General features: G+C 44.9%; 1 protein-coding gene across 1 annotated transcript; it reads left to right on the top strand.

The window, feature by feature from the left end:
• The first annotated feature begins 15,461 nt into the window (after positions 1 to 15,461).
• DYNLT2 (dynein light chain Tctex-type 2) lies at positions 15,462 to 59,120 on the top strand. The gene is made up of 4 exons (XM_075338184.1): positions 15,462 to 15,559; positions 35,453 to 35,632; positions 39,761 to 39,919; positions 58,959 to 59,120. The coding sequence occupies exons 1-4, from the start codon at positions 15,470 to 15,472 to the stop codon at positions 59,067 to 59,069; spliced, it is 540 nt and encodes a 179-aa protein (XP_075194299.1). The 5' UTR covers positions 15,462 to 15,469; the 3' UTR covers positions 59,070 to 59,120.
• Positions 59,121 to 72,089: the final 12,969 nt, after the last annotated feature.

Here is a 72,089-nt window from a genome sequence, read left to right as displayed (position 1 = left end):
ACATTGTATGGCTGCATGTAATTGTTTAGTCCAAAGGACTGTGTTGCCTATGAGTTTCCATTGGATTGATAGGCCAGATACTTTGTTTTGCTTTTGTTTGGCCATGTTGTGTGCGCAGTCACTAGGATTATGTGAATTAATGTAGAGGCAGTTTCCTACTTCTCTGTGTTGGTGTAGTGGTAGGCTGCTCTTTGCTTGGGCTGCGAGAGGTTGTGGGTTTGACTCTGAGGCAAGGCCCATGGACTTTGTATGGCTGCATGTAATTGCCTGGTCCAATGGAATGTGTTGCCTATGAGTATCCATAGGATTGGTAGGCCAGATACTTTGTTTTGCTTTTTTTTGGCCATGTTGTGTGCACAGTCACTAGGATTATGTGAATTAATGTAGAATCAGTTTCCCACCTCTTTGTGTTGGAGTAGTGGTAGGCTCTTTGCTTAGGCTGCGAGAGGTTGTGGGTTCGACTCTGAGGCAAGGCTTATGGACTTTGTATTGCTGCATGTAATTGCCTAGTCCAATGGAATGTGTTGCCTAAGAGTTTCCTTTGGATTGATAGGTCAGGTACTGTCTTTTGCTTTTGTTTGGCCATGTTGTGTGCGCAGTCACTAGGATTTTGTGAATTATTGTAGAAGCAATTTCCACTTCTCTGTGTTAATGTAGTGGTAGTCTCTTTGCTTGGGCTGCGAGAGGTTGAGGGTTTGACTCTGAGGCAAGGCCCATGGACTTTGTATGTCTCCATGTAATTGCCTAGTCCAATGGACTATGTTCCCTATGAGTTTCCATTGGATTGATAAGCCAGGTACTGTCTTTTGCTTTTGTTTGGCCATGTTGTGTGCGCAGTCACTAGGATTATGTGAATTAATGTAGAATCAGTTTCCCACTTCTCTGAGTTGGTGTAGTGGTAGGCTCTTTGCTAGGGCTGGGAGAGTTTGTGGGTTTGACTCTGAGGCAAGGCCCATGGACTTTGTATGTCTCCATGTAATTGCCTAGTCCAATGAACTGTGTTGCTTATGAGTTTTTATTGGATTGATAGGCTAGGTACTGTCTTTTGCTTTTGTTTGGCGATGTTGTGTATGCAGTCACTAGGATTATGTGAATTTTATGTAGTACAGGAATACGAGCAGGTTTTCAGCAAACACCCGCTAAACTTTGGGCAGATTAAAGGGGTCCAACACTACATACCCACCGGCAGGCACCCCCCCATTAAAGAGAGGTATAGGCCTATTCCGCCCGCACATTACCAATGCACCAAAGATATGTTGAAAAACATGAAAGAGGCAGGGTTTATTCGGGATAGCTGCAGTTCCTGGGCGGCTCCGTTGGTAAAAGGATGGCACAATGAGGATGTGTGTGGATTACCGGAACATCAACCAGATAACCAATAAAGATGCCTATCCTCTGCCCCATATTGAAGAATCTCTAGCCGCGCTGAGGACCGCTAACTACTTTTCTACCCTCGACCTCACCAGCGGATACTGGCAGGTGGCCGTAGCCCCCGAAGACCGTGAAAAGACCGCCTTCGCTACCCCCATGGGACTCTGTGAGTTCAACAGCATGCCGTTTGGGCTGTGCAACGCCCCTGGAACCTTCCAACGGCTAATGGAATGCTGTCTGGGACACCTGAATTTTGTGACTGTCTTGCTGTACCTGGACGATGTAATCGTGTACTCACAGACGTATGAAGCTCACCTGGAGCACCTAGCTGAGGTGTTCGTGTCCCTTGCCAAGTATGGGATGAAACTGAAACCCTCCAAGTGTCACCTGTTGAAGCACAGGGTACAGTACCTCGGACACGTGGTGGGCGCGGAAGGCGTTGCCCCAGACCCGGAAAAGATCACTGCCATACAGGACTGGCCGAGGCCGACTACTGTGAGGGAGGTGAGACAGTTCCTGGGCCTGGTGGGCTACTACCGCCGCTTCATAAAAGGGTATACGAAGATGGCTGCCCCCATGCAAGACCTCCTCGTGGGACAGACCAAGGGTGGTAGGTATGCTGGGACTCCGTTAGTGTGGGAGGAAAAGCACGACGAGTCCTTCCACCAACTGAAGGCGGCGTTGACCGAGGAAGAGATCCTAGCGTACCCCGACTACAGCCTAACATTCATCCTTTATACTGATGCCAGCAATGTGGGCTTGGGAGCGGTATTGGCCCAGAACCAAGACGGAAGAGAAAGGGTGATCGCTTATGCCAGCCGAAAACTCCGACCCACCGAAAGGAATCCTGAGAATTACAGCTCCTTCAAGCTCGAGCTTCTAGCACTGGTGTGGGCTATCACCGAGCGGTTCCGCCATTACCTAGCATCGGCCAAGTTCACCGCTTACACGGACAATAACCCACTAACCCATCTGGATACAGCCAAGCTGGGTGCATTGGAGCAGCGGTGGGTGGCTAGTCTGGCCAATTACGACTTCACCATCAAATACCGGGCCGGCCGTACAAATGCCAACGCCCTCTCCCGGATGCCCCACCTGTCAGAAGAGAGGCTGGACGATGATGACCTCGAAGAGATCGAGTTGCCTGCGTTTCACCGGCCGCCAGTCGAGAAGTTGCATGTCCACCAACAACAGGTGAACCTGGACCCGCTGCCCAGCAAGGGGTGGCAAGAAGCCCAGGATCAAGCACCCGCTGTCCGTTTGGTCAAAACCTTGGTGGAACAGGGCTTGGCTGGAATGGACCCCACTGCCCCTGCCGAGGCCCAACGCTTGTGGCGGGAACGAACCCGGCTATACCTGCATCAAGGGAAGCTGTTTCGGGAGTTAATCAATCCGAAGACCCACGAGAAGATTCGCCAGCTGGTGATTCCTCAAGCTAACGTACCCACTGTCCTCCAAGCATACCATGACGGTGCCGGACACTTCGGGTGGAAAAAGCTGGAAATGCTGTTAAAAGAGCGGTTCTATTGGAGCGGGATGCGGGAATCTGTGGAGGCCTGGTGCTGAGAATACGGTCCCTGCACACTGAGAAGAAGGGATGAGGCCAGCCAGAAGGCGCCGCTACGCCCAATCATTACGCATCAACCGCTGGAGCTGGTGGCCCTCGACCATGTGAAGCTCGCCCCTAGCCGAAGTGGGTATACTTATGCCCTGACCATTGTGGACCACTATTCAAGATTTATGGTGGTTGTCCCAGTCAAGGACCTGACCGGCCATACCGCCGCTAGAGCATTCCAGGCCTATTTCTGTCGGCCGCATGGATACCCGGAGAAGGTACTTACCGACCAGGGCCCGGCCTTTGAAGCGGAGGTGTTCCAAGAATTCTGCCAGCTGTACGGTTGCAAGAAAATTCGGACCACGCCTTATCACGCCCAAACCAATGGCATGTGCGAAAAGATGAATCACTTGGTCCTGAACCTCCTCAAGACGTTGCCGCTGGAGGAGCGGAACCTATGGCCAGAGAAACTACCTGACCTGGTCGATATGTACAACAACATTCCTTCTAGCTCTACAAAGTGCACACCGGCGTACCTGATGAGAGCTCGGCCCGGTCGACTGCCAGTGGACCTAGAGATGGGGTTGGAGGCCCCGGAAGCGCTCCCTTCGGACGCGGGGTGGGACATTCAACGAAGAGCACAGTACCAACAGGTCCAGGACTATGTAGAAAAGAATTTGTGCCAGAGTCGGAAGCAGCAAGAGCAGTGCTTCAACTCAAAGGCGGCTGCAGGTCCCTTTCTGCCCGGAGATGTCGTCTTGAAGCGAAAGCGAAGGACCCATAAGCTACACTACCAGTGGGAGGAGGCCCCGTATGTAATACAACCCACCAATTGGGAGAATGGAAAGGCCTACCAGATCAGCCGTGACCAGGGGAAGACTTCGGCCACGGTTTCCCGAGATCACCTGAAGAGGTGTCCCCCACCATTGAGGACGGCAACTGAAGCCCCGGCCACCGAACCGGCTGAGGAGAAGGAGAAAGGGGTAATCCACACCATGATGGGCGATTTCCCGGCCGATTGGCCAACACAGAACGGCGCAGTGATCCTTCCTGTAATACTGTTCCCACAACCCGTGGAGGAAAAAGAGATGGAAGTGGCTGTTAATGCCCCAGCGCCCAGGGATGTGCCTGTACCCAGCTCCCCTATGCCTCTGCCTGCCCCACATGATAGCCGGGGGGAGGGACTAGCTGTGCCCTCTGCTCCATTGCCTACCACCACCAACCTTGGCCCCCGTAGGTCCACGCGCCCCAACCTAGGTCGACCCCCGCTTAGGTACAGGGAGACTAACATTTAGGGGTGTGATGTTCTTGTATGTTGTTGAATGTAACCGAATGATAAGAAGAAGCAATCAACCAAACTGTGACCAGATTAGCACCGTGATTGAACCGGCCGTTGCCGGCAACTAGTCCCCGTTGGGACTTTCTGCACCGTGCGTAAGGAACTACTTACGGACAAGCCCAAGAACTTGCAGGGCAACCACAAACTTGTGGCGTGTAAATAAAAATGTTGGCTTGTTACCGTGACCGCCTCTAGAGAGGCTGATTTGGGAGGATGGGCCTGGAGGAAAGGGATGGCCCAGGCCCGCCACTACCGTAACCGGTGGCAATCCTCCAGGGGTCAAAGGTCCCCCTTGGATGTGGGTCCCCTGAAAGAGACCATACCCGCTCGGGCAATTTGGTTCTGGACTGGGGCAAGGGGTGCTGCCCACTTCTTAGGGGCAGCATCAGGGCCAGGTTATTTGGGCGGGGGGGAGAGCGGAAGCCGTACCGTTATAAAATGTTTGTGATTTTACATGTCTTACCATTTTCTACCTTTTTTGAGTTGTGAAAATAAAACCGGTGATGGACGAGCAGCCCACGGACGGTCTGCGTTTAACCAAGGGGGAATGTGGCGCTCTGGACAAGCCAGGACGTCACAGGTACTGCAACAACACACCCCACACTCCGGTTAGGAACATCAATGTCAGACACAAAATCCTTGTTGCCTTCCTCCAGGGGCTGATGTCCACACCAAGTGGGGCGGAGCCAGGTGGTTGGCTCCTCCCACCGAGGAGTACACAGTCCTGGAGGTAGGAAAAGGAAGGCAGTTGAGTTGAGTTGGGAGTTGAGAGGAGTGCAGTTAGGGAAGTGGTAGTGGAGGAACTGACTGGCTGTGTCCGGGTACGTGGCCCGGGCACAGAAACAGCAAGGTTGGCAGACGGTGGTTACCGTCTGCAGGAGAGGCCGATTGACGCACAACCGTAAGGACCGGGGACAGGCGGTGGCCCGCTGGTACCGGATCGGGGAGCGAAGAGAAGCCAGCACCATCCGGTAGGGCCTACGGACCCCGACCAGGCTAGGAGTCGCCGTTAAACCGGTCAAATCCGTCAGCGACGGGAACCTCCGGGGTTTCCCAGCAGTAAAGACCCGACTGAAGGCAACTGTCCAAACCGTGAGGGAGAGAAAGCTACCGCCAGAGCTAGAGCTCCCAGGGCCAGAAACTGCGGGCAAACAGGGGCTCCCTTAGCCAACCTACCGCTGGGGAGCGGGTTACCGGTGGGAAGCCATCGGGGCCGAGAACATAACACAGGTGCAGGGAGAGACAGTTACCGCCAACCTACCGGGAGTGACCGTCGCAGCCGTCTGTGGGACTCGTCCATCCAGCCGTTTGTTTTACCAGAGACTCCGTGTGCGTTACTGGCTGAGTAAGTACCACCGTGCTGTCTGGCACTGTGCTGCCCCGAGACCCTGCACCTGGCCCGGCCCCGCAATCCACCAAACAGACAACAACTCCGGGCCCCGGGAGTACCAAAATCCCCCTACCCACGGAGGGGAGAGAAACATCCCAGCTGCTCCACGTCATCGCTCCCGGGATCCCCGTACAGAGCAGCGGTGGTGCCCCAACCTCACCACACACCGTGGGTGGCGTCACAAACCGACATCCCAAACACCAACAAACCACCCCTTTCACTCACGGGTGAGGAGCGCCGCTCGAGTCCTCGGATCCGGCCCACCGCTCGAGCCACCGAGCAGCAGCAGCAGCGCCGGACCCGAGCATGGTGAGCGCAGCGCCCTCCCCGCCCGCGACAATATCGTTGCTGAAAGCTTTGCTGAACTGCTATCTGAGTCATCAAATCATAAGTAGTCCATGCTTTTCCCTTGTGTCTTCTATAGTTGTTTAGTGGGGTTGACGAACAGCTCATGACATCCATTCCCTATTTAGTGCCCAGCACTAGGAATACCTAGGGTCAGGTATCCGGTTTGGCACATAGGTGCGGAACCTGTCTAGGGTAGTGATGGACCCCAGGGACCAACAGTTGGTTCTGTCAGGGGTCACCATCTTCCCTCTCCCTAGCTACAGGGTTTCCCTTCCCTTTCGACGTGCACATGGCACTTCATTATACCTAGCGTGATGATCCCACTTTGTCCGAATTTTTGAATATAATACTATCATTGGACTTGAGAGATTTAAGTGGTGCTTTTTCTTGGATGGTTAAATTACTACTGCATTGTTGGAGGTTTTTTAATTACATCTCAATCAATTACTGAAAATCCTCCATAATCTGGCTCCTGGACTGTATCGGACAATCGGGGTTAACTGCACAACCGCTACAAGCAGTGCTTTTTTGTGGCGGTACGTGCCGGTACGGTGTACCGGAAAATCTGAAGAGCACCTCTGGCTCTGTCCACATGGCTAATTTGTAAACTATACAAATTAGCCATGTGTGGAGCGGAGGCACAAGCCAGAGGCGTATCTACGGGGGAGCTGGCGGTGCGCTGGCGGGCTGCCTGATGCAGCGGTGTGGAAGTCTGCCGGGGTTGGAGTCGCTATTCTCTGAGCGTGGCACCGCACTCATAGAAAGTGCAGCTCGTGGCTCCCACTGCTCAATTGTCCTTGTATACCAATAAAGTAACCAGAGTAAATAGCCAAAATAAAATCAAAATTATCTTATTGAAAATTTCAAATTTAAAAATAGTATTTTAAGAGACATTTTTGAAAGACGGAACAATGAGGGGGATTTTGTCAATAAACAATCCTTCCATTAACCACTTCACTTTATATACGTGTGTACCACAAAAAAACCACAGATATTCACTTTGATTATATTTTTCAAAATGTGCAGCAAAATAATTCAAAAAAAGGGTCAGATAACATGCTGAAAGCAAGAGGATCTCATAGGAAATATTGCACAACCCCAGTGAGAAATTTTGCACAGCCCCAGGGGGAAATATTGCACAGCCCCAGGGGGAAAAAAGGAGAGAAAAGGGGAACAGTGGTTTATAAAGCCTCAGAATAGCAGACAAAAAATATTGCACTCTCCCATAGATGTAAATAAAATTACAAGCAAGTACGTTATGAGAATTATTGCCAATATGGCATACTTAGACAGAAAGGTATTTTTAAAGTCAAAAATTTATACTCACTTGCCCATATAGAAAGATAAGAATGCCCAAAAGGGATAGAAGTGTATAAGAGGGCAGTGAGATCACAGTTTGTTAGAGACACATAATGCTGCCTAGAGAATAGTACTGGCTATAGTAAACGGGAGAATGCCAGCCAGAAGAAAAATAGAAGAAAAGGAGAGACTGGATACACAAGCAGTCAAATGAGGACAAGTGCCTGGCTGCCAGATATCGTACTGGAAGCGGATGGAAGGATAGATACCCTGTGGACACACTATGGGGGGAGACAGAGGGTGGGTTATGGGAACCATCTGTGGACACACTATGAGGGGGACAGGGTGTGGAGGGGGCAAAATCTATATACACAGTATGGGGTGGGGGAGGGAACTATCTGTGGACACACTATGGGGGGGACAGAGGGTGGGGAATGGGAACCATCTGTGGACACACTTTTGGGGGACAGAGGGTGGGGAGGGGGCAATATCTATATACACAGTATGGGGGGAGAGGGTGGGGGAGGGAACTATCTGTGGACAGAGTATGGTGGGAAGAGAGGATGGGGAGGGGGAAGTATCTTTGAACACAGTATGGGGAGAGAGAGGATGATGTTTGATGCATGGGGACAGAGAGGATGAGGGGTGATGCATGGGGACACAGAGGATGAGGGGTGATGCATGGGGACAGAGAAGATGAGGTTTCATGCAAGGGAACAGAGAGGATGAGGGGTGATACATGGGGACAGAAAGGATGAGGGGGGATGCATGGGGACAGAGAGGATGAGAGGTGATGCATGGGGACAGAGGATGAGGGGTGATGCATGGGGACAGATAGGATGAGGGGTGATACATGGGGACAGAGAGGATGTGGAGCGAACTGGAAAGAAATTTTGAGAATAAAGAGTGACCTGGTATGAGGAGCAAGTGGGCAGGATGGGGAGTGAGGGGGAAAAGTATATGGACACACAGGAGGTAGTGAGGAGACAGTAAGGGATGAGAAGAATGTGAGGGGCACAGAATAAAGACTGGGTAGTGGAGGGGGGCGGTATGGAGAGGGGGCAGAAAGGGAGGACAGTGTGAGGTTATAGCAAGGAGGGGGAGTGTGATAAAGGCACAGTATAAAGACTGGGCAGTATAAGGGGAGACAGTGTAAAGAACACTGTAAACAGTAGGCTCAGTTTGTAAAGAGAGGGAATATGGAGGGCATGTACCATAAGAGGGACAGTATGTGGATCATATTTTGTGCAGAGAATACTGTGAGGGGCCATTATTTATTCTGGGACACAGTGTAGGGCAGATATTTTTAAGTAGAAGTATTATAATCATTCTGCTACTTTTAGGGGCATCGTGTTGGGATGTGTTACAGAAGACCGGAGAAGATGGAAATCTGCAGAGACGAGATGTGAATGTGAAAAGTCATCATTGCGTCAGGACAAGATGAAGAATAGAAAGAAATGACTAGAGACAACATCATCTATAAGGTACCTGAATGTAAATATTTATTTGTGATACTGACAATGTCTTATCATTAGGCCTTGGTCCCACTTGCGCATTGCTTCTGGTGTGGGCGCAATGGGACCCCCACCGATCAGATGATTATGGTGCAGGTGGTGGGAGTGGGAGGTTATGAAGCTGCAAGTATGAGATTTACATAGATGTGGCCATGTGCTGAACAGACATGCTCAATGAAAATGAATTGACTGAGGCTGGACACATCAAATCAGAATGTGTCCAGAAGGATACAAATTTTTTTACAAGAAAAGCACTGGCTGCAAGCAATAGACACAACCTAAGCACAACTTTCACCAGAGAGTCTAGGACACCACACCTCACAGACCAACATAGAGTAACCTATAGCTGGCATGGGAAGTAAGATTCCAATAGTATAAGTAGACAGGGAGCAGATGTGCCAGGTCTCCTTCCAACATGTGATTAAAGGAGCAAGCAGACTAGCAGAGTTTAACTCTTGCTAGCTTGCCTATAAATCAGCACACAGTAGGTCGACGTCCAAGTCTGCCTGTGTTGATCCCAGACAACAGAGAAACCATTGGGCGGAGTGGCAGAATTCAATGCTGCCATGACAGTTGTCAAAGTTTGTGCAAAATTCTGTGTGACATTTTACTGGCTATACAAGAAGTGGAGTACTTCGATGAATGCAATGTAGCATTGCCCTGTATTTAAAATCATGTTTTCTTGAAATATGCAGACTTTTTCTTGTACTACTGCTTGTGGAGCACCCCACGGGGCAAGGGTTTCTGTTACTCGTCACCGGGCCGGTGAGGGTCAGGGATGTTGCGGTGACCTGCCTGGTTTCGTGGCCCCGAGGTGTCCACAAAAGGGGAATGGATGATGGGATGAGGATATTGGGAGTTGTAGTTGTCTCGTGACGCCACCTGTGGTGTGCGGCCAGGGATTAGCCGCTGCTGTGGGTGCTGTCCTCTGGGGTGTATGGTGTCACAGCTCAGATGGGTCAGCTCCCCACAGGTGGAACCAGGCCCCAGGGAGGATGATGGGGGTGGTAGTCTATAGTGTTGTGCGCTGGGGTGCGGGGCTGAGGACGCCGACAGTAACTGGACAACACAGGCCGGTAGTTTTCTTTATCTTTACTGGTCAGTTGTTATAGTCCCGAAGTTACAGTGGTCTGGTCAGCCTGGAAGCAGTGAGAAATCTCTCTTTGCCCGGTGGGTTGAAACCCTTCCTTAGTGTGCTCTGTGAATGGATTGATGTGGCCTGAAGCAGCACAGCATCCCTCTTCCTAGATGTTGAATGCCTTGTCCCTTGTGGTGGGCAGCGCGAGTCGGGAAGTGGGGCCCACTTGTATTTCTGCGGCCCCGGGCTTTATTGTGCTACTTCACCTTGGGAGTCTCTGGGCCAAGGAATGTGAAATCTCCTGCCCTCTGGGTTTTGCTGCTGGGCCGTTAGCACCCGACAGTCGAGGACCTCAGTGTCCTGATTTCTGTGCCTGGTACTGGAAAGCTTGCAGACAGCTCTCTAACAGCGACCGTTGTCTTTCCCTGCTACTCGAGTTCCCAGGTCTCTCTTCCTGTTCCTCTGTCTAACCCCTCCCCAGCCCAGAATGCACAGGGAAGCTCGCCCCAAACAGGACTTGCGCTTCCCCTTCTGGCCTGAGTAAGGAAGTGTATTGTGTGATTGTACCTGACATGGATATTTTCCTGCTGGTTCTAGGCATAGCGTTGCCCCCTGGTGAGGAGAACGATATCACTGTGGCTCCCATGACCACTGAGGTGCCACACATTGAAGATAATGTCTTTTAAAAACTAGCAGTAGGTTTAGGAGTTGATTTTTAGTCCATTTTCAACTTGAAAAGGTCCAATTTGCTCATTTTTAATAAAATGAGCCATACCAGTACCCACTTCCACCTTGCAAACATCAGGGAAGGTCTGTGCCTGTTACTGATCTAGCCATAAGCCCATCCAACGGGTGTGTCAAAAGCAGTGATGGGCAAACCCACTGATACCCGAGATTGGCGGGTCCAGCCAGGTTTAAAAAAAAAACCTGGCTCTGGACTGGAATTGATCCCGGATATCTGCCCAGATGCCGATCCCTGTATAAGTCTATGGGAACCAGAATCTGGCGCTTTAAAATTGTGGTAGAAATGATAGGGGGATTAGAGCAAGCGCGTTTTACTTACCTGTCTTCCATGCGGCTGTAAAGCTACTTCCGGGGCCACTCATTAAGCTCATACATATTCACTGCTTTCCCCTCCCACTGGCAGTCCTGGCATCTCAGATTGATTGCAGTCAGATGTGCCCCCACCCTGTGTGACAGCGTATCTGACTGCTTTTGTGACGCCCCTGGGCTAGTCAGGGCGTCACAGGGGACTGCACGCTCTTTCTTCTCAGTGCAGGGCTCAACCCCTCTTGGCTCTGGGTTCCCAACTTGCAGTACTGCCTCCATCAGCATTCAAAAATCCTAATCACACCTTCCACTACACCCTGTGAGGCACACCAGTGGGCTTTTAAGCTGGAATAGGGCAGTCCACCTAGGGGTCAGGCAGGGAGGTGGGAGGTGACAAGTCAGAGCAGTAGTAGCCCTTGAGCAGTGAGGAGCTAGGGGGAGCGTGTGGCTCCCAGGGAGAAGATTGGGTTGCAGACGGTGGTCTGGACCCGGAGGAGTCGGACACCCAGTTGCGGGATATTGGTACTGGGTGCCTGGCTTAGTCTAGGAAGACGGTCAGCAGCAAGTACAATAGCCGGTCTGGGACCGAAAGTACAGCGGGGTATTGGACCCTAGGTCGGGGAGAAGGTTCAAGCAACACGGCAATTAACCTGCGGAGGATAGGACCTTCATGGACTGAACCCACGAAGCACAGAGATCAAGGACACTAATGCAACGAGGGAGATAGGGCTTTCCAACCAATGCAGCCCACTGAAATCCCAAGCGTGAGCTCCTGAGAGCACAGCTCCTTCACACAAAAAGTGGGGAGTGGGGCCCGGACAGCTTCAAGCTTACGGGCCACTTGGATACTACTAAAATTTGTGCATGAAGGCAGGCTCTGGACCATCAGGCAGTACTGCAGGAGACGGATACCCGGACGAGCTCCCCCAAGAGGGCAGCGGCACCCAGAGACTTGGTTTACCACGTTGTCAGCATCTGCTTTCCTTCTGAGTGAGTACCTGGTCACCCCCTGCTTCCAGTGTGCCTGCGCTCCCCTGCAACCACTCACCATCCAGAGTCCCAGGGCCTTCCCTATCGGTGGAGTGTAACGTCATCTGGCTGCCCGATTCCATCACCCCGGGTACTCCCAATGGCTGCGGCGGTACTCCCAGTTACCGCATACCACGGGTGGCGTCACAAACTATCTAATCCCCTGTAAATAATTCCCCCATTACATTTTAGAGTAGCCCTGAGCCCCCAGGTCCGGAGACCCTCGAGCCACGAGTAGCGACACCCGGATCCGAGCAGTTCGACCGCTGCTGGGGCGGTACGCTTTCAATCACAGATGCTGTCTGTGTCTCTATAGTGTAAAAATAAATAAATAAAAATATTGGCGCACAGTCTCCCCATGCAGCTTTTTTTTTTTTTTTAAATATTTAAATAACTTTTAAAAATGGTGCAGTCCTCCCCAGTTTTGATATCCAGCCATGATAAAGCCAAGAGCTGTGGGCTGATATTCTCAGGCAGGGGAGACCCATGGTTATTGGGCCCCCCAGCCTAAAAATAGAACCCTGCATCCATCCAGGATTGTTGTATCCATTTGCTGCGACAATCCTGAAACTTTTGGTCATTCCGATTTACCCGGGTCATCCCGGCTCACAGCTGTCACTAAGCCCTAGATTAGTAATGGGGAGGGTCTATGAGATGCTGTAACAGATGCTGTGCTGAAATTTTTACAGCACATTCCTGCAACAAACATATGATCACTGATTATTAATTAAACCATAAATGACTATCCAAATGGACACACGTCTTTTTTTGAAAAATTGTATACAAATCTTTATTAACAATATTAGTATTTATGAGGGCACACAGTATAGACAAACAGTGTTATTAAATACATGTGCAAACCACCATATTAAAAAACCAACAGGGCAGTGTGGTCAGTCAAACAATATCATCCACATGAAATATTATGCAGCGGTCATGATTATATATCACAGGCTCAGTTGTGTCAGCATATAGATGTATGATTAGATAACAATTTTTAAATTGCATCAAGCAAGAGGTCCTGGACGAAGCTTTCTTGCGAAACGCGTCGAGGTGCAGGGCAGTGTGGTCAGGATCGGGACTATGGCTACAGCGGGTCTGTATTATCAGACAATCACTTTAACCCTCATTTAATCTAGGGCATTGTCCCTGTAGTATTCTATGGCTCAGTGTCTATGGTAAATCTACATGGTTGATGCTACTCTTTATAACCCTAACATATATTTATGTAATCCTGATTACCTGTTATTCTGGTTACAGCTTTGGCTATGTATGTAAATTCATGTAATTGGTTGAACTGTTCGTATCTGCCTATATCAATCAGCTGTACCTTCTTTCTTGCTGGCTGTCAAGACTTGCTTTTATAGATGTAATATCTACAACCATGTTCAAATTTATGTCTGCCAGCAACTCTGATTGCAATTTTGGCTGTTCATTTCGGTCAAATTGATTATAACTGGGAGGCAAAATATTGACCTCTTTAATGCCTATTCCATGGTATTTCATGCCAATAAATTGCACCATTCTTGCTGGCTATTAGGACTGATCTATATGTGATACCTATAATTTGTGGAGCAAAGTCTTTATATTTATTGCATTTAATATAGGTATGACCACTCTAAGCTGCTATACCAGTGATGCAATTTAAAAATTGTTATCTAATCATACATCTATATGCTGACACAACTGAGCCTGTGATATATAATCATGACCGCTGCATAATATTTCATGTGGATGATATTGTTTGACTGACCACACTGCCCTGTTGGTTTTTTAATATGGTGGTTTGCACATGTTTTTAATAACACTGTTTGTCTATACTGTGTGCCCTCATAAATACTAATATTGTTAATAAAGTTTTGTATACAATTTTTCAAAAAAAGACGTGTGTCCATTTGGATAGTCATTTATGGTTTAATTAATAACCAGTGATCATATGTAGGCTTTAAATGTAATTTTTGGGATCATGGTTTAAAATATTGGAATTTATGATATTATGGATCCTATTCAACTAATGGTGTATACATTCCTGCAACAAATCTGCATTTCCTGGCAAAAAAAAATTGCATTACCAACTTGCTTGTCTATTGACCTGTAGCTCATCCCAGTTTGTACAGGTCTACAATTTTGTCCCTAGTGTCCTTAATCACACTCCAACCTCTGCACCATGGCCAAGACCAAAAAGCTGTTTGAACTTTTTACCTGTATAAAATACACATGTCCATACATTCAAACAGGTGAAATTAATACAAGTAATGAGTGCAGAGTAGGAGGGCTCCTTAACCCCTTCACGACATTTGAAGTATACTGTATACAGTGTGTCCACCCATATCCTGTCCACCACCATTAACTTGTGAACAGCAGCAGCTATAGGCATAAAAGTGGTGTCTAGGTATATTAAAGTAGCCATGCACTACGCAATGAAACCACCTATAGCGCCACCTGGTGGAAAACAACGGAGTTAGCATTTTTATCTCGTAAACGGAACGAGATAGAGAAAAAAAGTGAAATAAAAAATTGTAGGGCATCATCAATTCAATACGAATCGACACCTTGCATACAGAAAAGCTATGCTTAGAACGTGTAAAACTCACAAGGCTGCGGATGTGAAGCGATACCTCATGGAGACCTTCCTACAAGTCATTGGGTATGGTGGCTGGGTGGAGTGGCCTTCACGATCACCTGACCTGACCCCATTGGACTTCTTTCTGTGAGGTCACATCAAACAGCAAGTGTATTCGACCCCTCCACCAACATTGCAGGCCCTACGACGACATATCACAGATGCCTGAGCAAACTATTGCACAACGTGCAGCAAGATACAGTATGCCAGTAGTCCAGATGTGCATTGCAGCTGACGGTGGCCACTTTGAGCATCAAAGTTAAATGAGCACCATATGCGTGACCAGCATTCAATGTTTTGGGGGGGTCATGGGTTTCATATCATAGCATTTCTGTATGTAAGGTGTCGAATTGTATTGAATTGATGATGCCCTACAATATTTTGAATTCACTTTTTTTCTCTATCTCGTTCCGTTTTCGAGATAAAAATGATAACTCCATTGTTTTCCACCAGGTGGCGCTATAAGTGGTTTCATTGCGTAGTGCATAGCTACTTTACTATATCTAGACACCACTTCTATGCCTATAGCTGCCGCCGTTCTCAAGTTAATGGCGGTGGACAGGATATGGGTGGACACACTGTATACATCCTAGAAAGGGAGTAGTTCCTGACCTTGTATGTATATATACGTCTTAACAATTGCATGGGCATCGGTGCTGTTCCTGGCGTGATCACGCCCAGGGTCTCTGCTTACCCGACAGCCGAGCCCTGGGCCTCACAGCCATGGATGGTGCCAATGCCATCCCTGACTGTTTAACCCCCTAGATTGAACCCAGGGTTTAAGCTCTGCAGTACATTGCATCGCTCTCATGCTGCACTTGTTGCTAGGCAACTCCTACGTCAGTTGTCAGCTGTGGTACTCTTATTGTACCAATGGATACAATGGAGGGACCAAGCCCCCCTAGACCAATGGCCCTCAAACCAAAGATGAAACGACGGCTCAGTATGTTTGAAAAAGACTTGGTAAGAACTGATAGACGCAAAATATTAAGTCCATAATAAAAATATTCTAATCACAAAAGGCCGGTGAGGTCAGGTACTGAAGATGGATGAGGTCTGGATCAGTATTTTAATTAATCCCAAAGATGTTCGATGGCATTAAAGTAACGGCTTTAGGGCTATGTACAGGTCACTAGAGCTACCATGTCTTTATGGACTTCATTAAGCCCACATGGCTCAGAAAATAAAGGCTGGGTGGGGTATATATCAAAATGTCTAACAAAAAAAGAAAAAAATACTCAATTCAAATATAACTTTTATTATTACCAACTTAATTATACTTTTCAAAACAGTAAACGGTATAAATTTATAACAAGCTGATATATTAGGATTATTCAAGGGGATAAAGAACCAACAGTTTTTATTCTACTCCCTAGAATTTACTGACCCTGTCTGACAGCATAGGTTGGCATCATAGTAAGCACATTTAGCACCCACGCTTATCACCAGTTTTACCCTCACATGACCCTATAGTCCTAATTAACAATAACTAAAATGTGTTATCCTTAAACTGTATTCAAGTACCTGCAATGACTTCTTTAGCAAATAGGAAGAAAACAAATACCAATATGCCAATTAGCACAAATAGTTGGCATTTGCTATACGCTATGTACAGGCTCTATGCCACAGTCTGGGAAGACGGCCACAAAGAGGACTCCATTACCCATTGCTATACTCTCACCTTAAAGCCTGCAGATGCAGATAAGCCCCCTATGCCTGTGGATATTAACATATCATATGTGATCATATCTGCCTACGATAAGCTTAAGGGACCACGAGTTTCAAAACTCTCCCAATATAAAAGGACAACTTCTAATAACTATTTAGTTGCTAATACAGGCAAGGACTGGCATCTTGCAACTATTATATTCATTTTCCTGGGTGGAGTCCGTAACCACTTCTATACCAATAAATCTCTAACGAGGAGAGAAAGAGAGAGAAAAAAATTCCCTCTGTGACATTACTTCTTCTTAATTTGGAGTGTGACTTGGTATGAAGAAGGCCCAGTCTGGGCCGAAACGTCCCTTAGTCCCTCCCACCCACCTTATTCATAAAATAAAGAAACTTTTTTGCACGACAAAGAATCTGTTGATTTCCTTTTATTAATACCTCATGCTGATGAGAGTGCAGTGTTTTGAATGTACAGCTATGTACAGCCAACACCCAACAATGACCAAATATTGAATAAAATAAAGGACAATATCATTTATCCAGACAAACTCTTAGGGCTCATGCGCTTATAACTGCTGAATATTCTGCAGCGATTTGACAGCACATGTGCACTTCAAATCGCTGCAGAAACACTGCATAATGAATGCAGTATTTTTGTAAAAAAAAAGCCGATTTCATGCGCTATGGCTGCTGCCTCCACCATAGACAGAGCGGGAGCTGCATCCATAGCGCACGGAATAATTGACATGCTCATTTTATGAACGCACGGATTTGGGTCAAAATTTTAGCACCCATATCGCTGCATTCAAAAAAGCAATGTGCGCACGTATCATGCACAATCTACATAGATTGTGCTGGGGACGCAAGACGCATGCATTTACACTGCAGTGCTATACGCAGCATAAATGCATGTGAGTATGCAACGTGCGCATGAGCCCTTAGGCTATTAGTGCAAGCTGGAGATTTGTTGCAGAGCTTTTCTGCATCAAATCTGCACCTTTTGGTAAAAACACAAAAAAACAAGTATTTTGGTGTGTTTTTGTGCCATGCATTTTTTTTAATTAAGTCAATAGGTGGAAGGGCGAAAAAAACACAGCAAACGTGCGGACAACAATTAAGAATTCTCATTGATTTTGCTGTCATAGCTGGCATGAAGCGAGACATGCAGATTTGGGCTAGAAACTGCACCAAAAAATTCACCACGCGGACAAGGCCTTAAAGAGAATCTCTCAGTAGGATCAACCGCCTAAGCCGCGTATATGGGCATGTAGGTCATAGAAAGTTAATTACAATTATAGCTTGATATTTGGGATTCAATGTCTTATTTCAGAGAAATCCATGCTTTTTTTAACACCTTCACCACCCAATGATTTTCTAATTTTGTTTTCGTTTTTTCCTCCTTTTCTTTCAAGAGCCATAACATTTTTATTTTTCTGTCAATTTTCGCCATAAGAGGACTTGTTTTTTTGTGGGACGAGGTGAACTTTTGAATGAACCCATTAAATTTACATACAATGTACTGAAAACCAGAAAAATCCAAATGCAGGGAAATTTCAAAAAAAGTGCTATTAGAAAATTTGTTTTTGGGTTTTTTATTTACCATATTCATTATATAGTAAATCTGACCTGGCATTATGATCTCCCAGGTCAGTATGAGTTTGTAGATACCAAGCATGTATGCTTTTACTTTTAGTTAAGTGGTGAAAAAAATCTGAAAAAGAATTGCGCTCTTGTTGCCATTTTCAGAGACCAGTTCCGTTCTCATTTTTCGAGATCTGGGGCATCTGTGCCTGACAGCTTATTTTTTGCGTCTTTAGCTGGTGTTTTTAATTATATCATTTTTGGGTTTGGGTAGAAGCAATGCTTTGATCGCCTGTTGCGACCAAAAAAAACGTAATTTTGGTGGATGGAATTTTTTCTTGCTACACCGTTTACTAATCAGATTAATTGAGTATTGATTTTATATTTTGATAGATTGGGAATTTCTGAAGGCGACGATACCAAATGTGTATTTTTTTTATTATTGTTTTATTCTCAATGGGGATGATTTCAACTTTTAGTTTTTTTTTAATTTTTTAATATTCTTTAAAACACTTTTTTTTACATTTTCTATTTATTTTACTAGACCCTGTAGGGGACTTTATGCCTGTACAGTCCAATCATTTGTGCTGCTCAGAGCGATGCCTCAAACCTGGCCTCCTCAACATATCATGTCTATTGTCCTGATGCATTTCCCTGCTGAGGTAACCATTGGAGATAATCAATGGACCCAGGTGGTAGGTTTGTCACAAACAAGATATATGGTCTTTGGAACACCCAATGGGGTCTTGGGAGGGCAACCTGCTGTATATTTATGGAATGTTTGGGTGTGGAACCGACACTGACCTCCTCAATTTAAGGTGCGGGATGAGTGTTGCTCACGACCCATTTCCGCCCAAGCTATCGAGTATTGATTTGATTGTATTGTCTCTCGCTTCTCTGTGTGGCTCAGATACACCTATGAATGAGGTGTGGTAGATATGTGGCAAGGCTAGAGGCTATCATTTTGTACAATAATTTCCCATCTACGTTGATTAGTTAGATAGGTCGGTAAATTGAAAATAGTTTGGGGTTCTTTTCTGTTTTTAGAACAGAGATGTGGGCCTCTAACGTCTGTTTAAAGAAAAGGGTTGGATGTTGAAACAGTGTTAAACACTTTGGTTAGAAAGGGAACCAAATGAGGAGCTAATAGTTTATAAAATTTGGCTGTGAAACCATCAGGACCAGGGCTCTTATTAGCAGTGTCTAATTTTATGACCTGTATTAATTCCTCCTCTGTGAATGGTTGTTCTAGGGTATCTTGAATGTCATTTGAAAGTTAAGAGAGAGCAGTGTCCAAAATATATTGATCTATCTTAAATTGTTTGTAGGAAGAGCACAAATCAGCATATTGACCTTTAATATTATATAAGGTGTCACAATATTCTTTAAATAAGAAAATACTGTGAATAGAAGCGGAAAATAGGGTCTTACCAGGTAAGAAAACAGATGAGAAGGGGCACTCTCACTCACCTATCAGGGTTGTGACAGTCACAACTCCTAATTGCACATCAATAAATGGTGACAGCCGCAGCCCCGGATTACTAGTGCAGACGTAAGGAGGGGGAGATTGGGTGTATGCCGCGCTATCACCAGAAGAAACAATGTTGATTATTTAATCTCTATATTCTTTATTCAGGTCAACGCGTTCCAGAGAATACGGTCTCCTTCATCAGGACATCAAGGAAAAATCAACCATAAACTACAGATGAAGAAGAACCTATATATACATATACATTAGAGCAGTGGCGTAACTAGAGTTTGATGGGCCCCGGTGCAAAGTTCAAATCTGGGCTCCCCCCTTTCCATGTACACCGACACTTGGGGTATGGGATGATGACACTGACTGGCTTTTATCCTTAGCACCCAGCTTTCCTATGTTCTGATATACATCTTGTCCTTGGCACCCAGCTTCCCCATGCTCTGTTATACATCTTTCCCTCAGCACCCAGCTTTTCCCATATCAGAGCATGGGAAAGCTGAGTGCTGAGAGAAGATGTATAGCAGAGCATGGGAAAGCTGGGTGCTGATGGAAAGAGCCTTTTTCCCTCAGCACAAAATGTTCCCATCCCTGCTTGCATCTTTGTCCCCCCTTGTATATAGTTCTCCAAATACTATAATATCCCCCACATAGCCTTTCATATAGTATAAAGGGTCCCACATAACCCTTCATATATTAGAATGCACCCCCATAGCCCTCCATGTATTATAATGCATTTCCATAGTTCTCCATATATTACAATTCACCCAAGAGTCCTCCATATATTATACTGCACCACATAGTCCTCCATATATTATAATGCACCCCCATAGTCCTCCATATATAAAGTAGCCCTCATAGCCCTCCAATTATTATAATGAATTTCTCATAGTTCTCCATATATTATAATTCACCACATAATGCTCCATATATTATAATTCACCCCATAGTACTCCATATATTATACTGCACCACATAGGCCTCCATGTTTTATAATGCAGCCCCATAGTTCATGTATAAGGTAGGCTCCATAGTCCTCCATATATTATAATATAGCCCTCATAGTCCTATATGTATTATAATGCAGCCCCATAAACCTTCATATTGTATTATGCAGCCCCATACTCCTCCATGTATAATGCACCCCTATATTCCATGTATAATGTGTCCTTCATTTTGCATTATGCAGCCCCATACTCCTCCATGTATAATGCACCCCTAGTCCATTTATAAGGTGTCCTTCATGTTGTATAATGCATCCCCATAGACCCCCATTTATAATGCAGCCCCATAGACCTCCATGTATAATACACCCCTATAGTCCACGTATAAGGCGTTCTTCATGCTTATTATGCAGCCCCATAGACCTTCATATATAATGCAGCCCCCCAGGCCTCCATGTATTATAATGCAGCCAACCTCCCCAGGCCTCCATGTATAATAATTCAGCTAGCCTCCCCAGGCCTCCATATATAATAATGCAGCCAGCCTCCCCAGGCCTCCATGTATAATAATGCAGCCAGCCTCCCCAGGACTCCATGTATAATGCAGCCAGCCTCTCCAGGCCTCCATGTATAATAATGCAGCCAGCCTCCCCAGGCCTCTGGCCACCGTGTACTCAATAATTTATGTAAAAAAAAAAACCAACAAGTAGTCTCCTCTCTCCTCCTTCCACCGCTGCACTGTCCTCATGTCTCCTCGTTCCACCGCTGCTCCGGTCTGCGTCCTCCCGTCCTGCACTCTGTGCTCTCAGCACAGCAGTTGCACAGGAGTAACGTCACCGCGCAGGCACAGGGAGAGAATGTGATGCATAGAGCGGCGCCGGACGCTCTATGCTTCATCATTGCTGTGCGCAATGACAGGGGAGAGGAAGGAGGAGGGGGAGGGAGGCACTGTGCCGCCACTGCTGACACTGGGCAGAAGGGCCCAGTGTCAGCGGCGCCAGCACTGGGTCATATAGCGGCCGTGTGGTCTGCGATAGATCAGCACAGCTCCCCTCTCACTGAACGGAACTGACTGCTAATCTGCTGGGCGGCCGCGGGCCTCTTACCTGCCGGGCCCAATCGCAATGGCGACCCCTGCGACCGCGGTAGTTACATCCCTGTGTTAGAGCACTGCCCGCTGTATAGCAAATACTGGCGGGATAATTGACTCATCAGATAATGGTAACAATATTTAAAGTATAATGCATTGAAAGACAATTTAAAAGTCCTGGAGGTACAGCATTTCAATTATCATCTATATATATAATTGTCTAATTCTGTCTGTGTGTAATGGAAATCCCGCGTCACTGATTGGTCGCACATCCTCGGCATGTCCTACCCACCTTTTTGCTCAGCTGCCTCCGGATTGGATGTGGGTGTTGCTGAGGGAGTGGTGCGGGCAGGCTCTTAGATTCCCGACTGCGGCCTTAGCAACGTTACACAGAAATTACATACATATTCTAGAATACCCGATGCGCTAGAATCGGGCCACCATCTAGTAAGAATATAAATATTATAAAACAAAAATTATAAAAAAGGAAAAAAAACATACACAAAAATATTTTTGGCAGTATAACAGAATAAAGAGAGTATAGAACTCAGGGATTGAAAGGGGATCGTGGAGCTAGAAAGGCTGATGGATCTATCCACAGCCCTATATAGAAGAACAAGATAAATCACAAGAAAATAGTGATACAAATAAAATATATCTTTGTACCGTGTTAGCCAGTAGAGATAAAAAATTGTTTAAAAGAACCGAAGTCCTCAGTGGTTGATACCTTTTAATGGCTAACTGAAAAGATGGTAATAATAGCAAGCTTTCGAGACTACTCAGGTCTCTTCATCAGGCATGGTATGTCAATATTAATGGACAGGTCTTGCATTTTTTCTGGTTGCAGGGAAATGTTCCTGTTGGTGTTGGAGAGGACAGGGAGCTGTCAATATTAATGGACAGGTCTTGCATTTTTTCTGGTTGCAGGGAAATGTCCCTCCCTGTCCTCTCCAACACCAACAGGAACATTTCCCTGCAACCAGAAAAAATGCAAGACCTGTCCATTAATATTGACATACCATGCCTGATGAAGTGACCTGAGTAGTCTCGAAAGCTTGCAATTATTACCATCTTTTCAGTTAGCCATTAAAAGGTATCAACCACTGAGGACTTCGGTTCTTTTAAACAAGAAAATAGTGTTAATGGTGCTAATAGTAATAGTTAATGCTTTTACAAAAAAATAAAAAATAAAATAAAAAATAAGAAAAAATGTAAAAATGTTAAAATAAAAATATAATAATATAATTTTATTTTTTAATTTTTACTTTTTCTTATCATTTTTTTTTGTAACACCATTAATTATCACTATTTGCACCATTAACACTATCTTCTTGTCATTTATCCTGTTCTTCTATATAGGGCTGTGGACACATCCATCAGCCTTTACAACTCCACAATCCCCTTTAGATCCCTGAGTTCTATACTCTCTTTATTCTGTTATACTGCGAAAAATATTTGTTGTTTTCCTTTTTTTATAATTTTGTTTTATAATGTTTATATTGTTGCGATAATTGAAATGCTGTACCTCCAGGACCTTTTAAATTGTCTTTTAATGCATTATACTTTAAAACTTGTTGCTGTTATCTGATCAGTTGATTATCCTGCCAGTATTTGAAATACAGCGGGCGGTCCTCAAACGTGTCTGTATATGTGATATATATATATATATATATTATCTATATATAGGTTCTTCTTCCTCTGTTGTATACTATTGATTTTTCCTTGAAGTCCTGATGGAGACAGTGTTCTCTGAAACGCGTTGAGCTGAATAAAGGATATAGAGATTAAATAATTAACATTGTTTCTTCTGGTGATTTGAACTTTTAGGTTTAATTTTTTTTTAATTTTTTAAATTTTTTTTTACATTTTACTAGCCCCCAAGGATACTATAATGATCAGCACATGTATACAGGAAAACAAGCTCAGCCAGTGGAGATAATCCCAGACGGTGCACGGAAGGGAGGCCACTCCTAGATCCAAGTGAAGAAAACTCCAGCATCCAGTCCAGATAGTAAAATTTAGTTATCTTCTTTATTAAATTTTCATTAAAAAAGCCATCAATATGTGATTAAGGACGCTGCGATGTCCGAAACACGTCTTTTCCTGTATGGTTGGCACCACGCCATATTGATGGCTTTTTTAATGAAAATTTAATAAAGAAAAGAACTAAATTTTACTATCTGGACTGGATGCTGGACTTTTCTTCACTATAATGATCAGCAGTCTGATCACTCTTCCATTTCTCCAGATCACAGCTGCATAGCTGAGACCTGGAGAAAAGCTGCTTTAGGCCTCCTTCACACGTCCGTGTCTCCGGTATGTGTTTGGTCCGTTTCCTCACGTACCGGAGACACGGGCACACGTAGACCCATTAAAATCAATGGGTCTGCGCTCATGTGCGTATTCTGCCATGGACCCTGTGTACGTGTGGAGCATTCGTGTGCCCGTGTGCTCCACACGTAGACATGTCCGTTTTTCTCCGGCATCACAGGTGTCACACGGAACGCAAATGGGTCACACGGAACGCAAACGGACCACACGGATCTGTTCCGTGTGACACGCACCGGAGAAAACACATGTGTCTGCGAGAAAAAAACCCACTTTATTCACCTTCTCCAGCTCTGCTGTCTCTGCCGTTGCTGTCACTTGCTTCTGACCGCCGCTCATTATGCTCATTGCATATTCACTTCACTGCGGGCGGAAGCAGCAGCAGCGAGGAGTCGGCAGGACCGGAGACCGATTATTAGCACCACGGACAGCGAAGCCAGGGACAGGTGAGTAGAAAGTTCCCGTTCTCCGTGTGTTATAACGGATAAAACACGGAGAACACACATGTGCCATAAACACGGCTCATGGAGGGCAATACGAACCTTTGACACGTCCGTGAAAAACGTGTGTGATTTTCACGAACGTGTGAAAGAGGCCTTAGGCGGGCTTTGCACGTTGCGACATCACAAGCCGATGCTGCGATGTCGCACGCGATAGTCCCCGCCTCTGTTGCAGGTACGATATCTTGTGATAGCTGGCGTAGCGATAATTATTGCTACGCCAGCTTCACATGCACTCACCTGCCCTGCAACCGTCGCTCTGGCCAGCGACCTGCCTCCTTCCTAAGGGGGCGGGTCGTGCGGCGTCACAGCGACGTCCAATGGCGGCGGAGGGGCAGAGATGAGCAGGATGTAAACATCCCGCACACCTCCTTCCTTCCGTATAGCCGCTGGCGGCAGGTAAGGAGATGTTCCTCGTTCCTGCGGCTTCACACACAGCGATGTGTGCTGCCGCAGGAACAAGGAACTACATCGTACCTGTCGCGGCACCGGCATTATGGAAATGTCGGAGCCTGCACCGATGATACGATAACGACGCTTTTGCGCTCGTTCATCGTATCATCTAGGAGTTACACACTACGACATCGCAAGTGACGCTGGATGTGCGTCACTTTCAATTTGACCCCACCGACATCGCGCCTGCGATGTCGTAGTGTGCAAAGCCGCCCTTACTCTCACACACAGCCCTCTGCCGGCAGTGAGAGAAAGTGACTCATGATAGCTACAGGAGTCATCACATGACCCTGTGCTACCATGGCAACCACCGGAAGTCACGTGATCACATGATGGGGGTGGGTTACATCTCACTGTCAGAATTTGAGAGGGAGATGTAAAAGGTTAATAGGCGTGGGTGGAATTCGAGTCCACTTGTGCCTGGCAGGAACACATGTCAGCTGTTGAAATCAGCTGACATGTCCGCGAATCGCTGCGGGCTGCCCACCACAGGCAGCGGGGATTAACCTCAAACGATCCATGACGTACCCAGTACGTCATGTATCATGAAGAGGTTAATATTATATACAGTGGGTATGGAAAGTATTCAGACCCATTTAAATTTTTCACTCTTTTTTTCATTGCAGCCATTTGGTAAATTCAAAAAAGTTAAAGTTATATTTTTTCTCATTAATGTACACTCTGCACCCCATCTTGACAGAAAAAAACAGAAATGTAGAAATTTTTGCAAATTTATTAAACATGAAATATCACATGGTCAAAAGTATTCAGACCCTTTTCTGAATACTGAAAATTCTGAAGCACCCTTTTGAGCCAGTACAGCCATGAGTCATCTTGGGAATGTTGCAACAAGTTTTTCACACCTGGATTTGGGGATCCTCTGCCATTCCTCCTTGCAGATCCTCTCCAGTTCCATCAGGTTGGATGGTGACCATTGGTGGACAGCCATTTTCAGGTCTCTCCAGAGATGCTCAATTGGGTTTAGGTCAGGGCTCTGGCTGGGCCAGTTAAGAATGGTCACAGAGTTATTCTGAAGCCACTCCTTTGTTGTTTTAGCTGTGTGCTTAGGGTCACTGTCTTGTTGGAAGGTGAACCTTCTGCTAAGTCTGAGCTCCAGAGCACTCTGGAAGAGGTTGTCTTCCAGGATATCTCTGTACTTGGCCGAATTCATCGTTCCTTCAATTTCAACCAGTCATCCTTTCCCTGCAGCTGAACAACACCCCATAGCATGATGCTGCCACCACCATGTTTCACTGTTGGGATTGTATTGGACAGGTGATGAGCAGTGCCTAGTTTTCTCCACACATACCGCTTAGAATTATCACCAAAAAGGTCTATCTTCATCTCATCAGACCAGAGAATCTTATTTCTCATAATCTGGGAGTCCTTCATGTCTTTTTTGTCATGAATAAGAGCTTTTTTATGCTTGAAACTTATTGACTTTTCATGTTCCTATTATGCCCTAAACATGTATGTGCAAGGGGCTTTTAATTTTTGTAATAAACTTTTTTATTTTGTTTATGCTAGTGCTGGATTTTCTCGATTTTTATTTAGTTTTCATCTGGGAGCCGGACCAGGATTTCTGAGCATCACACCCTTCAATCATTCTCCAGGGAGCTGAAATTCTCTTTTGATACTACTTCTGTTTTTCTGCAAACTCTATGCGGGCTTTCATATGTCTTGGGAAAAAGGGAAATCCAGCTTCAATGCGGCAAAAACTTAGGTTTTATTACAGGTTATATGGCTAAAAATACAAATAGCAAAATATGAAAAAATTAAAAAGAATCCCAGGAGAAACATAGTGGACTAACAAACCAAAGCTACGCTTTTCAGACTTGGTGTCCTTTGTCAGAGCTTGTTGTTCAGACCAAAATCAGCAGATCTTTTAACTAAAGTCCACTGATTGGAACAGGTGAATATGCCGTATTCCATATAAAAAGAGATCTTCATGTTATTAGCATCAATACGGCCTTCATAAGTTTGTGGTCACATATACAATGAATGTTACATAAAACATAGATATAGTACAAAACATTGCAATACAAAATTTCTTTTTATACAATTCATAGAAAAAAGAAGAAATTACCACACTACATGAAAATTTAGAACTTTAAATTGCAGATATATCAAAGGTACAAATGCTTCTCCCATAACCCTCCAAATATATTAATATAAATTTATATTTTAAATAAAGTTAATCAATTAAAAAAAACCACATAATAATGGTGACATGCCCCATACTTGCACTGAGGAGAAGCTTCCGTCGCGCTCTGCCATAAAGGCCCGACTGGTGGAGGGCTGAAGTGATAGTTGACTTTTTGGAACTTTCCCCCATCTCCCAACTGCATCTCTGGAGCTCAGCCATAGTATATTGGGGTTCTTCTTTACCTCTCTCATCAAGGCTTTTCAACTACTATTGCCCAGTTTGGCTGAATGGCCAGGTCTAGGAAGAGTTCTGGTGCTCCCAAACTTCTTCCATTTAACGATTATAGACGCCATTGTGCTCTTAGGAACCTTGAGTACTGCAGAAATTCTTTTGTAACCTTGGCCAGATCTGTACCTTGCCACAATTCTGTCTCTGAGCTCCTTGGGCAGTTCCTTTGATCTCATGATTTTCATTTGGTTTGATATACTCTGTGCACAGTGAGGTCTTATTAAAAACAGGGGGGTGCCTTTCGAAATCAAGTCCTATCAGTTTAATTAAATACAGCTGGACTCCAATGAAGGAGTAGAACCATCTCAAGCAAGATAACAAGGAAATGGACAGCATGTGACATAAATATGAGTGCCTGAGCAAAGGTACTGAATAATCATGACCATGTGATATTTCAGTTTTTCCTGTTTAAAAATTTGCAAAACTTTCTACATTTCTGTTTTTCTTCTGTCAAGATGGGGTGCAGAGTGTACATTAATGAGAAAAAAATGAACTTTTTTGAACTTACCAAATGGCTCCAATGAAACAAAGAGTGGAAAAATTTAGAGGTCGGAATTCTTTCTGTACCATGTATATTGAATAAAAATTGTATTTTATGGTAAATTGTTATTAATTTTCTAGAATTATTCCCTTATTACTATCATATGTGATATTGTTTGATAAGAGTCGACTCCAAAGGATCTCCTTTATTGAGCCTGTCCTAAAAGACGTATCTGAATCAATAATTCTTTGATATGTGCAGAGTTTTCTCTCTTCAACCTAGAACCCTCTCTAATCAATATCCCCCTAACTGTGCACTTCAAGGCTTCCCACTGAACAGGGAGAGGGATTTATTCTTTTTTGTGACCTAGCAGAAATTCATTAATAGCCTGTTCCACTGTGCTAATTGTGTCCCCAGGGGGCTGGAAAATAAAAAATATGGGTGCATGGTCGGACCATGTCATGGTGCCGATGGAGGCAGCAGGGTCCCAGAAGAGCATGTGGTGGCTAAATAGGAAATAGAGAATTCTGCTGTAAGTATTAAGTAGGGCAGAATAAAATGTATAATCCTTTTTTGGGGTGCAGGCTCTGCCAGTCATTTACCACCTGTAGTCTAAACAGGTTGCCTTTTAGTGCAGTGATTTGGGGGGATGAAATGGATGACTTACTAGAAGAAGGTACCAGAAGAACCAGAAGGTACCAGATGACTTACCAGAATAAATGGCTTTGTCCATTATCAGGTTGAGGTCTCCTCTCAGAATCAAAAGGCCTTCTATAAAACCCTCCAGCCATCTCAGATACTCCTTACACACTCTTGCTTGTTCCTTGTTAGGGAGATAAAGGTTAGCTAGTGTATGTATATATTTGGTTCATCATTGAAAGCTTCAGGAAGACCCATCTACCATGATCGTCCGCTTCCATTCCCAGGAGTTCAAAAGGTACACTCTTATGGATAGGTATACTGACCCCTTTAGACTTAGTGATCGGATTTGAACTGTGGAACCAGTAGGTGTAATAGCGATTTTTAATCTCGAGGAAGAGTTTAAGTCTGAAAACATGCTTGACCAGTCCAGCACCTTGACACCATCTGAACCAAATAAGTTTATTTTGGTCTCATTAGACCATAGGTCATGATTCCAGTTATCCATGTTCTTTGTCTGCTTGTCTTCAGCAAACTGTAGGCTTTGTTGTGCATAATTTTTAGAAGAGGCTTCCTTCTGGGATGACAACCATGCAGACCAATTTTATGTAGTGTGCAGCATATGTTCTGAGCACTGACAGGTTGAACCCCAGCCCTCTAACTTTTGCAGCAATGCTGACAGCACTCATATGCCCATTTTGAAATGGCAACCTCTAGATATGACACTGAGCACGTACACTCAAGTTCTTTGGTCTACTATAGCGAGGCCTGTTCTGAGTGAAACCTTTCTTGTTAAACCGCTGTATGGTCTTGGGCACAGTGCTGCAGCCCACTTTCAGGGTGTTGGTATACTTCTTATAGCCTAGGTCATCTTTATGTAGAGCAACATTTATTTTTTCTGATCCTCAGAGAATTCTTTGCCATGAGGTGGAATGTTGAACTTACAGTGACCAATATGAGAGAGTGTGTGAGAGATAACAGCAAATTTAACACATCTGCTCCCCATTCCCACCTAATTAACACTGAGTCACATGACACCGGGAAGGGAAAATGGCTAATTGAGCGCAATTTAACTATTTTCACTCACTTTTGTTGCCAGCGGTTTAGACATTAACTCTTTCACCCCAAGGTGATTTTTCATTTTAATTGTTTCCTCCCCTTCATCCAAGAGCCATAATTTTTAAATTTTTCTGCTAATACAGCCATATGAGGGCTTGCTTTTTGTGGGACGAGTTGTACTTTTTGAATTACACTATTCATTCTGCCACATAGTGTACTAGAAATAAGGAAAAAAAATTACAAGTGCAGTGAAATTGCAAAAAAGTACTAATCCACAATTGTGTTTTATTTTTTTTACTATGTTCTCTGTATTGTAAAACTGACATTGCATTCCCCCGGCCAGTAGAAGTTCATTGATAACAAACATGTATAGTTTTCTTTAACCTTCTTTTTATTAGATTTTAATAACAAAAATAGATAATCAATAATCATAGGGTCCTAACAATTTATAATACTCGTTGCTAAACCCGTCAGGTCCTGGTGCTTTAGCGACCTTGAGGGTGTTGATAGTTTGCATAACCTCCTCCGTACCAAGGGGTGCATCCAGTATAGCTTTCTGTTCCTCAGACAGGGGTGGAGTTACCCCAGGCCGAAGAAAACCAGCCCTATCAGTAGTAATTCCAGTCTCAGCTGAGTAAAGTGACCCAAAAAAGGCTCTAAACTACTCTGTTATCTCATCGTCTCTGGATGTGATTGTCCCGTCCCTTTTTTTAATCTTTTGGATTCTAGTGGCCTGTTTGAATGGTTTTGTCATTGAAGCCAAAAGTCTTCCCGGTTTGTTGCCCCATTTAAAGTATTTGTGTTTCAAGTAATCAATATTGTTCAGTGCTGCTTCATGAGCCAACATGTCTGCAGCCTCTTTGGCGTCTAGGAATTTTTGTTTTGCCGTGGGTGTATAAGAAAGTTTGAATGCCTTATATGTCTGGGTTAAATGTTTCTGGGCTATCAGAGTACGCTTCATTAGCTTTTTCTTTCTGTAGCTAACATATGCAAGTATTTGCCCCCTTACCACTGCTTTAGAGGCCGCCCAGAATAGATGAACGTCCTCGCTATGTTCCTGGTTGTCTGTTTTGTATGTGTCCCAAAAGGTCTGTAAAGACTTCTTAAAGTCCTCTGACTGATAAAGATACGATGGGAATCTCCATTTCCGCTCTCTAATTACCGGCCCACACAAACTGGATTTGAATGTGACTGGTGCATAGTCTGATAGATAAATGTCTAGGATGTTCGAGGACATAAGTGAGGGTAACACCGATGAACTCACCAGCCAATAATATAATCTTGCATGAGAATTATGAACATGAGAGTAGTGTGAATAGTCTTTATCAATTTGATGCTGTAACCGCCAGACGTCAACCAAGCCCAGATGGTCCATTAATAATTTTAAACCTCCCTTATGTGTGGCGAGATGTGGTTTTAGAGGGTTCGATCTGTCCAGGACTGGGTCATAAGCCTCGTTAAAATCACCTCCCACTATCAGATTAGAAGTGTTCCACCCTGCTATGTTTTCCAGGAGTTCGGAGTCAAACCTGTCAGGAGTGTTAGGTGCATATATGTTAGCTAAGCCATAAACCGTACCTTCAATGTTAATTTTGACCAAGAGAACTCTCCCAGAAAGGGTCCTCCATCACATCTAATACCTCATGATTGATGTTCTTATTGATGAGAATGGTGACCCCTCTCTGTTTCTTTGTAAAGGATGCCTCAGCACACATGATGTACTTCCTACTCAGAGGAGAAGGGTGGTTACCTTTTAGCCAGTGTGTCTCCTGCAAAAATATGATGTGAAAATTTGAGTGATTCAGATAGTTAAGAACTTTTCTTATTTTAACTGGTGAATTGAGCCCGTTCACATTCCATGAACACCATATCAGCTCCTGCAACATGGACACTCCTAAGTTTGTCTGGTTAGCCATTACCCAATACCTGCCTTAGGAATTTTTTGAAAGCCTAATCTTGTCTCATTCGAGGTGCTCCACCCATCCCAGCCAGTGAGTAGAGACCCCCACAAAAGGGCACCTTTGGAGATACACACGCAGAGGTTCCTCCCACCATCCCCCATCAACACCCCATTAAACCCCCCATCCCAACAGCAAGGCTTCCTGCCTTCAATATAAACATACCAATGAATAACCGTAAAATTTCAAACATTATATCAAACAAATCGTGCTTGAAGTCACTATGTCAAGTATCATTGTTAGATGGTGAAGGTGATGCTCCTGAGTTAAGGTGGTTCAGGGCCTTCTACAGATCCGCGAACTCCCAATTTTTCCCCTCCAATGTGAAGTGAAGGGTCGCTGGATATTGTAGGCTGAATCGAATCTCTTTCCACTAATGGTCGGCACACTGGGCTGAATGCTTTACGTTTTGCTGCCACAATTGCTGAATAGTCTTGAAAAATTAAGAGTTTATTGTTCTTGTATGAGAGACCCTTCTCATTCCGGAAAGCCGCCAAGATTTTTTGTTTGTCTTGAAAGTCCAGCACTCTAAAGATGACCGGATGGGGTCTGGAACTTTCATCCCTGCGAGGGGGACCAATTCTGTGTGCTCTTTCGATGGCTATCGATCCTGATGTTGTTTTCACTTTTAGGGCCTTAGGTAGCCATTCTGCGGTAAATTTTTGTAAGTCTTTTGGGTGTACCGACTCGGGGAGACCTACCAGCCGGAGGTTGTTCTGCCTCGACCTATTCTCCAGATCATCAATCTTTTCCAACAGAGAGGCTACATTTTTCTCCTTGGCTTCCAGCTTCTTGGCGAGGTCCTGTAAAAAGTCTTCTAGGTCCGAAACTCTCTGTTCCACCTCCATCAGCCTGGTTCCTTGTGTGTTAATCTGGGTAACAATAAGGTCCAGAGAGGATTGGAATGCTGCCAGCCTACTATCAATGACCGGCATCAGCAAGTCCATTATGGCTTTGGCAGTGGATTGGGAATCGGATGCAGGCATGTAGGCCTCTGCTGCAGTCTTTGCCAGAGGGGGCGACTCCTGACTCCGAGTCTTCCCTCCTTTTTTAGCTGGTGTGGGAATATTTTTACCTACAAATTTGTCCATGTTGTGTGGCGCGCCAGGCAGCTTCTTTGCAGAAATGGGTGACTACACTTTACAATGTTTTTACATTTGTATAGGAAGGATAGTTAGTATGCTGAGCCCTGGTCCTGGATGTCAGTCAGGCTGCAGAGTTATGAGAAGTTCTCTTCCTCCCAGGGGATTCTAGCAAGAGTCCAAGCGTCGCCTGCACTTTTACTCCCCTCCTCCCTTAGTCTTAATAACTTCTTTTATTTTTAATAGGGGTTAAAGTCCTTTGGCACTGGGGTCTGTGGACTCTGAAGATGACCCTTTGTAGCCCAGCTATTCTGGAGAGAGGCTGATTGCTGGAGCTGTGGTTCAGAGCTGGTTTATATGCTTGAATGCAACTTAGATTAGACTTCAGGGTATCCACCCCCAGTTCTCTCAGGCAGCTCTGCCCCTACAACCACTCCCCCTGTCAGCTTCCTACAGCCCCTCTGCTCTCTCCTGCAACTCACAGACTTTCACTGCTGTCTTCTACTGGCAGGAAGGGGGGGGCGCGGGGTGTGTGTGAGACTTCCCTGAAAGCTATGGCTGCCGCTGGAAGCACTTCCTGTCCCCTTCACTGTCGCCTCCTGTGATTCTCCTTCTGGACGTTAGTGCCTGGTTTTTCTCCCCTCTCTTTCCAGATCCCGGGTGCTTTCCGTTTGCAGTGGCACAGCTGCCTGCAGGGGGAGCAGGGGGGATGGGTAGTGTTCCTCTGTGCAGCACAGCCCACAGCCTGCAGTCTGGTGCCTGGTGTCAAAGCACATTTTTCTTTGTCGTGCTGCGTACACCTTTCACCTCCGGAGTATTAGGAGAGCCGGGCCCGATGTGTGTCCCTTGTCCTGGCCTTATCCCCGCAGCCTTGAGATGTTAGGATGGGCCTGGATAATGTTTTGGCCTAGGCTGCTGCAGGAGCTCATGATAAAAGCGGCTACCCCTTAGCTCTGCCTCCCAGAAGTCGTACATGTATAGTTTTCTTTTATCTAAGTGGTGAAAACAAATTGAAAAATTTGTCAAAAAAATATTGAGCCTTTGTTGGCATTTTCCAAGACCCATTGCATTCTCATTTTTCAGGATCTTTGGCTTTGAGATTACTTATTTTTTGCGCCTTGAGTTGATGTTTTTAAGTGCACCATTTTTGGGTAGATGCAATGTTTGATCACCTGTTATTGCATTTTAATGCAATGTTGCAACGACCAAAAAAAAACAAAAAACATAATTCTGGTGTTTTTATTTTTTTTTTCGCTACACACTTTACTGATCAGATTGCTTGAGTTTATATTTTTGATGGATCAGGCATTTCTGAACTTGGCAATAACAATTATTATTATTGTTTTATTTTCAATGGGGCAAAAGGGGGTAATTTGAACTTTTAGGTTTCTTTTTCATATTTTAAAACTTTTTTTTTACATTTTTATTAACTTTATTAGTGGAGACTTCAAACCTGCACTATCTGATCACTTCTGCTATTCAGAGTATTGCTTCAGTATCCCTCTGAACATCAGAAATGCTCATCTCCTGTGAATGCTGGTGCTCTGCCGGAATTCACAGGAATTTCATCATGACAGGGACAGGGGTCATCAGCTGAACCCCTACTGTCATGCCAAACCATTGGCGTCCAGTGTTACATCTGATCAGCAGACATGTGCATATGTTAAGTAGTTAGATTGCGCTGTCAAGCTGACAGCGCAATCTAACTAGTTAACAGGGGCATGACCAATGACATATAGGTACATCACATTGGTAGGGAAGAGGTTAATAGCTGTGTATTGAGTTATTTAGAGGGCACATCAAATTTACACTGTTATACAAGCTGTACACTGACTGCTTTACCATAAATCAAAGTGTAATATCTTCAGTGTTGTGACATGAAAACATAGAATAAAATATTTTCAAAATTGTGGGGGGTGTACTCACTTTTATTATATACTGTATCTTTTCCTGTACAGTTACGAAATACTTGCTACTTATGATGGGGAGGGGCATAATTTAGGGTGATGCAATCTAACAGTCATTTGTCAGTTGCATGCATGCTTTTCGTCCACACAGACCACCGATGTATGGATTTGTGTAGGAAATATGACTGCTTTAATTATGGAAGTTCAGATACATTTAAAGAAATTAGTTGGCTAGGAGTCAAGAATGCGTAACACTACTCCTATTGGGTGAACAGCAAAAAGAGCTTATTCTGCGATATGTATATGTGTTTCATAATTTTATGTTAAGCTAAATCAGCATGAATCACTTATGACCAGAAAGTTCCGTATCTGAGTACAGTTGAAACGCCATTTTGAGTCCTGTTTTTAGATATCTTCATATAATTATTAATACTCATAACAGTTCATAACCATGTTTATAACAGTGTTGGAATATCACATAAAATCCCAATAAAATAAATTTAAGTTTGTGGATGTAGTGTGAAAAAAATGTGGAAACATTCACGAGGTATGACTACTTTTACAAAGCACTGTATATATTAGGATCTTAAATTTAGAAATAATCTAAGTATGTTTGATCTGGCAAATATTTTTGGGGTGGGGATAAAAGAGTACAAGGAGAACAAAAATTGTTCATAGCTTCTCAAAACAGCTACACAACCTATTGAACATATAGTATATGGTATATATGGGTTGAATAGGTTTTAATGGTATCTTTTAACATGTCTTCAAGTCATGCTAGACGTCACAACAGTTTAATAATAATACTCACCCCAGAATTTTTCCCACATGTCCTGAACAAGTGTTTGCCATATTAACTTTCTGTAATTCTTAAGGTTCACATATACATTAGACTTACGTCGGCTAAAACCGCTGATATTGGTGCGCTCGGCTGACAGCCTAACGTGTATGAAGGCCTCCTCTCCCTGACAGATGATATCGGGGAGGAAAAGGATCTGGCTTCTTAGATTTCGGACTGTCGATCCTTTTTTCTTGGTGAGATTATCCACTGTCAGCAGCTCTCTCGTAGAGAACACATTAGTACACCTGTGTATGGAGGAGTGGAGATAGATAGCTGTCTTATCTCATTGGGAAGGGATCACTATTCTGAAATCCAGAAGCCCCACTAATATGACATTGTAAAAAAGGAGACTGCCCTTTTAATTTTTCAATTGTATTAATGTTTTTCTAACATAATTTTGTTTATATGAAGTATTCCCATACATTAAAAGAGAGGTTGGGAGATGTGTCTTATGAAGTTACATACACAAAGCCATGCAGAATTGAACAGGATTCCAAAAGAAAAATAAAGTATGCTAACACATACAAGATGCAACCTAAAAATAAGTTTTGTGCCCCAGCAGTTAAACTGAAAATGGAACAAATTCTTCAGGTAAGATAATAACTATCTAATAGACAATGAGACATAATTGTTGTGTGTAGCTCATTCTCCATTTTACCCAAATGAATGAATTGAACTGAAATAAATTTTTTAGCAGACAAAAGAAAGAGGGACAGTTTTAGCTTTTTTCAGGTCTCATTTTTTTTTTCAACCCTATATATGGAAGGGCAAACATAAATTGAAATGAGCATCACCTTGAACATAGTTTCTAATGTGCCAATTCATGAGAGCCCAAAAGCCAGCGACAAGGTGTATCTCTTTGTTGGGACCCTAACCTAATATGCCTTTATCCAGGCTGAAAGACTTCAATTACGCTGGATCCTATCTCCCCATAAAATTGTAAACATCTTAGGCTGAAAGGAGGAGTACTCAAAAACTACAGCAGCACTCTGAAATGCTATAACACTGAATATAGGAATTTGGAACTACATTGCTGCTATTGAAACTATGTTTAAAAAAAACTCAGATTACAAATTGGCCAATCATGAGAGCCCAACAGTCAGCGCCAAGGCGCATTTCTTTGTTGGGAAGAAAAATAAAGTATGCTATGTATGCTGCATATAAGATACCACCCAAAAAAGAAGTTTTGCGCCCAAGCAGTTAAAATGCAAATGGAACAAATTTTTAAGGTAAGATAATAACTATTCAACAGACAAAGAAAAATAATTGTTGTGTATAGCTCATTCTCCATTTTACTCAAATAAATTAATTGAATTGAAATGAATTTGTAGCAGATGAAAGAAAGAGGGACAGCTTTTCTTTTTGCCTTCCATATTTCAAGTTGAAAAAAACAGGACTTGAAAAAAGCTACATAGAATTGAACGTTTGAACGTCACATTGAGCACAGTATCTAATCTGAAAACAGCATGTTACAAAAAAAACGATACAGGGCATAGTTTGAGTAAAACAAATCTAACAATATGTCAGTAATTTTGAGCAATGGCATAAAACCCAACTTGAAGGTCACATGCACACATTTTCTTTCAACCCTGGCAGGCGGAGATGTCAGAGGGGCATGGTAGCGGTTATGGACATTCAGCAGAGTATGTGGCACTGCAAGGCATAGGTCCAAAGCCAGGACTAGCCCTCTGAATCCCAGACAGTTTGGACTAGAAATGAGCAGATTAATTCATCATCGTGTCATCTATAATGTCATGCTCATCTCAAGACTATGAATTTATTTCCATAGTTGTAGCAGCCATAACTTTTCCATTTTTACCAAAGCTTCAATACATGAGGTCTTGCATTGCATGTCTGTAAGTCCATGTTCACATGATGTGTATTGTTTATTTTCCTCGCTTATATAGTGCCATTAATTCCACAGTGCTTTTCAAACCTCATCACTGTCCCTCTATATTCCCTGTGTTTTTGGAGTGGGAGAGGAAACTCACGCAAACAAGGGGAGAATATGCAAATGCCATGATGTTGTCATTGGTGGGATTTGAACTCAGGGCCCCAGCTCTCCAAAGGAACAGGATAATCACTGAGCCACCCATTAAATACTGTTTGTTTTCTGTAGGTGTCCACACCAAACTCCGCAATAGCAATTTCTTTTATTATTCATGGTTTCTGTACATTTTCACACTTATTTGATGCGTTTTGGTGCAGGTTTGAAACATTGTTTTTTTATGTGTTTTTTATAGTACAGAAAAGCTTTGATGCAGCACTTAAAGATGCAACAGCATCTTTTTTGCATGTGTTTTTTTCAGGCTACATATAGAAGCCTATAGAGAAACAAACTGCACAATTGAATACCGTCTTTTACGCATAGTGGGTAGCATTTGTCATGAGATTACATTTGATTTGCGTGAACAGTTTAATGCAGCATAATATACAGGGTGGGCCAAAAGTATAGATACACCCTGATAAAATGGAAGTGGTTGCTGATATCACCTTACCGCTTATGGCATATTAGAACATGGGAGGGGCCAAATATTTTAAGTCGGGTGACGCCGATGGTGGCCATCTGCAAAGCCGCCATTTTGAATTCAACTTTACTTTTTTCAATGGGAATGGGGTCATGTGACACATCAAACATAGAGAATTGCACAAGAAAAACAATGGTGTGCTCATTTTTAAAGTATTCATTATCGAGTTATTGACACGTTTGTGACATGGAACGACAGTAACCCACTAAAGGATGTGCTCAACGTGCTGCCCATTGTGTTGAATTGTCAACGCGATTCTCTTTCACACTCTTGACACACATTGAGAGCAATACCGCAGAAGAAATGCTACCAAAGGCCTCCTGTATCCATTGTTGCAGTGCCCCACATCCTGAATCCTGGATCTGCGGTATTACTCTCGATTGCTGCTCTCAGATGGCCACCATGGCCGTCACCCGGCCTCAAATGTTTGGCCCCTCCCATGTATTAATATGCCACAAACGGTAAGGTGACATCAGCAACCACTTCCATTTTATCAGGGTGTATCCATACTTATGGCCAACCCTGTATATGCAAAAAGGGCAGCAAAAAAAAAAAAAAAATGAAAAATCCACATAATTTATGCTACATTAGAACACGGCCAAAATTTACAAGAAAAGTGGATGTGATTTCATGAAAACTCCACCAAGTATCTAAAGACGCTGCTAAGCTGTGTGGATTTGGTTCCTTTTTTTTACATAAGCTTCTATATGCAGCCTGAAAAATGCATGTGAAAAAAGCTCTGATGTATCTTTAAAGGGAACCTGTCAGGCGCAATATGCACCCAGAACCATGACTAGTTCTGGGTGCATATTGCTAATCCCTGCCTAACAGTACCTGTATCTAGTAGCATAGATAAAGAGATCTTTTGAAAAAGTATTTCTAAAGATCCCATATCGTATGCTAATGACGCCAGGGGCTAGTCACAAGGGCGTTTGTTCCCTTGGCTAGTCAGCCTGCTTAGCATGTAAGCACACCCCTGTGGGCGTGTTATATATAATTATATATATATCAGTTGTTTAGTTTTAAATAAAAATAGTGCCATGCAGAGCTAAAATCCAATTATTCGTTGATTCAACTATCCAAATATTTCTGGACCTACCTGTATCAGTGGGACATAATTGCTTCTGTAGTTCCAGGCGTCAACATTTTTGGCCTAGGTAAACCACAGATACATACATACCATATTTAATATATACCTGAATTATGAATATATCACAGTCATGTATGGAGCCTCCAGTATGGTAAAAAAGTATGCTCAAAAATATGGCAGTCATATTATTCCACTAGGAGACTCCTGGGGGAAAGTATCACATAAATTATAATTATGTCCTGTATCCATTTTTCCTTGCATCCTGATTATAAAGAGGGGTGAGAGTTATGGATGGAACATATTAAAATCTCTCATCCAGGAAAAACCTCAGACCAAGGAGAAATGATGTGCATCGTATATCTGTATAAATTTCCACATTGTCTTGTCTGCTAGAAAATTTCACAGATCCGATCTGTAAGACGCCCTCTTAATTTAGCACTGTTTTTTGCCTTGTGTGTATATATTTTCGTTATTTTATGTTTTTGAAACTTTGTAAGTACTGTACATTTTTTTATATATTAAATATCATTTAATAAGTATGTTCCTTGCTGCTCCAAATGTACCCATAACCTCAGAATAAAGAGAAAGTATAGCCTGGAAGTGTTAACTTGTGTATTCCAAAGTGCAACCAATTAAAACTGTTGGGTGCAAGGAAAGGCGCGGTATGCGTGTATATTACTGTGTTACCCAGGCAGGCGTCTAGCTTTGCACGTAGTTACAGCAAGAAGTGTGGAGTGGAAGTTTGAACTGGCTGTGAGGTGCACTTAGTTTATTATCAGACTATTGTGATAGGTGACTAGAGCAGTTAGGCCGGTGTCACACTTGCGATTGCCTCACGTGTATCTCCCGGCACGGACTCACACTCTCCTCACAGGAGCGGGTCGGTTGTATAGAGATGCATGCAACCGACCCGCCGCTCCTGTGAGGAGAGTGTGACTCCATGCCGGGTGATGCACCGCGAGACTCGCGCGAGATACACGCGAGGTAATCGCAAGTGTGACACCGGCCTTAGTGTGAGTCCCCCTTTACAGTTGCATCTACCTGCAGCGAGTGGATGATGTTTGTGACAGTAAGCATTTATCTTTGCATTTGGATACCTAGGATAAGATTCAAAATATGGCATATGATCCAGACATTTGTAAATCCTTATCTATTTCCCTGGCAAATCATATCCGTGGAGAAGTGAAAAACATGGCATGTGACTGTTATAAATATATTGTCCAGGTGATTTTCATTGAGAAAAAAGACCAAGGGAGCAGGGTAAGTGTACATTATATGCATTATTGCAGATATACTGAATTTTCTTGCTTTAAAAACAACTAATGGTAAGACCAGGCAGGCACTGATGCTGCTGTGATGCAGCAGACACCGGAACATTGTACAGGTCCTACATTTTTTAAAACTGATTGTTAAAATTAGATCGCTAGAAAACAACTGGCTCACATTCATTTACTTACTGATAACCATCTTCCCTGGTTTCCAGTGCTGCTAGTGTCTTCTTCTGACTCCTGTGACTGAAATGCCAACTCATCAGTGACCATGTATCAGAGTTCACACATAAAGCCGTGTTATCTAGTAAGATTTTGGAGTGGAGATATGTTTCAGTGAGGTTGATAGCCTCGTCACGTAAACCCGGAAGCATGCTCCAGCATGTTACATGTTACATGAAGGTTAATAGGCAATGACAGTGCCAGGTTTTTGGGAACAGTAAAAGAAATAAGAGGGACAGCTGTTTACATATACAGTCATATGAAAAAGATTGGGCACCCCTATCAATGTTAACCTTTTTTCTTTATAACAATTTGGGTTTTTGCAACAGCTATTTCAGTTTCATATATCTAATAACTGATGGACTGAGTAATATTTCTGGATTGAAATGAGGTTTATTGTACTAACAGAAAATGTGCAATCCACATTTAAACAAAATTTGACTGGTGCAAAAGTATGGGCACCTCAACATAAAAGTGACATTAATATTTTGTAGATCCTCCTTTTGCAAAAATCACAGCCTCTGTTCGCTTCCTGTAGCTTTTAATGAGTTCCTGGATGAAGGTATATTTGACCATTCCTGTTTACAAAACAATTCCAGTTCAGTTAAGTTTGATGGTCGCCGAGCATGGACCACACGCTTCAAATCATCCCACAGATTTTCAATGATATTCAGGTCTGGGGACTGGGATGGCCATTCCAGAGCATTGTAATTGTTCCTCTGCATGAATGCCTGAGTAGATTTGGAGCGGTGTTTTGGATCATTTGTCTTGCTGAAATATCCATCCCCTGCGTAACTTCAACTTCATCACTGATTCTTGCACATTATTGTCAAGAATCTGCTGATACCGAGTTGCATCCATGCGACCCTCAACTTTAACAAGATTCCCGGTGCCGACATTGGCCACACAGTCCCAAAGCATGATGGAACCTCCACCAAATATTACTGTGGGTAGCAAGTGCTTTTCTTGGAATGCTGTGTTTTTTTGCCTCCATGCATAACACCTTTTTGTATGACCAAACAACTCAATCTTTGTTTCATCAGTCCACAGGACCTTCTTCCAAAATGTAACTGGCTTGTCCAAATGTGCTTTTGCATACCTCAGGCAACTCTGTTTGTGGCGTGCTTGCAGAAACGGCTTCTTTCGCATCACTCTCCCATACAGCTTCTCCTTCTGCAACGTGTGCTGTATTGTTGACCGATGCACATTGACACTAACTGCAGCAAGATGATGCTGCAGGTCTTTGGAGGTGGTCTGTGGATTGTCCTTGACTGTTCTCACCATTCTTCTTCTCTGCCTTTCTGATATTTTTCTTGGCCTGCCACTTCTGGGCTTAACAAGAACTGTACCTGTGTTCTTCCATTTCTTTACTATGTTCCTCACAGTGGAAACTGACAGTTTAAATCTCTGAGACAACTTTTTGTATCCTTCCCCTGAACTATGTTGAATAATCTTTGTTTTCAGATCATTTGAGAGTTGTTTTGAGGAGCCCATGATGCCACTCTTCATAGTAGATTCAAATAGGAGAACAACTTGCAAGTGGCCACCTTAAATACCTTTTCTCATGATTGGATACACCTGCCTATGAAGTTCAAAGCTCAATGAGGTTACAAAACCAATTTAGTGCTTTAGTAAGTCAGTAAAAAGTAGTTAGGAGTGTTCAAATCAAGAAATTGATAAGGGTGCCCATACTTTTGCACTGGTCAAATTTTGTTTAAATACAGATTGCACATTTTCTGTTAGTACAATAAACCTCATTTCAATGCAGAAATATTACTCAGTCCATCAGTTATTAGATATATCAAACAGAAATAGCTGTTGCAAAAACCCAAATTGTTATAAAGAAAAAGGGTTAACATTAATAGGGGTGCCCAAACTTTTTCATATGACTGTATCCACCCAGGAGTGTGGTCCAGGAGTAAAATGGAGACCATAGTGGATTCATTCATTGGATTCATTCTGGTGTCTGTGAGTATGAAGGTGTGCAGATCCCCATCGTAGTGCTCGTGCTAAAGGAGACAGATATTTTCCTAAGTGGGCATACTCGGCAGCAATATTTGGACTGTAGAGTTCTGTTTGTTCCTTTATGCAGGACAAAGGCTTTTTTTGAGTTTGTTATTTTTGTCTGGTTTATGAAACCTAAATAAAACCAACTGAAGTTTAAATGAAAAACATTCCTGTGATTACCTTGACTTGAGGTTGTGATGCCATGCGAGTTCCGCGTTCAATCACCGCTGGCTTCTCTCTCCCTGCCTTCGGACAAATGAGTTAATGAACAGGAAGTGAAAGCTGCGGCTGCTACTCACTTCCTGTTGATGGCTCCTGCAGCCAAAGGCGGGGAGAGAGAAGCTGATGGTGATTGGTCGTAGGGCTTGTTTGATGTTACAACATCACATGAACCCTGGGACCATGAGCACCGACATCGCTAGAACAGCACTGGAGGTAAATATAAGCTTTTTTATTTTACATAGGGGAAATATGGAATAAGAAGAGCTTGTCCTAGTAGTGGACAACGCCTTTAATTATAGTTTTGTGTAACAGAGCCCTGCAGTAGCTTAAAGGCCTCCATGTGTTGAATGTATACAGTACTTTTAGGCTATGTGCGCACGTTGCGTACTGGCCCTGCAGAAATTTCTGCAGCGATTTAAAGAGCACACGTGCGCTTCAAATCGCTGCAGAAACAGTCCGTAAAGAAAAAAAAAAAATTCCATGCCCTCTGACTGCAGCCCCTCCCATAGACAGGGCGGGGGATGCAGGCAAAGCGCAGGAAATAAGTGACATGTCACTTCTTTGAACGCGCGCTTCGGGCAGCAGCCGAAGCGCTGCGCTCTAATACGCCACGTGCGCAAGGCTCCTGCACAATCTCCATAGATTGTGCAGGGGACGCAGGACGCATGCAGTTACGCTGCGGTGCAGATCGCAGCGTAACTGCATGCAATTACGCAACGTGCGCACATAGCCTTAGCATATACAACAGGCAAATAACAGGAATAGGAGCTCAGGGATTCTCAAGAGGTATTTCATCCAATTTTTGATCAAGTGACAGGTACTTTTTAACCCTTTCACGAACTAGAACATACCAATATGTCATAGGTTGCATGTGTTCCTTTAATGCCGACATGTGCAGCTGACAGGCGAGGGTGGATCTCTGATCCACCTGCATCTGTTAACTAGTTAAATCCCGCTGTTAATCTCCAACAGCGGGATATATTGTGCGCAGGCAGGGAGTATGTCATTCCCTGTACCTATCGGTGGTCCCGTGACGTGAGCATGGGGTACTTATGGGTCATCATGACAACTGGGGGTCATTGAATGACCCCTGTCGATGTCATGACCTAGTTCCTGGGAATAACGGCTGAGCGCAGCATTCATAAGAGATAAGCATTTCTGCTGTACAAAGCGGTGCTGAAGCATCGCTCTGTACAGCACAAGCGATTAGAGTATATCAGCTTCTAGTCCCATGAGAGCACTAGTAAAAACAATAAAAAGTGTAAAGAAAAGTTTTTAAAAATATGAAAAAATAAAAAATAACAAAACTGTTAAAATCCCCCCTTTTTCCCCATTGAAAATAAAACAATTTAAAAAAAATGAAATAAAAATACACACATTTGGTATCACTGGGTTCAGAAATGTCCGATCTATCAAAACATAAAATCAATTAATCTGGTCAGTAAAGGGCATAACGAGACAAAAAATATGAAATTACTTACCAGTAATGTGTTTTTTCTGAACCCATGACAGCACAAGGAGAGAGGGGATCTGCTTTTCAAGGACAGAAAACCTGCAGGAAAAAAAGGGGCGGCACCTCTCCCCGCATCAGTTGGTTACAGAGCATGAAAGGACCTCCGGTAAAAGGAACATTGTTATAACATAAAATCCACCACTATCATATAGCCATGTGAAGAAAGGTGAAGAACCGAAGTACTACTAACACATCCACGTGCAGGGAGGGAATGTAAGGGTGCTGTCATGGGTTCAGAAAAAAAACACATTACTGGTAAGTAATTTTATATTTATCCAGCATCCATGACAGCACCATGAGAGAATTACATAGACAGGAGAAACTTAGGGGGGGCTACAGCTTGCAGAACCCTGCTCCCAAAAGGTGAGGTCAGTAAATGTTAAATCCAATCTATAGTGCTTATAGAAAGGGGAAGGTGAAGACCACGTGGCCACCTTACAGGTCTGCTCGATGGTGACTTCCGATCTTTCGGCCCAGGAAGATGCCATTGCTTTTGTGAAGTGAGCTTTCAGACCTGCAGGCACCGCCCTAAAAAGTTGAGTAGGCGACTGAAATGGCTTCCTGATCCACCTAGCTAAAGTAGAGCTGGAAGCTTAGTGCCCTTTCCTATTACCTTGAAAAAGCACAAACTGGGACTTGTCTCTTCTCCAGGCACTGGTGACTGAGAGATATTCTATAAGGCAAAGTCTAACATCCAGGCAATGGCACCCCTTCCTCTTCTTGATCTTTCGGATTATCATAAAAGGATGGAAGAATGATCTCTTGAGACCTATGAAAGTTAAAAACTACTTTTTACTACTACTCTATTCTCAAGAACCTGAGTAAAGGGAGGATCTAAAGATAAGGCTTGGATGTCACTACACCCTTACCTGCTGATGTTAAGGCTATTAGAAAAATTGCTTTCGAGGATAGATTCTTAAGAGATATATACTCTTAAGGGTACTTTACACACTGCGAATATCGGTACCGATATCGCCAGCGTGTGTACCCTCCCCCATCGGTTGTGCGACACGGGGAAATCTCTGCCCGTGTCGCACAACATCGCCCGGACCCGTCACACTACTTACTTTACCTGCGACGTCGCTGTGACCGGCGAACCGCCTCCTTTCTAAGGGGGCGGTTCGTTCAGCATCACAGCGACGTTACAGCAGCGTCACTTAACCGCCGCCCAATAGAAGCGGAGGGGCGGAGATGAGCGGGACGAACATCCCGCCCACCTCCTTCCTTCCGCATTGTGGCCGGGAGGCAGGTAAGGAGAGCTTCCTCGTTCCTGCGGTGTCACACAGAGCGATCTGTGCTGCCGCAGGAACAAGGAACAACTTCGTTACTGCTGCCGTAACGATATTTGAGAATAGACCCCCATGTCACCGATGAGCGATTTTGCATGTTTTTGCGACCATGCAAAATTGCTCATAGGTGTCACACGCAACGGCATCGCTAAAGCGACAGGATGTGCGTCACAAATTCCGTGACCCCAACGAGATCACTTGAGCGATGTCGTAGCGTGTAAAGCCCGCTTAAGGGCTCAAACGGGGGCATGGTCAAGGCTGACAGGATGAGATTAAGATCCCATGGTGGCAAGGATATACTGCACTTAGGTTTAGCTGTAGAGCATGCCCTGTTGAATCGGGAAATCCACTGATCTCCCGCTAGGTCACAATTATACAAGGTGGCTAGAGCTGACACCTGAACTTTTAGCCTGTTAACTGATGAACCCTATTCTAACCACTTCTGGAGGAACTCCAATATTACTGTAATTGGTTTCGGTGTCATCTGGATTTACCCCTGTGGATGACAAGATTTTTATCCAAGTTCTGCCGTAGATTTTAGTCATAATCAGCTTCCTGCACTGCATTAGAGTAGTGATCAGACCAGGAGAAAACTGTCCGATTCTTAGCAGTGACCTGTCAAAAACCATGCTGTTAGATGAGGAGCTGGACCTTGAGTGAGAAGATCTGGTAGTTCCAGGAGAACCCATGGCCTGGACATCGACATTTTGTTTAGCCAATAGAACCACAGTCTTTTTGGCCAGAACTGTGCTATCAGTATTACTGATGCCCTGTCCTCCGATATTTTCTTCAGAACTGCTGGACTGAGGACTATGGTAGGGAAGGAGTAAGCAAGGCTGAAGTTCCATTTGATCAGCAAGGCATCCACCACGTTTAGTCGATCCCTCGGATTTAAAGAACGGAATTGGTGAACTTTCCTGTTTTTGCGGATTGCAAAAAAAGATCTATCTATCTCCAGGACACCCCACAATTCTGTTATTAGATTGAAAATGAACTGCCTTAAGGCCCATTCTCCTTGCCTTAACTTGCTGTGGCTGAGAGAGTCTGACGTACAGGTTTTTTTACTTGTATATGAACTGCTGATACGGATTTTAGATATTGCTCTGCTAGATCTAAAACTCTGTTCGCTACTTCCATCAGTGATCTGGACTGAGTACCCCTCCGGTGTTTGAGATATACTACCGTCGCTTCATTAATAGAGAGGACTTTTACATGATGACCAGTTAGGGAGGGTAGGAACTGACCAACTGCTTTTTCTACTGCAAGCAATTCCCTGGTGTTTGAGGAAACATGAGTCTCTTCCAGACCACACTTCCTGGATTAAACAACCCTGAAAATTGTGTGGAATAGAATCCTTCTCCCTCATCTTGTCGGGGAACTTCTAATAGTAACTATTTTTCTAACTGGTTGCGAATCTTTGGAACGGAAGTCTGAGGCCAGATTTTAAAAGGGTTCGGGTCTATCAAATTGAGGATATCCTCTCCCAGGACAGAAGGAAACGAGAAAGTCTCCCCCTTTCTTTAGAGAGTCCAATAAACATAAATCCTTTCCCAGCTTTCCTTCGATCGGACCAACAACTCTGGTTGAAATTCTTTGGCCAAAACTTCTTTTCCGAAAGTTCTTCTTAAGGGCGGAAAAGGACGTGTTCGGAGACCATTTTTTTCTTATCACCCGCTTTTACTAAAATATCATCCAGGACTGGGCCGAACAGATATTTTCCTTGGCATGGGATGGTGCAAAGTCTTGACTTTGTCTGGATATCCCTCAGCCAGCACTTCAGCCAGAGGGCCCTTCTGTCTGTGTTAGATCAGGCTGCTGACTTAGCTGCCAGCCTTGTTGAGTCTGCAGATGTGTCTGCAAGGAACGCCGCTGTCCCATGTAATAAAGGGAGAGATGATACAATATTCTCTCCTTCTTTAACCTGATCCCCAAGTTGGTCAATCTATACCATCAGGGACCTTGCTGTGTAGGTAGCTGCTATGGCTGGTCTTAGAGCCCCAGCTGAAGATTCCTAGGCATTCTTAAAGAATGGTTCAGCTCTTTTGTCTAAAAGGTCCCTTAAAGTCCCGATATCCTCAAAGGGCAGAGAAAATTTTCTCAATTGCCTGGCGATAGCGACATCCAGCTTGGAGGCCTTGTTCCAGAAGGAACAGGCTGCATCCTCAAAGGGGTATTTCCTTTTAAACGCTACCGGGATGGAACTTCTTTTATCTGGCATCTTCCATTCCCTTGCAATGAGGGTTTGCAACTTATCAATGACCGGGTAGGCATGTCATTTTCTCTGCTCCAGGCTGCTAAACATACATCCCTGAAAGGTTTTTTGGGTTTTCTCTTCAGCAATGCCTTTAGTGGACCTGATCACTTTCACTAGCTCCCCCGTGTTTTCAATTGGGAAGCGTTGATGACCCGCTGAGTGTCTGTGATATGGAGGGGGAAACTGATTCAGAAGATTTGCACTCCCCCTCGGACCTGTCTGATTCCTCATAGGCAGAGGAGGCAGGTTTGCATTTCGTAAGGCTATGACTCTCTTTTGATAGGGATTTTAGGGAGTCCCTGACCTCAGCCCTAATCATGGACTTCAGGTCTGAGGCAAACTCCAGGGCTTCCTCTGATAGAGTTATTTGAATATAGCACTGGCAAAGCTATTTAGACCAGGTACCAGACATTTCCCAGTTACAGAAAGTGCATTCCCTGTGCTTGGTTTTAGAGGTGCATTTTTTTGGGTCTGTCCTGAACCTGAAAGGAAACAGATAAAAGGACCTCTTTACAAAGTGAATTTTAACGAAGATCACTTACCACTCAGATGCAAAGAGGTGGTACCGGGTTAGAAGGAGGAGTGATGTCATCAAATTCCCTCTGGGGGCTTTCTTGCAGTTGGGTCTGTTGGATTTTAGACTCCGCTGGCTATACCCGGTGTCACTCCTTCCAGAGTGCATCCCACCTGAGCCAGTAACACTGCTCTCCTCACCGGACTGAGGCTTGCTTTTCTATTGCCTCTTCTGAGTGACAGCCTGCGGCTGTGGTGGTAACAGCGGTGGCTGCTGCCCCTCATCCATTTTGCTGGACGGCTAAGCAGGAGCATACCGGTCCACTCCATAGTTGCTGTGGCTTAAAACACTCTCCGAACTCCGGATCCGGTCCTGGCTGCGGTGGAAGCTTAGAGGAGAAGCTCCTGCCACCCCTCAGAGAAACCGACTAAAAAAAGCCCCCCCTGGACCAGCGACCGAGCAGAGAACAGCACAGGAGGTTATTTGAAGCAGCCAGTTATGGAGCGGTACCTGCTGAGAAGCGCCAGCGGCGGTGAGGGAGCCTGGAGAAGTGGTGAAATGGACGGGCAGTGCAGAGAAGAAGATGCCAGCCTGGCGCCGATGAGCCTGATGGAGGAGGAGTCTGAGTGCATGGTGCGAGACACAGTAAAGCAAACACAGAGGGAGAGATAAGGGAGATATGAGCGAGGAGATAAGAGGAGGACGGAGCAGGAGAGAGGTGGATGCAGGGGATATGACGAGGGCGGATCGCAATGGGAGGATGAAGGAGATATGGAGGCAGAAGAGAGAGAGGAAGAAGATGGCGGCAAAGCAGGGGAGCTTAGAGACACAGCAGTGTTGGAGGATGAAGCAGACAAACAGTATAGGGAGATTAAGCCCACTCAGACACACAGGAAGTCAAATGCAAGAATTAACAGTACCCCTTACAAAGGAAAAAGAACAGCTTGCTTCACCAACATCACAAGCCTGCAAGCTATTGGGGGAGGGAGGCAGAGGCTCAGTCCAGACAAAGAGAGTTAAGAAAACAGCACCACCTGCAGGCCAAGACAAGTACACACAAGAGCTTAATATGGACTATAAAAAACTGGCAGAAGAAGTGGCATCACACTTGTCAAAAGAGATTAAAGTGGCTATTGAGGCAGCCATACAAACATCATTAGCTAATATGCAAAAGCAGATAAATACACATGCATCTAGACTGGCAGAATCAGAGCAGAGAATATCTGACTCCGAGGATACAATACTGGCTATGCAAGAACAAATAGCAGCTCTAGCAAAATCTAATGAATACTTGAAGGATAAGGTGGAAGATTTGGAAAACAGGTCGAGACACAGCAACCTACGTATAGTGGGGTTACCAGAGTCGGTGTCGATGGGGCAGTTGGATAATATATGCGAGCTGGAGCTACCACAGGCCCTGGGCATAAAGGTGAAATTCAGAGTTGAAAGAGCCCACAGAGTGGGTCCACTGAGACAACAAGAGGCAAATAAGGGAGAGGGCCAAAACTCAAACAAGAAAACCCCGATAAGAGCCAGACAGGTGATAGTCAAATACCTCGATTATAAGCATAAGGAGGAAATATTGAGGGCCTTTAGAGAACGAAAGCGTCCACTACAATATCAAGGCAACAGACTGCTAATGTTTGGAGATTACTCGGCCGAAGTATCCAGAAGGAGAAAAGAATTCAGCAAAATTTGCTCATTTTTGTACAACAAAAAAGTAAAATGCCAGTTACTATACCCTGCTACACTGAAAGTTAGAAACCCCAATGGCTAGTTTGCATACTACAAGGACTACAAAGAAGCAGAAAACATTCTCATGGCAGAGCTCGACAAGACTAGGTCAGAAAGGCAAGAAAAAGGATCTAGTGGACAAGGGAATAATAGAAGAGGATCCCCCACAAGCTCAGGAAGAGATGTGGGACGTCTTGGGGGACAAAAGCAAGTTGAGACCAGGGAGGAAAGGAGGCTAAGCCAAGGTCAACAGCATAATTCTCGCCCGGAACACAGGCACCAACCCTTGGAGAGAAACCATGATAGCTGAACTGAAACTTACTCATTGTTTTTCCTTTTTTGTCTGTTAGTTTTTTTTTCAAACAGGGAGAGGCATTGAGGAAGATGCGTTAAGGAGAGAGGGATGGGAAGGTGAGAGGAGGAGGGGGAAAAAAGAAAAGAGAGGAAAACATTCCAAAGTCTGGGCCCTCTCCCCCCCTTTTTACTTGTTTGTTTTTTTTTCTCTTTCTCTCTCCCTCTTCTCTCTCATTTGTCTTTTTCTTTTTTCTCCTTTGGTCAGGAATGTCATCCAGATTCAAATGAAGTGGGCTTGTTCTAAGCGGACTGATGGCTACTTGGAGTCAGAGATAAGTAGGACTTGAAAATCTTGTTGAGGTTTTGACATACTGTGCTAATTTTTGCATAATTTTTAAAGGCTTACTCATGTAAGGCTGGGTTCACACATAGCGACAGCGACAACGACGTCGCTGTTACGTCACCATTTTCTGTGACGTAACAGCGACCTTGTAAGTCGCTGTTATGATCGCTGCTTAGCTGTCAAACACAGCGACGCAGCAGCGATCATAACGTCGCTACATGTGCAGAGAGCAGGGAGCCGCGCACACTGCTTAGCACTGGCTCCTTGCTCTCCTAGCTACAGTACACATCGGGTTAATTAACCCGATGTGTACTGCAGCTACATGTGCAGAGAGCAGGGAGCCGCGCACACTGCTTAGCGCTGGCTCCTTGCTCTCCTAGCTACAGTACACATCGGGTTAATTAACCCGATGTGTACTGCAGCTACATGTGCAGAGAGCAGGGAGCCGCGCACACTGCTTAGCGCTGGCTCCTTGCTCTCCTAGCTACAGTACACATCGGGTTAATTACCTGATGTGTACTGCAGCTACATGTGGAGAGAGCAGGAGCCGGCACTGGCAGCGAGAGCGGCGGAGGCTGGTAACGAAGGTAAATATCGGGTAACCAGGGAAAGGATTTCCCTTGGTTACCCGATGTTTATCTTGGTTACAGCTTACCGCAGCTGCCAGATGCCGGCTCCTGCTCCCTGCTCGCTTCATTTCGTCGCTCTCTCACTGTCACACACAGCGATGTGTGCGTCACAGCGAGAGAGCGCCTTTGAAGAAAACGAACCAGGGCTGTGTGTAACGAGCAGCGATCTCACAGCAGGGGCCAGATCGCTGTTCAGTGTCACACACAGCGAGATCGCTAATGAGGTCACTGTTGCGTCACCAAAACCGTGACGTAGCAGCGATTTCGGTAGCGATCTCGCTATGTGTGAAGCACCCCTTAGTCCGGGGATAGAACATATATTTTATGGGGGGGTAATTAGGGAGCTACATATTTTGGCTAGGAATAGGGTAGGTCACCAACGTGGCGGAAAGTGCCGTGGATTTCTCGCAAGGGAAAATATGTTTTACAGTTACATGCTTTTTGTTGTATTTGTTATATTTAGAAGGTGGGGAAAGGGAGTGTCGATTTTGTGGTACCAACCATGATTTTAGTGTTGAACGTCTCGTCTTCCTTGATGCAGGGGCCCATAGAGGAGGGAGCAGTAAAAGCAGAAAACAGGTAAACATGTTACAAATAACTACGTGGAATGTTAAAGGGCTGAGATCACCTAACAAACGAGCAAAGATATTGAGACATCTGAAAAGACTAAAGACAGACATTGCCTTATTACAGGAAACCCACCTGGGGGGGAGGACTTTTTCCGCATGAAGAAACATTGGGTGGGCACCGTTTACGGGGCAGCGGCACAAGGTAGGAAAGCGGGCACTATGATCCTAATAAATAAACAGCTCAGCCATGAGGTAGTGGCACATGAGGCAGACAACCAGGGAAGGAGGCAGCATTTAACAATCGTTAGTCCAGCGGGTAAACTCAGTATTTACAATGTCTACAGCCCAAATTCACAACAAATTGCATTCTATGATGGCATAAAGGCCACCATATTAGCAGATGTGGAGGCTAACATTATAGTAGGAGGCGATTTTAACACAGTCCCAGACTCAGCTGAAGATAGGAGGAGGAGCGAGGAGGGGACAAGTAACGTGGGCAGGAGCTTAGACAATATGGATGTAACATTAGAAGACGTAGGACTGAAAGACATGTGGAGACTAACTCACCCACATGACAGAGAGTATACGCAATTCTCTCATCCTCATGACAGCTGGTCACGTATTGACCAGTTCTGGATCTCACAAGATTTAAGCCTGCTTTACACGTTGCAATTTCGCATACGATATCGTATGCGATTTGCAACGCCCCCATCGTATGTGTGGCACGTTCAATTTGTTGAACGTGCCGCACAAATGATTAACCCCCGTCACACGTACTTACCCGTCCATACGACCTCGATGTGGGCGGCGAACGTCCACTTCCTGGAGTGGGAGGGACGTTCGGCATCACAGCAACGTCACGCGGCAGCCGGCCAATAGAAGCGGAGGGGCGGAGATGAGCGGGACGTAAACATCCCGCCCACCTCCTTCCTTCCACATTACCAGCCGGGAGCCACAGGACGCAGGTAAGATCTGTTCATCATTCCCGGGGTGTCACACACTGCGATGTGTGCTACCCCGGGTACGATGAACAATCTGACGTTCAATTCATGAGAAATGAACGACGTGTGTGTGATGAATGTTTTACCATTCAATCGCAATCGCACGTAGCTGTACACTGCAATGTACCTTACGATGCCGGATGTGCGTCACTTACGACGTGACCCCGCCGACACATTGTAAGATACATTGCAGCGTGTAAAGCGGGCTTTAGTGAGTGGAACGCAAGATTGTGTGATAGAGAATATGGTGATCTCTGATCATAGTCCGGTGAGATTGGGCATTAGAGAGAAATTCAGGAGAGGAACAGATATCATATGGAGATTCCCATCGTTCCTTCTAAGGCAAGATAATTTCCACAAGGTGCTACAAGAGTGGTGGGGAGAATTCGCAGAGGACAATAAGGAACATAGAGAGTCCCCAGTGTTATATTGGGAAACGGCAAAAGCGGTCCTAAGGGGCCGTCTGGTGGGGTATGCGGCTACGATCAAACGGAAAACCAATGAGAATTATAACTTTCATAGTGAAGCAGTACGGGTAGCATATACAAATTATGTGACAAATAGATCTCCCATGACTAAAGGCAGATGGCTGGGGGCAAAAGAGGGATCTGATGAATGGGCCAAAAAAAAGGAACAACTATTGTGGTCGCACAAGGAGGTTGACTTACATAGGTTTGGCAATAAGGCGGGGAGGATGTTGGCCATTCTGGCAAGGGGCAGCAGAAAAATGACAGTGATCTCTAAACTGAAAACAAAGGGGGGAGAGGTGACCACAGATCCTAAGGAAATTAATAAATTGCTGGGAGATTACTATAGAAAACTATATGGGTCAGGGAATAACGACATGACTGACAAGGCAGGATGGTTAAGACAAGCCCAAATGCCTAGCTTGACGGGGGAATATTTGAGTGCCTTAAACGCAGAAATCACAGTAGAGGAGGTGACGAGAACAATTGGGGAGCTTAAAGGACGCTTTACACGCTGCGACATCGCTAACGATATATCGTTTGGGTCACGTCGTTAGTGACGCACATCCGGCGTCATTACTGACATCGCAGCGTGTGACACCTAGGAGCGACGATCAATTATCGCAAAAACGTCAAAACTCGTTGATTGTTGAGACGTCGCTCCTTTTCATAATATCGTTGCTGCTGCAGGTACGATGTTGTTCGTCGTTCCTGCGGCATCATGCATCGCTATGTGTGACACCGCAGGAACGACGAACATCTCCTTACCTGCGTCCACCGGCAATGAGAAAGGAAGAAGGTGAGCGGCATATTCCGGCCGCTCATCTCCGTCCCTCCGCTTCTATTGGGCGGCCGCTTAGTGATGCCGCAGTGACGTCGCTATGATGCCGAACGCACCTCCCCCTTGAAGGAGAGATTGTTCGGCGGTCATAGCGACGTCGCTGAAAAGGTATGTGCATGTGACGCTGCCGTAGCGATAATGTTCACTACGCAGCGATTACCGAATGTCGCACGAACGACGGGGGCAGGTGCTATCGCGCACGACATCGCTAGCTATCGCTAGCGATCTTGCAGCGTGTAAAGCACCCTTTACACCTACAAGGCACCGGGACCTGATGGTTTTAACAGTGAATTCTATAACCTCTGAAGTATCTGATCTCGCCAGATCTAACTTCAGTGTTTAATGCTTTCCTGGGAGTGGCGGAAATACCCAAAAATTCCAACATAGCATACATTAAATTACTCCCCAAGGGAACCAAGGACCTGGATGATCCCTCTAGTTATAGACCTATATCACTCATAAATCAGGATTTAAAAATAATGTCCAAGATCATGCCTAATAGACTGCCCGAGATTTCACCTAGGCTCATTACGGACCACCAGGTGGGGTTTATTAAGGGGAGAAATGCCGTTACCAATATCCGGAAGACAATTCTAATGGTAGACGTGGTTAGGCTGGGACTCTATGAGGGAGGGACAAGACCTGCCCTAGTTACACTCGACACAGAAAAAGCATTTGATAATGTACATTGGAGGTGGTTAGACAGGGTAATGGAGGCCATAGGCATTGTAGGCAAGATGAGCCTTTACATTAGAAACCTTTATGCCAACTCGGGAACTAGGGTACACACTCCGGGCTTTCTATCAGACGTGTTCCCTTTGATGAAGGGAACAAGACAGGATTGCCCGTTATCTCCTCTTTTATTCAAACTGGAAATCGAGCCGTTGTCAAGAATACTACAGGGACAAAATAGCTTTAAAGGGATCAAGTTAAGGGGTTCAGAAGTAAAGACAGCTGTTAGGGCCAGGTGGACGGGCAGACCCAGGAGGTGGATCCACTGGGCTGAACACCTCACCGAGGGCAAGGTGCCCGGTAGCCGGAGCACTAGCAGGACAGTCCGTTTAGAGGAGTGGAGTAAAGAAGTCCCTGGGACCACGGGGTCTCTGATGGTAGTCCGGGTGACGGAGCTCAGGTTCGGAGGCCGAGATGTCGTCAGGCAGAGTCCGGAACCAATGGAGCGAGAAGATGGGTCACCACAGGGATCGGAGATGGCAGGAGCTGACGGGATGCCAGGCCGTCACCGTTCGGGGTTCGGGTATCGTCAGGACCGGTTGGCGGGCAGGATCAGCTCTACGAGAGAGATAGGTGAGTATATCACAGACACAAGGAGACCTGACTCCTAGCTTAGAAAACACGAAGAACAGGCCCCGCCCACTTGGAAAGGAACCCCCTATATACCCAGTACCTGATCCTTCAATATCCTGTTGGAGGACACTGGCCCTTTAAGAAAGGGTCAATGACCGCGCGCGTGCCCTAATGCGCATGCGTGAGGCCCGGGTGCCAGAAGCCAGGGCAGTGAGCGGTGAACAGGAGGCAGGGGAGCCGGCCTGGAGCAGAACTGCCGACGGGCGCCGGGAGCGGGGACCGAGCCGCCTGGGAAGCGCAGGTGATGGGGGCTGGAGCGGGGGACGCCTGATAGAGGAGCCGGGGAGCGAGGCAGGGAAGCCGGGGAGCGTGGCATGTGAGCCGGGGAGCGAGGCAGGGGAGCCGGGAAGCAAGGCAGGGGACCCGGGGAGCGTGACAACAGCGCTTTTTGCCGATGACATCATACTTCATATGGGGGACCCCGGTGCGGATTTGCCACAGACTCTTGCCTTGATTGAAAAATGTGGTTCATTCTCAGGTTTCAGACTGAACAAAAAAAAGTGCGAGATCATGTTCCTAAATGGGCATCATGGGACAATGGGGGGGGAGGAAAGTAAGGGATGGCTGTCTATGTGGAATTCCTATAGCACAATCATCAATCAAATACCTGGGAGTACATATAGGAAGAACGGTGGAAACAATCTACAACTTGAACTATGGCCCGCTAATCAGGAAAATTATAGTTCAATTAAAGAGATGGAAAGGTCTGCCACTTCCATTACTTGGAAAATGCCACCTGATAAAAATGATGAGCTTCCCTAGGCTGCTGTATCCCTTCCAGACGATCCCGCTATTGCTAATACTAAAGGATCTGAATAAGCTCAACTCAGCGTATGCAGAATTTGTGTGGAGGGGAAGGAAACCCAGAATAAAGCTGCGTACGATGATGAAGTCAGTGGAGGAGGGAGGACTAAACTTTCCAGACGTCCGAGGTATAATCTTGTATGTATCATGAGGCATATGATTGATTGGGTGAGAGGAACGAGTAGGCAGACCATGTGATGGAAACTAAATATGCGTCACCGTGGGATCTGACGTCCATTCTGCATTCCCCACTATCCAGGGTTGAAGGGCACATAAGGAACTCAATTGTATTCCGAGACACCATGCTAACATGGAAGTCGGTAAGGAAAAAACTGGGGCTCTCATGGAAAGTGTCCAAGTACTTGAACCCCTGGGCATTCCCAAATTTTCCCCTGGGACGAGAAAACAAGCTATTTACTAGATGGAGAGAGAAGGGAGTCAGGAGAATGATAGATGTTATGAATGTGGAGGACAGGAGGTGGATGACAGGTCGGGAAGAGTTGGATAAGTACAACCTTAATAGCTCACATATCAACCAATATGAACAATTGAAACATGGAATAATAGGAGACCTTTGTGTGGTTGGAAGAGGGCTGAATAGAAGTTTGATTGATGAGTTACTGGAATATGATGTAACAAGTGTAAATGTCTCTAAAATTTATTGATCGCTAAGGGGGGTGCTTATTTCACAGGAGGATAGTCGGACTTTAACAGCGTGGGGGAAACAATTGGGAAGGCAAGAAGTGATAGATGACATACTGAAAGGATGGGTACAAGTGCAAAAACATATTATCAATGAGAGATGGAGAGACACTCAATTCAGAATTCTACATAGGGTTATTATGGGTTTCAACATACCAGGTAGGGATAGGTGGTGTCCTAAGTGTCAAAAAGAGAAAACGGATATGCTGCATGAGCTATGGAAATGTGAGACAATCGATAGGTTCTGGAACCAAGTCAGACTATTTGCCCAGTCAACATGGGGAATTTTTAGCAATCTAGACTTAATGGTGTGGGTTTTAAACTCCTTTGAGGGAGGAGTAGGAGGGGGACCGAGCACGCAGGGAAAGAGGAAATACGCAATAACGCATGACATAGCCATGATAGCTAAGCGTTGCATCTTACAACACTGGATTCAATGGGAGTGCCCATCCATAAAGGAAGTTATGGGTGAACTACACAACCTTCTGAAGTTGGAAAAACTAGAAGCGGAGAGGGATAAAGATGGGTTGACAGCCAAGTTTTTTGGGAGATGGAGAAATTTTATTGAAAGCCAATTCACACAGGGAGAAATAATTAACCTGATGGCACCTTTTGTTCACTCGGAGTGGTATCTCCTGAGCGATATCCAGGACAGCCTGGGTAAACTGAGAATCACCTAAGAGGGGGCCTGGAGGGAGGGGGAGACGAGACGGTTGGGAATACCAAGGCACGCTAGCAAAATTGAAATCATTCAGGGACGACAGAGATTTAACGAATTGTATTGCATATGTTATATTATATTTCATTACCTCTGTTTTGGTGTAATGTTAATGTATATTATCTTAAATCGAAGAGCAGCATGGAACTCCAAATTGGGGTATCACCCATTTCTATGTCACATTTTGTCAGATGAATGTTCTTCTTTTGCAATTATATCTTGTCATGTTTTTACAAATTTGAAAAATCCATAAAAAACGTTTGGGAAAAAAAAACCCTAGTCCCAGCGTCACTTTCGGGAAATGACGTCAGAAGTGCGTCATCCAATTGCAAGGGATGTTCTCGCGCATCCACAGATGATCACGTGCGGCGACCGGCAATTCACAAGGTGGTTCTGTCCTACACACCCCCACCGCGCACATACTGATCCCGACAGCCATGCTGGAGTGCCCCTGTTACCTCGTGCCCACCGGATTTACCAGGTAAGATGGCGCCGCTGTCGCTTGGGCAGAACCACTACCCACAGACATAGCCCCCGTGGGCTGTTGCGGTACATCGTAGTCTCCGCTATCCGGCAGGACCACGTTACTGCCAACTCCCCCACTACCCGTGAGGGGTTATAAAGCAGGATGATAGCAACGCTCACAGGCACGGCCTCCGTGGGTCTGCTGTGGCTCTCCCCTCAGCACCTCAACCGGCCATGACAGGACCCGTTCCGCTGCTAGTATCGACTGGCCAGGGCTGGGATGCTGGAATGCTTCAGCCACGAAGAGCCCTCTTGAACCACCTGCATCCTGGAGGTTCCCCGTTCAAGGACAGAAAACCAACTGATGTGGGAAGAGGTGCCGCCCCTTTTTTCCTGTAGGTTTCCTGTCCTTGATGCAATAAGAAGCGATCAAAACGTCGTATCTATCCAAAATGGTGTACGGTAATTAAAAACGTCAGCTCAGGATGTATAAAATAAGCCCTCACACAGCCCCAGATCTTGAAAAATTAGAACACTACAGGCCTCAGAAAATGACGATAAAAGCACAATATTTTTTTTTTTTTTTAAATTAAAAAAAAATAATTCACCACTTAAATAGAAAAAAAATCAAGTTCTCATATGGCTATATATCATGAAAAATAATAATGATAAAAAAAAAAAGCTATGGCTCTTGGAAGAAAGATAGGAAAAAAAATAAATAAACAATAATCGAAAACAAACAGAAAATCGCCAGATGGTGAAGGGGTGAATAGAATTAACACTTCCTTTGTTGTTGTTTTTTTTTTAATTTACCTGTGTCCATTCAGTTAAATTATTGCGATTTTGATTATTTTTAGCAGATTTAATTCAGTTACCGAATATATTAGGACCAGTTAAAAACACACAGCACATAAAAGCTATCTGCTTTTAATTACAATAAAGAGCCAGGGTTCTATGACTGTGCCCTATGACTGCCCAGAGGCACAAACAGGACACCTCTGGCAGCAGTAATTAGTCATAATGATGAACGAATGGTTAATTATTACAGTAGTTCCTAAATAATTATCTATTTCTACAGGTATGCAGCAGATCACTGTGGAATACAGAATGGGATAACTGTGCAACAGCTAAATATGAAACCAATTCACTTATCTCCATTGGCTTAGTCTTTGCTAGTTACCATGAATAACAACAAGGAGGAAAGTTACTCTGCAATATTATACCTTACATTTTGCTATTGTCACATCCTTATATGTAAAAAATACATGCTTAATAAATTAGTTCAGATATCTGTATTTATATATCTGTAATTTTATTATAATTACTTCACAAAGAAACATTTCAGGAGGTTAGATATTTGCTGTTTGTTTGTATATTACACAATGTATAAAATTATTAGGCAATTTATATTTTTAACAAATAGACTAGTTTTCTACCGTGCTTGCTACATAAAAGTGTAGTGTAAAAAAATGTACCTCTCTCAACTGAAGGTAGTATACAATTTAGAGTTAAAAGTATAAAAATCTATAATCAATATGCAGCGGCGTAACTAGAGTTTGATGGGCCCCGGTGCAAAGTTTGGACCCGGGCCCCCCACTCCACGTACACCGACACTTGGGGTACGGGATAATGATACTGCCACTCGGGGTACGGGATAATCACGCTGACACTTGGCTCTTACACTCAATATCAAGATCTAAAATCTCTCTATCAGCACCCAGCTTTCCTATGTTCTGATATGCATCTTGTCATCGGCACCCAGCTTCCCCATGCTCTGCCATACATCTTTCCCTCAGCACCCAGCTTATCCATGTCAGAGCATGGGAAAGCTGAGTGCTGAGAGAAGATGTATAGCAAAACAGGGGAAAGCTGGGGCTGAGAGAGAGAGCCTTTTTCCCTCAGCACAAAACCTTTGCATCCCATGCTTGTATCTTTGTCCCCCCTCGTATATAGTTCACCAAATACTGTAATGGCCCCCACATAGCCTTCCATATAGTATAAAGGGTCCCACATAACCCTTCATATAATAGAATACACCTCCATAGTCCCCCATGTATTATAATGCATTTCTCATAGTTCTCCATGTATTATAATTTACCCCCATAGTCTTCCATATATTATACTGCACCACATAGTCCTCAACGTTTTATAATGCACCCCCATAGTCTATGTATAAGGTAGCCTCCATAGTCCTCCATATATTATAATGTAGCCCCCATAGTCCTATATGTATTATAATGCAGCCCCATAAACCTTCATATTGTATTATGCAGGTCATACTCCTCCATGTATAATGCACCCCCATATTCCATGTATAAAGTGTCCATCATTTTGTATTATGCAGCCCCATAGACCTCCATGTCTAATGCCCCGTTATAGTCCTAGTATAAGGTGTCTTTCATGTTGTATTATGTAGCCCCCCAGGCCTCCATATGTATAATGCAGCACCCCCAGGCCTCCATGTGTATAATGCAGCTTACACCAGGCCTCCCTGTGCATAATATAAACAACATCTGAACATGCGGGGGAAATTTTTGGTGATCACCTCCGATCACCATAACCCCTAAATAGGATAGCCAAAATAATAATTCCCTGGTAGAGACTCCATAAATATCAAGAAACCAAAAAGAAAAGAGTCACTGACACTACCTTAATGCAAAGAGTTATACAAGTTTATTAATCAGTTATATAAAAACACATAGATTAAAAGAGGTTCAAAGATAAGTGCTGGAGAGGATACAAAAAACAAGGGGCTGCAAACCACTGCTGAAAGTGTACAGAAAGTGCATCAAATAGTGGCTGGGGAACCTGTGTCACCACGTAATAATTCAAAGATCGGCTCAAAGCCTGCAAAAAAATTTACCATATGGACCAAAATAAGGTGCTGCCTAGTGCATGCATACAGGGCACAAGGATGGTATAATAAGTGCCCCGCACACAAACACCATGTCTGGCAGGAAATAAAACCGGGGAGAAAATAAACCCCTAGCACATGGCAAAATACATATAAGTTTTGCAGGTCAAGACAGTAACAATGAGCAGGGACACGTACCCATAATAACCGAGTCAGCAGATGGAAATACAGCTCCACAGACCCCAACGCGTTTCGCGAGGGCTTCTTCACTGGGGGTCGCTTTTGTTTTTTGTATCCTCTCCAGCACTTATCTTTGAACCTCTTTTAATCTATGTGTTTTTATATAACTGATTAATAAACTTGTATAACTCTTTGCATTAAGGTAGTGTCAGTGACTCTTTTCTTTTTGGTTTCTCCCTGTGCATAATGCAGTACCCCCAGGCCTCCATGTGTATAATGCAATCCCCACCAGGTCTATGTATGTATAATGCAGTACCCCCAGGCCTCTGGCCACCGTGTACTCACTGATGTCCTCCATATCCCCGCTGGTCTGGTCTGCGTCCTCCCGTCCTGCGCTCCGTGCACTCAGCACAGCAGTCGCACAGGAGTGACGTCATGGTGCAGCCACAGGGGGAGAATGATGATGTATAGAGCGGCGCCAGAATTTGTTAATTCTCACCACAGTGACTGGGTCAAGCTTTTGCCTTGGGCTGTGATGGTGGGAGCCCAAGGAGAATATTAATGCCTCTCTTCTCCTGAAGATTCCTTTTAGACCTGGAAAAGAGGGGGAATAAAGGGGGTCTGTTTCTACCAGTCTGCCTGTTGGTACTAGCCTGCCTGAACCAGCCTGCCTGCCTGTTCTAGTAGTATGGCCTGCACCTAAGTCCATCCCTGCTACAGTGCCGAGAGTTCCCCTGGAGTGGTACTTAGTGGCTCCCTTCCAGCACAAGCCTAACCTCACCATCAGAGGCTCTAGTGAAGACAAGATAGCCGCTTAGCTATGCCAGGGTGGGCCCGGTCCTGTGGTGCAGTGGGTCCACAGACACCTGCGTGACATTGAATACCATGCTCTCCAGTGCCAAAGATTGGAATTAGCTGCCCTATAGCTATGGTTCTACTCAGAGAGGGTGAAATATCTGAGTGGGCCCCTAACCAGGTAACATTGATTACAACTATGGTGGTGCATCCTAATTGTGGGTACAAGAGAGCATCAGCAGATGACTGGGCTGTTACTGAACAAAAATGTCTATACAAAGACCAACATCAATAATAATGCAGTGACTATCTGGCCCAGATTGTCAGGACAACTTCTTTGAACCACCACTCGACTGCAGAGTTTACAACAAAGACATTTAACCTCTTCCATTTCCAGCACCATCTCATGTGTTCCCAACCTGCACAAACTCGTCACCCTTCTGTCACCCTAATGATGAGCCTGTAGCTGCCATACTTGGCCATGTTACTGGACCTGATGGGTGCTACAAAATCAATGTACTGTAGACCCCCACATAATAATGCACACGAATGTGCCCTTTACAAAGTAAAATGTCCTCTTTGTTGTCACAGATGTGTCACGGCCTGTGACAGAGGTATCATGGCCAGCTGACAATCCAGTGGCAGCGAGTGAGTGTTAGATCAGATTACTTATGGTCCATTTGCCAGGGGAGAACAGAGCTCCAGGTATCCAACTTGGCTACAGGTGAGTTGCAGGTTGTTGTCAGGGGTCACAACTTCCCCCTTTCCCTAGCAATAAGGCAATCCTCTCCCCTCCATTGTTGTTGTTCTATATATCTGGTATAGGATCTCTCCTCTGCAGTGACATTATAAACCACCGCAAAAAAAAAAAGATAAGAAATTTAAACAGATATTGTTTTTGGATTCCTAATCATGGATCCAATAACTGTTCTTACAGAGCATATGCAGGGTCTGTCTCTGGAGGTGGCAAAGCTTCGTTTTTCATGAGTCTACCGAGTCTTTGAAGTCTGTAATGTCTTTGGCCATATTGATTGATGGATAGACGTATTATAGAGCAGTCAGTGGGTTTCCCCTCTCAGGATGTCATTCTTCGGGGTGAAACCCTTTCCGACAAGACTCTTTTGGGTGATGACCCTGACCTCATGGTGACTGATGAGCCTATGCAGTTTGCGGTAATCTCTTCTGAATCTATTACCAAGAGGACTGGCCGCAGAATAGGAGTATGCTTTTTCTGCGGTCAGAAAGGTAATTTTGTTGGTGTTTGCCAGTACATGACGTTATAAAATAATAAACTGACATCTAATACTGTATTTCCCTAAAATAAGACAGGGTCTTATATTATTTTTTGCTCCAAAAGGTGGGCTAGACTTATTTTCAAGGAATGGCTTATATTTTCCTATCAACGACAATCTACATTTATTCTTGAACAAAAAAAATCAACATTTATTCAAATCTAATCATGCCATCCCATTCTGGAACATCAACATTTTGGGTTACTCCTACAGTGCTATGCAGAAGTTTGAGCACCACTGGTCAAAATTACTGTTATTGTGAACAGTTAATCAAGTTGAAAATGAAATGATCTCTAAAAGGCATAAAGTTAAAGATGACACATTTTCTTTATATTTTAGGTAAGAACAAAAAAAAATATTTTCATCTTTAACATTTTAAAAACTACAAAAATGAAAATGGGCCAATGCAAAAGTTTGAACACCCTTGGAGATTTGTGTGCTCAGATAACTTTGACTATCATTTCAGACCTTAATTAGCCTGTTAGGTTTGTGGCTTGTTCATTATCATAGTTAGGAAAGGGCAGGTGATGCAAATTTCACAGCTTTATAAAAACCCAGCTTTCTCTACCCTTGTGCAAATAAAACAAAAGCCATGGGTTTTTCAAAGCAGCTGCCTAGCACTCTGAAAATCAAAATGGTGAAGGCCCACAAAGCAGAAGAAAGCTAGAAGAAAACAGCAAAGCGTTTTCAAGTTCTCCTTTCCTCAGTTAGCAAAGTAATTCAGAAATAGCACTTACAGAAACAGTGGAGGTCAGGATACGGTCTGGAAAAACAAGCAAAATTTCTGTGAGAGCTGCTCGTAGGATTGCTAGAGTGGCAAATCAGAACCTTCACTTCACTGCAAAAGTCCTTCAGGAAGATTTAGCCGACTCTGGAGTTGTGGTACATTGTTCTACTGTTCAGAGACACCTACAGAAAAATGGCCTTCATGGAAGAGTCATCTGAAGAAAACCTCTCCTGCGTCCTAACCATAAAATTTAGCATCAGAAGTATGCAAAATAACATCTAAACAAGACTGATGTATTTTGGAAACAAATCGTGTTAACTGATGATGTTAAAATAGAACTCCTTGGCCACAATGATCAAACCAAATGTTTGGGAAAAAAAGGAGACAGAATGTCATGACAAGAACATCTCGCCAACCATTAAGCATGGGGGTGGATTAATCATGCTTTGGGTTGTGTTCTATCTCCAATGGCACTGGGAACATTTCACGGGTAGAGGGAAGAATGGATTCAATTAAAGTTTAACAAATTCTTCAAGCAAACATAACACCATCTGTAAAAAAGCTGAAGTTGAAAAGAGGATGACTTCTACAAATGGATAAGGATCCTAAACACAATTCAAAATCCACATTAGCCTATGTCAAAAGGTACAAGCTAAAGGTTTTACAATGGACCTCACAGTACCCTGATCTGAACATCATTGAAAATCTGTGGCTAGACCGCAAAAGAGCAGTGCATGCAAGAGGACCCAGGAATCTTACAGAACAAGAAGACTTTTCCAAGGAAGAAAGCATGAAAATCCCTCAAACAAGAATTGAAAGACTCTTGGCTGGCTACAAAAAACATTTACAAGCTTTGATACTTGCCAAAGGGGGTGCTGCAGGGTACTAACCATGCAGCGTACCCAATATTTTGCATTGGCCAACTTTATTTTTTGTTGTGGATTTAAGAATGTAAAAAATATATATATTTTTTTTATTTTTGTCTAAAATGCAGAGGCTATGTGTTATCCTTATCTTTATGGCTTTTACAGATAATTTCATCTTCAACTTGCTTAATTGTTCAGATTATCAGTAAACTTGACCAGGGGTGCTCAAACTTTTGCATGCCACTGTATTACTGGTTCAAATGCACATATTCTTATCTGATCTGCTATTCTTTTGGTGCAGAACCTGTCCTATAGTGGTGGGTAGATATATTTACAAAGGCTTAAATTACCTGCTTAAATGTATTATTCTTTATGTACTGCTAAGTTTACCCCCAAAAGAAAGCAGACACAACCTAAAAGAATCACACTTACCAGACCCCAAACAGTTAGGCTATGTGCCCACACAGCGGAGAATTCGCGGAATTTGCCGCGATTTTTTTGCGGAAATTCCGCGGATTTTTCAAAAATCCGCAGTACAGCAACTCCCCAGCCATTTCTATGGCATTTGAGGAGTGCTGTGCCCATGCTGCGTTTTTTTTGCGCAGCGGACATAATGCGGATTTCCTTACAGAAAACTCTGCAGCATGTGAATTACTCCTGCAGATTTTTTCGCAGGGTCACATACTTACCTATCTTGATAGAAGACACTGGAGTCACTTCTAGCGCAGTGGAGCCAGGAGCAAGAAGCAGAAGGTGGGTGGGGCCTGCACGAGCTGCGGTCATGTGACTGCAGGAGCTAGTTCAGGCCCGCCCACCTCCTGCAAAGTGCAGAGAGACACAGCTGGAAAGTGAAGTGCTGCATGATGGAGGTAAGTATGAACTCACCCATCACTCTAGCACTTGTTTTGCATTGAGGATGCAGTGCCGAAGCCATGGTACTGTATCCTCAATGCAGAATGACCGCAGCATATCCGCAGGACATTCCGCAATAAAACCGCAGCATGGAAACAGACAAAGTTGTGCTGTGAATTTCTGGAAGCTCCTGCGGAATGTCCTGTGGATATATCTGCAGGACACTTTTCCCGTGGGCACATAGCCTTAGGGGCACTTTGCACACTACGACATCGCAGCTGCGATGTCGGTGGGGTCAAATCGAAATTGACGCACATCCGGCGTCGCAGTCGATATCGTAGTGTGTAAATCCTTTTTGATACGATTAACGAGCGCAAACGCGTCGTTATCGTATCATCGGTGTAGGGTCCGGCATTTCCATTAATTGGGAAATACCGATGTTACGATGTTGTTCCTCGTTCCTGCGGCAGCACACATCGCTGTGTGTGAAGCCGCAGGAGCGAGGAACATCTCCTACCTGCGTTCTGTGGCTCACGCCGGCTATGCGGAACTAAGGAGGTGGGCGGGATGTTTCCGTCCCGATCATCTCCGCCCCTCCGCTTCTATTGGCCGCCTGCCATGTGACGTCGCTATGACGCCGCACGACCTGCCCCCTTAATAAGGAGGCGGTTTGCCGGCCAGTGCGACGTCGCAGGGCAGGTGAGTGCATGCATAGCTGCCGTAGCGATAATGTTCGCTACGGCAGCTATCACCATGATATCGCAGCTGCGATGGGGGAGAGGACTATCGCGCACAGCATCGCAGCATCGGCTTGCGATGTCATAGTGTGCAAAGTGCCCCTTAGAGTTGGCAAGTGCATGGGCTCTCATATACAAATCTGTGTCACTGTGAGGTCCCCCTGCATTCTACAGCAGTTGGGTCTCCCTAGTGACTGGAAGCCGTATCACGCACGCAGAGTGATACAGACACCCAATCTGTTTGTGAAAGCTGCAGTGCAATGCATCTTAAATGGCAAGGGACCTGACAGCAACACAGATCTCCCATCCACCATCGGCACTTGCCAACTGTAATTGCTTAAGGGTCTGGTGAGTGGTGTGCATTTTTTTGGGGGTGGGAGTTCTTTGGGGGATGTTTGCTCACTTTGATGAAGAGTTCTACTGTATTCAACTTTTTTTAACTGCTTGGACACTTCCTTATAGAACCGTAACTAGGGCTTATTTTGCTTATTTTGGGGGTAGGTCTTATTTTTGAGGAAACAGGGTAATAGGCAGTTTGGAAAGAGATAATTCCAGCGAGTTTATTTCCCTGACTTGCAATTCTCGCTTTCTCCTGCCTAGAAAGGTGATGCTGGGGAGTAAATCTGAGAATGTTGAGATATTCTTTGATAGCGGAGCAGGGGGTTGATCTAATTGATACTCAGTTTGTGCATATGCATGGCATGATGTAATACTTTGGAGAAACCGGTCCCCATTTACACCATTGATTCTGCACCCTCCTTCAGAAATGCCTCTCACAAATAGTACATAATATTAAGGGGTACTTTGCACGCTGCGACATCGCAGGCCGAATCTGCGATGCCGAGCGCGATAGTACCCGCCCCCGTCGCAGCAGCGATTTCCTTGTGATAGCTGCCGTAGCGAACATTATCGCTACGGCAGCTTCACATGCACTCACCTGCCATGCGACCGTCGCTCTGGCCGGCAACCCGCCTCCTTGTTAAGGGGGCGTGTCGTGCGGCGACGTCACACGCCAGGCGGCCAATCGGAGCGGAGATGAGTGGGATGTAAACATCCCGCCCATCTCCTTCCTTCCGCATATCCTACAGAAGCCGCGGTGACGCCGGTAGGAGATGTTCCTCGCTCCTGCGGCTTCACACACAGCGATGTGTGCTGCCGCAGGAGCGAGGAACAACATCGGACCGTCGCGTCAGCGTAATCATGGATTACGTCGACGCTGCACCGATGATACGATTACGACGCTTTTGCGCTCGTTAATCGTATCATCGAGCCTTTACACACTACGATGTCGCATGCGATGCCGGAAGTACGTCATTTTCAATTTGACCCCACCGACATCGCACCTGCGATGTCGTAGTGTGCAAAGCCCGCCTGAGGCTATGTGTCCACGTTGCTTTTTACCTGCTTTTTACCTGCTTTTTTGCTGCTTTTTCAACTGCAGTGTTTAATGGCAAAATAGATGTGCTCTGCTTTTCAAGCAAAGTCTATGGGAATTTGGGTTTCTTGTGCCCACTATGCAGTTCAAACTGCTGCCTTTTTGTGGCAGAACTTTGGACAAAAACTCAGCTTTGCAGTGCAAAACCCAAATGGCAAAAACAATTGACATGTCAATTGTTTTTGCCATTTGCGTTTTGAACTGCAAAGCAGAGTTTTTGACCAAATTTCTGCTAGAAAAAGGCAGCAGTTTGAACTGCATAGTGGGCACAAGAAACCCAAATTCCCATAGACTTTGCTTGAACAGCAGAGCACATCTATTTTGCCATTAAACGCTGCAGTTGAAAAAGCAGCAAAAAAGCAGGTAAAAAGCAGGTAAAAAGCAACGTGGACACATAGCCTCAGGCTATGTGTCCACGTTGCTTTTTACCTGCTTTTTACCTGCTTTTTTGCTGCTTTTTCAACCGCAGCGTTTAATGGCAAAATAGATGTGCTCTGCTGTTCAAGCAAAGTCTATGGGAATTTGGGTTTCTTGTGCCCACTATGCAGTTCAAACTGCTGCCTTTTTCTAGCAGAAATTTGGTCAAAAACTCTGCTTTGCAGTTCAAAACGCAAATGGCAAAAACAATTGACATGTCAATTGTTTTTGCCATTTGGGTTTTGCACTGCAAAGCTGAGTTTTTGTCCAAAGTTCTGCCACAAAAAGGCAGCAGTTTGAACTGCATAGTGGGCACAAGAAACCCAAATTCCCATAGACTTTGCTTGAAAAGCAGAGCACATCTATTTTGCCATTAAACACTGCAGTTGAAAAAGCAGCAAAAAAGCAGGTAAAAAGCAGGTAAAAAGCAACGTGGACACATAGCCTAAGTGTGGGGGATTTTCATTCGGAGTTGATTTCATGTAATGTACTGGAGAGTCCTCCAGCCTTGTCTCGCAGTTTCCACAAAACCTGTAGAAGAAAAAACTCCATCAAGCAAAAATAAAAAAATCAATTTCTTTATTTCATTATTAATATTAAAAATATTACATAAAAATAGAAAAAAGCCCTATACAGTAATAGATAACACAAAAAAGAATTAGATATTATCTTTACATACACTTCATTCAATAATATCTACGAATAGATGTATATAAGGTCAAAATGTGTTTTCTTTATTAAACAATGGATCAGCACCAAAATACAAAATAGTATTTACATACCAACACTTAACTCAACCAGCATATATTTCAAAATAGTAATTTCAAATAGTAAAAATATATAATTAGTTACTACCCATACTCATAGGATAAATTTTTACCAATATATGTTGTATTAACCAAGGTTGGGCAGTAGATGGCAGTGAAGCTATTTGAAAAAACTCAGCTATATAAAATGTAAGCTGCATTACCCAAAAGTAGACGATAGATGGCAATAAAGTTGACTATTTGAAAACACAGCTGTATACAATAGCAGTGTTGGATAGATTGTGGGCTAAATGCCCAAAGATTTTAAAATGCATAAAAGCTATAGGTGAACACAGATGCCAATGGACCTCATAGTGCATATAAACAATACATACAAGTAGAGATAAACAGAGTCATTACTGTAGGGTCCCCTTGATGCACGTTTCACCGTCATAGCTTCCTCAGAAGGGGTGTCTTGTCTCGGAGTTTCCGAGGAGGTAGTGAACATATGAACCTGAGTCCCATTCTATCTAAGAGGGTGGTGGGTTCTGCACTATGCCCGGACCTAGAAAGAAGGGTTTTGGAGGATCAGGGGGATGCCCCAACTTCTCGTCCTCCGGGAAGGTTGTTTGTACCACCTAGTCTTCGCCACAAAGTGTTTGAGTAAGATCACGGTATGGTGCTGGCAGGTCATCCTGGGAGCAGAGCAACTACTGACCTTCTTGCTCATCGTTTTTGGTGGCCAGGGTTGCATAGGGACATTGTGAATTACGTGTCGGCTTGCAGTACTTGTGCACCTGCGACAGTCAAGCATGCTCGTCCTTCTGCATCTCTTTTGCCCCTGTCTATTCCCTCTAGACCATGGACACATTTGTCCATGGATTTTATCACTGACCTGCCATCGTCCGCAGGGAAGACTGTAATTCTGGTGATGGTTGATAAATTTAGTAAAATGGTAAATTTCTTTGCATTGTCGTTGGCCAAGACTTTGGCACAGGTGTTTGTTTGTGACATTGTGAAACTTCATGGGTTTCTGTTCGATGTTGTCCTGGAATGCGGAACTCAGTTTGTCTCAAAGTTCTGGAAGGCGTTATGTACACATCTGGAGGTGCAATTGTCTTTCTCTTTGGCTTTCCACCCTCAGTGGAATGGTTAGACAGAGTGCACTAATCAGAATCTGGAGACTTATCTCAGATGCTTTGTTACTGAGAATTAGGATGACTGGGCATTATTTAACTCTTTGGCCAAGTTTGCCATCAACAACCGGAGTCAGGAGACTAATAGTAAGTTGCCATTTTTTGGCGCATACAGTTTTCACCCTCAGTTTGGCACAATTACGGGGATGGGGGCTTCTGGTATCCCAGAAGAGGAGCGTTTTTCTGCTTCACTCTCTTTGGTGTGGCGAAAGGTTAAGATTAATCTGACGATGATGAGTGACAGGTACAAATGTATGGCTGATAAAAAGTGTTTGCCAGAATGGTTATCCACCTGAAACACCAAGTTGAAAATTCTACCTTGGAAGTTGGTCCCAAGGTTTATTGGTCCCTATAAAATCACGCATATCATTAACCCGGTAGCATTTCAGCAGGAACTTCCATGGGCCTTGAAAATTCACAACTTGTTTCATAGGTCATTGTTAAAGAAATCTGTTGAGGGGGCATGGCCTGGCTGAGCATGTGAGCAGCTGCATGGTGTGAGAGCTCCAGACAACTCACCTTGTCTGTGCTTCCACTGGGCCTCAAATCCGTGCGCTTTTCACCGTAGCTGATGCTGCACAGGGTGCTGCACATGCTGGGACCCATAATCTGTGCTCAGATGGGTGGAGGAACAACCAAGAAGCAGCAGGCAGTGGCGGTAGGGTCCAGCAGAGGAATCCTAGATGGCGCTGATGCGCAGGCCTCAGGCACCAGGGTAGACAGGCAGGCAGCCCTCAGTGGAGCAGAAAAGCTGGAGGAGTTTGTGAGGACCCCTAGCAAGAACTCTGCTATATCGGAGGGTCCAGGGACGCAGGATGCTGGCCAGAGCAGCAGATTCTCTGTACTGGCTGAAACTGCAATTGACTACAGTGCTGGCAATATGGAGGCGTCACCTGACCCACAGTCACTTCCAGAGGGCACCCTTACACCTGAAGCTGTAAATCAGGCAAGCACAGAGCCTACATTGAAAGATGTTTTTGTCGCTGGCGGGGAGGATGCCGCCGCTGCGCTCTCGCTGGCGCTCCAGTCCGGCGCTGCTACTGCTGCTGCTCGGTGGCTCGAGCGGTGGGCCGGATCCGGGGACTCGAGCGGCGCTCCTCACCCGTGCAGTGAAAGGGGTGATTTTGGGGTTTGGGGAGTTGGTCCGTGACGCCACCCACGGTTTGTGGTGAGGTTGGGGCACCACCGCTGCTCTGGACGGGGATCCCGGGAGCGAGGACAGGGAGCAGCCGAGATGTTTCTTTCCCCTCCGTGGGTAGGGGGTTGGTGGTCCCGGGGCCCGGTGAGGTGGGACGGGGAGGCAGGGTTGGCGAGGTGCAGGGTCGCAGGGGCAGCGCGGTGGCAGACGGCACAGTGGTACTCACTCAGCCAATGATGGATAAAGAGTCTCCGGTAAAACAAACGGCTGGATGGACGGGTCCCGCAGCCGGCTGCTGTGGTTGCCCCGGAAGGTTGGTGGTGGCTGCCTTTCCCTGCACCTGTTGTGTATCTTCGGTCCCGATGGCTTCCCACCGGTAACCCGCTCCCCAGCTTGGATATGGGCCGGAGGAGCCCCTTTTGCCCGCAGGCTCTGGCCCTGAGAATTCTAACTGTGGCGGTAGTTGTATTTCCCTTTCTCGGTTTGAACGGTTGCGTTCAGTCGGGTTTTTGCTGCTAGGAAACCCCGGAGGTTCCGGTCGCTAACGGATTTGACCAGTTTAACGGCGACTCCAAGCCTGGTCGGAGTCCGCAGGCCCTGCCGGTTTGTGCTGGCTTCTCTTCGCTACCCGGTTCGGTACCGGCGGGCCACCGCCCGTCCCCGGTCCTACGGTTCCGCGTCAATCAGCCTCTCCTGCAGACGGCCACCACCGTCTGCCAACCTTGCTCTCGGTGCCCGGGCCACGTACCCGGACACGGTCAGTCTGCTCCTCTACTACTACTTCCTACTCCTTCACTCTCCCTAACTGTTCTGACTTCCTTTCCCGCCTCCAGGACTGTGAACTCCTCAGTGGGTGGGGCCAACCGCCTGGCTCCACCCCACCTGGTGTGGACATCAGCCCCTGGAGGGAGGCAACAAGGATTTGTGTGTGACTGGTGTGCCTATCTCGGGGTGTGGGGTGTGTTGTTGCAGTA

This window comes from Anomaloglossus baeobatrachus, chromosome 3 (genome assembly GCF_048569485.1).
Source record: "Anomaloglossus baeobatrachus isolate aAnoBae1 chromosome 3, aAnoBae1.hap1, whole genome shotgun sequence".
NCBI classification, from domain to species: domain Eukaryota; kingdom Metazoa; phylum Chordata; class Amphibia; order Anura; family Aromobatidae; genus Anomaloglossus; species Anomaloglossus baeobatrachus.
Note: the sequence above shows the minus strand (reverse complement) of the source record. Positions and strands in the feature narration are given on the sequence as shown.

Coding starts and splice junctions, on each gene's coding strand:
- DYNLT2 (XM_075338184.1), top strand. CDS start 15,470: ATGGATACAATGGAGGGACCAAGCCCCCCTAGACCAATGGCCCTCAAA. Junction 15,560..35,452: donor GTATGTTTGAAAAAGACTTG/GTAAGAACTGAT, acceptor GTTTATATGAAG/TATTCCCATACATTAAAAGA. Junction 39,920..58,958: donor AAAAAGACCAAGGGAGCAGG/GTAAGTGTACAT, acceptor CTATTTCTACAG/GTATGCAGCAGATCACTGTG.